Here is a 72089-nt window from a genome sequence, read left to right as displayed (position 1 = left end):
TCACCTGACCCCTGTCCACATGCACGACCGCACACTTATCCACTCCAAGCTGCATCTTGATGGAACTGCTGAACTCCGTAGTGATTTTCAGCAGTTCCTGCAGGCGTGCAGCGTTAGGTGCCAGCAATTTGAGGTCGTCCATGTAGAGAAGGTGGGAGACTTTAGTACCTCCTCTCCGGAACTGAAAGCCTGTCCCCGAACGCTCCAGCAGGGTGCTTAGAGGGTTCATGGACAAGCAGAACCATAGTGGACTCAGGCAATCACCCTGGAAAATACCCCTCCGTATCCTGATTGGGTCATCCGCACCCGTCAGTCGCTCGCCCTGGAGACATAGGATCGTGCTCCATTGCCCCATACATACTCCGAGGAAGTCTCGAACTGCCTCGTCAATCTTGTACAGCTCGAGGACCCTCAGGAGCCATGAATGAGGTACCGAGTCGAAAGCCTTTTTGTAGTCGATCCAGGCGGCCGAAAAGTTCCGACGGTTGCGTCTGACAAGCTGGCCCGCCACGGAGTCGATGAGAAGGAGCTCCTTTGTACCGCGACCGTCTCCACGACATCCGTTCTGAGCTGCAGACAAGATATTAAACTCCTCAATATGTCGTGAGATCTTACAGCTCAGAACGGACGTCAGTGTCTTGTAGATGAAGGTCAGACACGTTATGGGGCGGTAGTTGGTGGGATCTGCGGTGTTGGTGGACTTTGGAGCTAAGTGAGTGATCCCGGTAGTGAAAAGGTTCGGGAGTGTCTTCCGATCTATTGCCTCTTGGTATTGTCGAGCCAAGGTCGCATGGCAGACCGAGAGCCCTTTCAGCCAGTAGTGATGCAGACCGTCGGCCCCGGACTTTTCCAGTTCGGAGCCCGCCGGACCGCACCACTGACGTCCTCCGTAGAGATGGCGATTGGGTTCATCGGTGCGATTTTAGCACATGCGTCCTGAACCGCCGCAATCCAAGGGCCCTCCTCGTGCTCCACCTCCCCTGACCATATGTTGCGCCAGAAGGCGACGAGGTCAACCGTACTCGGTTTTAGGGAAGCAGAGCCCGATATCGGGTTCTCCAGCTTTCTATAGAACCTTTTCTGATCACTCACGAAGAGGCGATTTTGTCGAAAGCGCTCAACTCTCTCAGAGTACCTGCGAATGCGCTTTCCCCACGCCGCGATTCTCTGCTTCAGGCCGTCGATGCGCTCCGTTAGTTTATCGGCTATGTCAGGCTGATCGAGGCTGATGCCTAGCCCGTTGAAGGCCATTCTAACAGAGCGCACAATCCTTGGCCTTGTGTTGCCCGACCTGAAAGCTAGCAGCCTACCAATGAGGGCCCTGGCCAGGTTGATACGGCGTTCTATTCTCCTCTTCCAGGCTGGTACGTCGCTATTCTTATGAGTAGCGCGTCCAGACTCCTGGGTCTTGGCTCCGACAAGGCGGTGCACCGCTAGAGCGGCGCCGAAGAGAATAGAACCCGTATCCTCCAAGCTGAGGCTGCCTTCCAAATAGGGAGGTAACAGTCTGTTGGCTGCCTCAATGGCATTCCGCGTCGCGGCATTGAAGGGGGGAGGCGAGAGAATCGCGGTCTCAATTCCAGAGGAGCGCCTCGAGTCTCGGAAATCGCCTCTTGCAAGATCCCTCTCATCTGTTCTACTTTTTGGGCGACTGCTCCCTCAGTGATCACCTCCACAGGCGCTTCGCTACAAACGCCTTCTTGTTGCGTTGACACTTCGTTGCGCACCGTGGACACGGGTTCGACTTCAGGAGCAGCCTCACGTCGAAATCGTTCGAGCTCGGCGGCGTCAAATATGCCCTTTCGTTGGATGTACCGAGCTCGATCTGCCAGGTTCTGTTCCGTAACAGTTAGCGTAGGCTCAAGCAGTAGGAACTCGCGGTGCATTACTGCCCGGTAGCCAGTCCGCCCGGTTTCACGTCCTACAGCCCTATAGTACGCACGCATGACACTCTCGTTCATTTTCGGTGTCCATCTCATGCGACGTACTCCACCAGCGGCGGGCAACGAATGCTGAGTCCCTTGGGACTCTGTCGTCGCCAAGCCAACTGGTGGGGATGGTGGATAACCCGACCGGTCAGGTGGTGGTGCCGGTCGGCGGGGTTGGCTGGCGGCCCGCATGCTGCCACGTCCAGCGCCAGCTCCAGACGCGCCCTGGCGTCCCCTAGGCAGCGGCCCTATGCGCCTTTCTAAATTATCCTCCATCATGTTTATTTATTTATGAGTGCTAATATACTCACTCGGAGAGGCACTCACGCTCTCCGAGGAGGCTGCGCAGGTGTTATGCAGCTTTTGTTGCCCTTAGTCGCCTTTTACGACACCCTAGGCGTAGGAAGGGGTGGCCCTATTCTACTCTGCCGGGAACCACACGGCTTTTATTATTATTATTATTATTTTGTTTGATTTATTTTATTTTACTGTATTTGTTATTTTCGAAAATACTAAATTTCCTAAATAATTTTATGTACTTAATTAAAAACTAATAAACAAAAAAAAAAAATCAAGAACTAGAAAATATATATAAAATTCAACATTTTTTTTTTAATTGTGTTTGTTTCTTTACTATCCGAAGGAACTTCGTTCCTACCTGTAGTGCTATTCTGTAAGAACATTTTCGTGCCTCGACAGCGGAATCCGCGGTGAAATATCAAATTCGTATTCATTAAAACTCGACAGTCCCGTAGCGCCACACTTGTGAGTGCGGCGACGAGTCGAACCCTGTTGCGTGAGAACGTTGACATTTAAAAGTATGAATTCGGTATTCTGTAAGGCGATTTACCGCTTCACACATCACAATTCGAGACTTGATTCGACACTTGACTTAATGCACATATTCTAAAATAAAGTCATAAGAAAAGAATATCGATAAAATAAACACAGCTCTAAATTGCCGCTCTTCGATTCGACACTCACTTCACATCGCTTGTGCGTACGGAATGTTTACAGAATTGCAAACCAAGGTGAAGTGGGTTCGCTTCCGAAGTGAGCGCTGTCACTCAGGTGAAGCTCGATATCGAAATTGTTATTTACAGAATAGCCCTGCTGGTGTCCCATGACACCCCATGATGTCCCATCTTTTTAATTTATTTATTTTATTAAAGGCAACTAAAACGATTTTATAAATTAGATTTTTTCAAAAGAGTCGCGTTTCCACTAACTAATCGAAAAAAAATAATTTTTCGCGAATGTTGTTAGACACTTATTTTCTTTTTTTTATAAATAAATACTTCGTGTTGTTTATACAACAGTTTAAAAATAGCCTCGTGTTTCAGCAAATAAATTTTCTTTATTATATGTGTGGGCTTTTCCGATTACCATAATATACGTTGAAAGCTATTGAGGTCAAGGTGCTATTAGGTGTGTATGATGCAAGTTTAGGAGAAGCAGAACTACTTACCACATGTAGACGTAAGTACACAAACTTGTACTCGAAGTGTATTATATTCAGTTTATTCTTCTGAAGTCGAGTTCTGTTTATTATTTTTATCTTCTTTATTTAGCATTTTCGTCTTCTATAGTAATCATTAAAAGATTATGAAAACACCTTACTTTTCCTTAACTTTTCCCATATCTACGTCAATGCTACGTTTATTCTCAATCTTTCTACCCCTATGAAATAGGCGCCTTTAAATTTTATTTTCGACTTCCTTTTCTATCACCGCATGGGCTTGCAAGATGCAAGAGAGACGTAGAAGGCAAAGTTCGATATTTGAATACATAAGTAAAGATAGTGAAATAAGAGAAATATGTTAGAGGGATATGGTAACTTTGTGTTAACTATGAATATTGTTGGATATATATATTGTAAGGATTTTCTTTCCTCTATTTAAGCGACTTCCAAAATATGAGGAGGTTAATTCGACTGTATTTTTTTTAATGTATGTTACCTCAGAACTTTTGACTGGGTGGATCGATTTCGATTATCTTTTTAATCGAAAGTTGGTGCGTGTCATGTGGTTCCATTTCAATTTAATTGAGGTCTGACTAGAACTTCTTGAGTTATAATCTACGTACTTACTTAACTGTGCTGTGTGGCTACGGCACTATAGAATTTAGCCACCCTCTCTCTTCCCGTGGGTGTCGTAAGAGGCGACTAAGGGATAACAAGGTTCCACAACCACCTTGGAAGAAGCCGACCGATGGCGGGATAACCATCCAACTGCTGGCTTTGAAATACACAGGCCGAAGACGGGCAGCAGCGTCTTCGGTGCGACAAAGCCCGTACTGCGGTCACCAACCCGCCTGCCCAGCGTGGTGACTATGGGCAAAACACATGAGTTCACGTTATTTTTGGCGTGAACTTGTGGAGGCCTATGTCCAGCAGTGGACTGTATAGGCTGTAATGATGATGATGACTTACTTAACTATTTTTTCGTCGATCTACGTTGTATTATACCAAACAACTTTTTACTGGGTATATCGATTTTGGTGATTTTAGTTTAATCGTAAAGGTGATCAGGTGCTTGTCATGTGGTCTCATTTAAATTTGATCCAGATCTGATGACTACTATTTAAGTAATTTTTGATAACGCGTATTTACTTGACTATTTTTTCATCTACTTAGGTTGTATTACTTGACGATGTGATTGAAGTCGTTTTTAACCGACTTCCAAAAAAGGAGAAGGTTCTCAATTCGACTGTATTTTTTTTAAATGTATGTTACTTCAGAACTTTTGACTTGGTGGACCGATTTCGACAAAAAATAATTTAATCGAAAGGTGGTGTGTCATTTGGTCCCATTTAAATTTATTTGAGATCTAACAACTACTTTTCGAGTTATATCTAATAATGCGTTTTTACTTGACTCTTTTTCCGTCGACCTACGTTGTATTTATACCGCATAACTTTTTACTGGATGTATTGATTTTGATAATTCTTTTTTTGTTGGAAAGGAGATATCTCTTGTTCTTGGATCTAATGATGGGATCCCAGAGAAATCGAGGGAAACTCTCGAAAATCCGCATAACTTTTTACTGGGTGTACCGATTTTGATAATTTTTGAGTGTGAGTGTGAAATAGGTATGTACTTTTATTTCGCTTTTATTTCGTTTACCGTGTGTATTTGTACACTTATTTGTTGAACGTATATTTAATGGTAATACACATAATTCTTAAAGGAGCTTACTTCTAAAGCCAATAAGTACATATTTATATAAATATAACCTAAAGGTAAATGTAAGTATCATTTTATTTTCTCACAAACATTTATAAATAAATGATTTACCTATTAAGAGGAAAGGGTACCGGCTCTTTCTCCATACAAACGTAGTCGACTGTTTTCTCCCTGGATAATGACACTAGATCAAATATTTTTGTGACATAGAACTCTTTGCTGCCATGACCATGCCCCTATGTTTTGATTTTTTTCATATTCTTATTATCATAGGAATTAGGAGACTTCAAAAACTCGAAATTTTGCATAATTTTTTGTACATTTTCAGACACTCATTAAAAAAAATATATGCATATTTTCAAAAAAATGAAAACATAGGGGCATAGCCGAAGTCTTCTTTTATTTTCTAAAAATAAATTTAAAAAAAAATTGCCATGTTTTGAGGAGAAAACAGTCGACTACGAAACACTGTTTTGGTCAAAAATTATCTACCTAAAACGGTCTGAGCTGCAGTTGTCCCTTTCTTGCTTTTTGGGGGATAGGTCTGGGGGAGGGAAGGGTCAAAGCAATACGTATATACGCCAGCGAAGTGATGCCTCATAGTCGATAATTATATCGATACACTAGTGATGTAATTTTTAGTCGATATTTTCTAAAATTCGTATTAACAAAATTAAATAATTTCTCTTTTCATAACTACAATAAAACCGTATTTGTATATGCGGTTTTTATTGTAACACTGTGCAAACCTGGGCTAACGAAGGGTTTCGCTAACAAATAACAATGATAATTATGGTAAATAACTGTGTTGTTTGTTTTTGGTATCAAATTAAAGGGCTCAATACAAGGATTTCAAAAAAGTATATTATGATTATTATTACCGTAATACTAATAAAAAATACAATAAGAAAGTTTAAAAAAATTTGGATTCCGCTTTTGCCCATGCCTATGCCAAGCAAGCTGCGAGCCGCGCTTCTTCCTCGCCTCCTAGGCGAAAAACAACTTCGGGGTTTACTCTTTTCAATATATTTTTTTTTATCAATTTCGGAATACTCTGTAAAAAGTTATGCATGGTCAAACATAAATAAATATAGGTACGTGGCGACTTTAGAACCTCCTCTGTTTTTTTTCATCGGTAAGGATGAAAGGAAGGAGCAGATTATTAAATTTGGTCGAATCTATGTACCTATGCGATTCGTATTTAGACTTCGCAAATAGAATTATATTTCTGAATTGCGTAAAAAAATTTAAGTGGTACCACTGGCGCAGCATTCCTTGGAACCCCGGGAACCTTGGGGCCCTATATCAAAATTAGTGGGGGGGCAGGCAAAATAATGGGTAAAGATTTCTCATTAAAAAATGCTTGCATTGAATTAAAATAAATATTAATTGATTATAAGTTATTACTTTCTCCTAAAATAGACAATAGTGAGTGTAGTCTGCTGTAGCTGTTCCTGTTCCATCGAAATCCTTAGGTAATTTTTTATCACTTTTAGTTTTGAAAAACATCAAGTTAATACCCCCGAAAAACTGGATGCAAGGCTATTGAAATTTATCAGTAATAATTCCATGAGTTCTTTAATGAAATCAATGTTTTGAATTTCGGATTTTAAGCTAATTTAAAGAGCTTGTAGTTCCAAGCTGGAGAGTTATTAGCCTTGACCTGCAGCAATAGATGCGGGGGATCGTTCGCTTCAGCCTGTGACGCCAATACTATTAGTGAATTCCTATGAATCTTCCGCATCTATATGGGAGATTCACAGGCGCATAACCTGAAGAAGAGATTCAACGCTGCCTCCAGGTCTTACAGGTAGTAAATCGCTAGGGCAAAGTTCAAACACAGCAGAATTGGCGAGAGATTATTGGGCTTTCCAAATGGAACCCGTGCCTTTTGTTTCTTACAAAAGCTGTCGAAGGTAACGTTTTTTAGTCTACACTTCCATCATTGCGCGAACCTGAAGGCTCTCTGGCACATTATGCGAAAAAGTAAGCGAAAATTCTTTGCACTCTTTTTGCGTCGAATTCAACTCTTGACGATGAGGGAAAAGCACCATCGAGCATTCCACGGTGCGAGCACGCGATGCGTAATGTGCACTATGAGCCGTGTCGTTTGTCGTGTTCTGCATTCTTTCGATGTCAAGAAGTCTAGTGGTGCTAATTGTATCCACCAGTGGTTTGCAACCAATGTGCGAGCTTCGTGCGCATTCTTTCCGCGTACATTCAAAGTGTGGAATGACCTTGCTAAAATTTGGGGGTTTTCAAGCGTCTAGTGTTTAAATCTTTTCTCTAAAGGCCATGGGCGACGGTAGCCGTTATAAATCAGATGGCTTCGTCTGCTTGTGTGCCCCATTCTTATATAAAAAAGATTAATTCATTGTTCATAATGATTAACTGAATCCCGAAATAAACGATGCAGAATGTTATCAACAATTGGGCGCACGCTTGACTCGGATAAAAGGGGATTGCTTTTCAGACTTCAGTCATTTCTGAAGTGAAAACTCTATAGGTATGTATGACAGTTTTTTTATTCTTTTTTCCAGGATTCACAAGATTAAGTGACATTGTGGATAACATTTTACTAATTTTTTTTTTTTTTTTTATGTCACTAGGTCGGCAAACAATCGTACGGCTCACCTGATGGTAAGCGATTACCGTAGCTTATAGACGCCTGCAACACCAGAAGCATCGCAAGCGCGTTGCTGACCCAATCCCCAATCCCCCCCAGGAGCTCTGGTCACCTTACTCACCAACAGGAACACAATACTGCTTGAAAACAGTATTATTTTGCTGTGATCTTCTGTAAGGTCGAGGTACTACCCCAGTCGGGCTGCTCCATATTTTGAGCAGGAAATTCCTGCTGTGCCCTACCTCAGTCAAAACTTTTACTTACACACCTTAAAAAACACCCTGTAAATAGGGGGCCCCGTATCATTGATACGGCTGATATGGCAGTAGTTACGCCCTGAGTGGCACCCAATTCCCTACTGCGGGAATACGTATATTCTCAACTTACTTTACTCTATTCTTTTTAACCCTGTTGTACCTGCTTATCTAAAACGACGATTTAAATTTCTTAGTGATTCCAATGAACGCACTCTTCGTTCTGAGGAAAGCTTACTTCTTGAATTTCCCTCTCACTCCTCTTTCTTTTATACTAAATCTTTCACTGTTCAAGCTTGTCGACTTAGGAATTCTATAGACGTGTAAAATCGGTTTCTATTTTTAACCGACTTCCAAAAAAGGAGGAAGCTCTCAATTTAACTGTATTTTTTATGTATGTTACTTCAGAACTTTTGACTGAGTGGACCGATTTCAACATTTTTTTTTAATCGAAAGGTGGTGTGTGTCATTTGGTCTCACTTAAGTTTATTTGAGATCTAACAACAACTTTTCGAGTTATATAAATAATACGTTTTTACTTGACTATTTTCGTCGACCTACGTTGTATTATACAGCATAACTTTTTACTGGGTGTACCGATTTTGATGATTTTTAATTTAATCGAAAGCTGATGTTTATCGTGTAGTCATATTTAAATTTCATCGAGATCTGATAACAACTTTTTGAGTAATCTTTAATAACGCGTATTTACTTGACTATATTTTCGTCTACCTTTGTTGTATTACATGTCGATGTAATTGAAGTCGGCTTTTTTTCCTTTGCGTACAAGTCGAACTCGGTCGACCTAGTCAAGAGATCTGAAGTAACATATATACAAAAAAAAAGAAAAAGAAAAATACAGTCGAATTAAGAACCTCCTCCTTTTTTTGGAAGTCGGTTAAAAATCAATCTGATACGTATTATTATTTTCTGTTGGTGTACAATAAAGTGTATTATTATGTTATGTCATGTTAATCAACCACTCTTTAAAAAAATTCAATCGATTACGTAATTTGCCTAACTAAAAAAACATAATAAAATAATAATTGAAAAAGTCGCCTTCATGATTTTTGTAAGTGTACATAATGTGTGAAATTGGTGTGATTTATATAGCTATGTTTGTGTAATTATTGAATTTTTATCTTGTTCCAGCCTTTTCAATTGACTTTCTAATAGTTGTTCTTCACGCAGGCGGCTTTTCTTGTTTTTTTTTTAAATCATAATATTATTTTTAACCATTGTTATATCGCCGCAATTATATGTTAATTAATACATATAACCTATACCTATGTATTAATAACTGCAACAAACATGAGACATTACAAATTATATAGGTACTAAGACAAACATTTTATACTATGTTTGTACTACATTACATATATATACTATACTTACACTTATACTATGTACTACATGTATACACTATAATTATGTATGTATTTCATTACCCATTCTTAAACACACCTCAACCATGTAATTACATACCTAATTCATAAATAAAGTACCTAAGTATTTCGATAATTACCCACAAAAATATAGACATGTATCAAGTCACAAAGAGTATCCAAGTCAAAATAATAAAACATAATAATAAGTAGTTTACGAAATTCAATAATAGTAAGCCGAGTCTCAGCAATACGATGCAAAACAAATTCAATAAAACAAGCCAAATTCAGAAAAATAGCACTATGCGCTCTATGTACTCGAAGTCAATCACAAACGAAAGATGCGAATACTAAAATATCGTCAACAATTAATAGCTGAATAGCCGGCGCACGCACACTAACAATACGACAGTCACACATAAAAAAAAACGGAGCGGAGATGGTGCGGGGCGCGGTAGCGGCATGCGGCGCGACAGAAACATTTTATTCAAATACCTATTTTTGAAAAGTCTCTCCGGTACCCTTTCCTCTTAAGCTCAATATCTAAATAGAACATAAGAAGTTATTACTTAGATGAGTTTAAACGTCAATAGGTATATACTTTTAACTTTTAGATTTAAAATGAAAAAAGTAATGAACAAAAAAGAAAATATGAAAATGCAAAATTTGATATTACATATCACATAAGTGACAGTGTTATGCTTAGTTAATTTAGTGTTAGTGTGACGGACTGGGGACGTACCTCGATCTTTATAATAATAATAATAATAATCATATAAGCCTTTATTCAGACGTAAACAATTTCCAATAAAGTTTAACTTAATTTATCGACTGCTGAGTCGTCAACATCGACAACACGGTCTGTCTGCCCTTTGGTAAAGGCTTCCTCCATTTCCTTTCCACTCTCTTCTATTAAGTGCTCTTCTAGTCCTTGTTTTTCCTGCTATAGCAGGAATAACATGGACTAGAATAACAAACAGGAAAAATATATTTTTTATCTCATCTTCCCACCTCCTAAACTGTCTACGTCGATTTCTTTTCCCATTCCTCGGGTACCAAAATGTTGTGTTCTTATTCCATTTTTCGATCCCTCTTATTAGGTGACCAGTTCACCTCCACTTTAGCAATCTCACTTGTGTGATTACACTCTTAATTTTTGTGCGTCTTCTGATAGTTTTGTTTTGTATTCTTTCAGACTTTCTTATACTTACTTCTTACCATAGCAACTTGACACGTTTCTAGCCTTTTGTATTGCGTTTTAGTTAGGGCCCAAGTCTGACAGCCATACGTTAAGACGAGGAATAAACATCTATACTAATATTATAAAGAGGTATAAGAGGTCGTTTATAACTTTGTTTGTATGTAAGGGGTAATCCTCGCAAATACTGATCCGATCATGAAAATTCTTTCACTAACAGAAAGCTACACTGTTCAGGAGTGACATGGGCTATATTTTATTGTAATTGAACAAAAAATTCAGTAAATAAGAAAAAGATTAAAATATAATATCAAAATGGTAAATAAACTAGCGCCATCTATCGCTATTAGAAAACAAAGAAGACGACGTTTTCTCGATTTTTGATAGATGGCGTTGGAGCAACATATTATTTATTTAAGTGCTATAAAATTTGTTCTTTAAAGTATGTTATTTGGTTCTGTAATTTAAAATAATAAATTCACGGGAGCAACATATTATTTATTTAAGTGCTATAGAATTTGTTCTTAAAAGTATGTTATTTGGATCATATAATAATAATTAACGCCCAACGAAGTGGGCACGGGTCGGCTAGTGTATTATATAATTTTGTTTTCAAGAGGGTCTTATTTTCTGTGTTCTTCATTATTTCTTTAAGCCCCCAATAAGGTTTCTATGCATTTCCGATTCTTGTGTCTATTTCCTTTGACATTATATCTGTGACTGAGATTTGTTGTCCTAGGTAAGTGTACTCTTTTACATACTCCACTGGCTCGCCATATACAAAGATAGGGTCTTCGATTGCATTTGTCAAGGCTTTAGTTTTCGAGGTGTTCATAGTTAAGCCTATTTTACGACTTTCTTTGTCCAAGTCTATGAGCATGTGTTGTAGTTGCTCTTTGGTTTTGGCAAATAGAACAATGTTAATGGCGAATGGCAAATGTGAAAGTTTCTCACCATTTATATTTATGCCATACTCGACCCATTTTAGCTGTCGGAAGACCTCTTCTAATACAGATGTGAATAATTTTGGTGATAATGGGTCTCCTTGTCGTACTCCTCTGTTTATTTTTATTTCTTTCCCCTCTTTTTCTAGTTTTATTTTGGCTATACTATTGGTGTATGTATATGTTCTTTAAAATCCTGATGTATTTATGTTCTATTCCTTGAATCTTTAAGCTGTGCCATATATTGTTATGCACTATATAATCTAATGCTTTATTACAGTCAATAAACATCAGTAAAATGGTATCCTAAAGTCCTTGCTCTTCTCTAAAATTTGTATTACAGTAAATATGTGATCTAGTGTCGAAAATCCAGCGCGGAAGCCAGCCTGTTCTTTGGGCTAAATTTCATCCAGAGTTCTTCTTATTCGCCGAAGAATAATTTTTGAAAATATTTTGTAGATATTTGACATTAAGCTAATTGATCTATAGTTATTAATTTCCATCTTGTCGCTTTTTTTGTGGATTAAGATGATTGTTGATGTGGTCCATTGAGTTGGAATTTCCTCAGTATGTAATACACAATCAAATATGCATTTTAACAATGGCGCGATCTCGTTTTTGCAGTTTATAAGTAGCTCATTATTGATTTTGTCGGAGCCAGGAGCTTTATCCTTCTTTTGTGTTTCGATTGCCTTAATTATTTCTTCTATCAATATAGGTGGTACATTGTTCTTGTTGTTTAGGTCAGTGTCACTTATTAGATTTTTTCTGGTGTAAAGATTTTCATAGTAGTTTGTTGCTATTGATAATATGTCGTACCTTTTTGTCTTTGTTTTGGAAAATTGATCTTTAATGCTAGGTATCCAGTTTGTCATTTCATTGAGAAATCTAAGTGCCTTTTTTTACCTCGACCTTACAGAAAATTAAATGATACTGCTTGCAAGCAGTCGTGTTCCTGTGGTAATTAAGGTGACCAAAGCTCCAGCGAGGTAGTACGGGCAAGGTCGCCAACGCGCTTGCGATGCTTTTGACGTCTATAAGCTACGGTAATCGCTTACCCTCAGATAAGCCGTACGCCGTATATATATGTATGCATAGCTGACCCTGCAAACGTTGTTTTGCCATATATGTTATTAATCTCCCTTATAATTTAGGGGTATAAAAAATAGATGTTGGTCGATTCTTAGACCTAACTGCACACAAATTTCATAAAAATCAGCCCAGCCGTTTCGGTGGAATATGGTAACTAACATTGTGACACGAGAATTTTATATATTAGATTATATATAAATAGACAGAGTAACACAAAATTAGCTTTTCAAACAACTTTTTATTTTATTAAATTACTATTTAATATATTAATAAGTAGGTAATGTTACAGATAATATATTTTTAATTTTTTATTATTAACTAGTAGTCAACTCTTGAGAGCTCTACGTTTGTGTTCAAGTATTCCCCAGCAGTTCTTCCTGTAGTAGCACATTTGTGCAATAATGATGATGATACAGATAGTTGTTGATAGACTCGATTCTAGTTAATTGTAGAAATCGAAATATATCTATCAAAATCAAACATTTTATATTGAACAAATCTTTTAAATAAACTAGCTGTGCCTGCGACTTCGTCTGCGTGGAATGTAATAAAAAAATTATTGTTCGGTTCGCAGAGTTATAAAATAAATAAATTTCTAAAATAAAAGTAGCTTAAGCTATCTGCTAGGGAAAGTTCCGTCAAAATCGGTCTAACCGTTTCAGAGACAGGCAGACAGACAAAATTGTAATAAATGTTATTTTGGTATATGTATCGTGGATACATCCATATGCATTTAGTAAAAAGCGGTTATTTTAATATTACAAACAGACACTCCAATTTTATTTATTTCTATAGATTTGTTGTAAAACAATTTGGCGCATTGAGTTTTTAATTCGTCTTATTAATTTTAAAAGTGGTAAAATATATCAAAATTTATTGACAGTCTGTAAATATTTCTTGTAATAAAAGCAAATAAAAAAAACCTAGCTTAGCTAAATGAACAAAAAGACGATCAAAAAGTCTAGAATATAAACTGAATTGGTAAAATTTACAATAGCAGAGAGTATCTTTTACTAGGTCGAAATCAATTATGTATTATTAAATGTCTATGGGGACTCTTGACAGATAAAGTTTGGATTCGGGACCAAATACAATCATGAATAATAGAACAGCACTGAAACAAGACGTTTGTGTCCATGTAATACGAATATTATTAAAAAAAATCTTAAACAAACAACGTTTAGTCTCAAATTGTACCTTTGATAAATAAAATCAAAAATTAAAGTAAATAATTAAGTAAGTAGGCTTCTAAAGCACTTACATATGCGTTAGTGCTATAAGATGAATTGTAGGATTTATTTAAATCAGGTATCTCCTATCTACTCGTATATTTTAAGGAAATTTCTAATTTATAATCAGTGCAATACAGTATATACTTACTGTGTTCATTGTTTTCATGAATGTTGAGTATGTGGAGGGGAGTAGCCATGTACAGGCGTTCCCCTCTGTCAAGGTATAAGGCCAAATGGCCATATGCAAACAATAAAACTAGTTGCAGCCGCACTGATCACTAGACTAAATCTAGTTACGCGATTGAATCAACCTCCTTCAAAAAATGCCAAATTGTTCTGTTTTTTGCTGCAAAAAAATATCTGCCACGTCAAATTTACTAAAACATGGCGTTACCTTTCATACGTAAGTATTTTTTAATCACATTATTACTTGTGTACTTCTTTTAAACCTTTTTTAAACTTAAAAATTACAAATATTATCGTTCGTGTTGACTCGATTTGTTTACCAACACAGGCCGCTCGCCCGCATACAATATGCGGATCGGTCGAGCGACTGATCGGAGTTTATTTCCGAGAAGTCACTGTCGCCGAGCGATAGTGTTGTTACCGGTTTGTTTGTAGATGGCTATCGATAAAAACGGCAAAGGCAAAAGAGGAGACAGACATTTTTGAGATTTTGATTTATTTAAAATATTATATTGCTAGCTTTTTTTAATAAACATAGTTATATAATAAAATTGCATTAAATTAAATATAATACACGTATTATGAGTATTAATACAATTTACTAGAATTACTTAATGTGAACTTCGACCATAATGTTTTATATAAAAATTTGGCAGGTTTTCTAAAAACCCAAATTTAAAGGATACCAAACCAACACTAACGCCACACTGTTTATGTCCCGTAAGTTTTTTTTTTTTGTCTCATGTACAAGGTAATCAAGATATAGTTCACCTTGTGTAGTGAAATGAACCTTAGATTTATCAACTTTGAAAATTAACAATGTCCATCCTTTCAGAGTCATCAACAAATCATTCAATCTAGCAGATGACAAGCTATCATCTTATGATGCCATTAGTGTTACGCTCCCTAGTCCCGATTCGTTGACATCACCGTGTACATCATCAACTCCTCAAAATGTATGTTAACTTTAAATCGTTTATTGTAGACTGGCATTGTTTGGCACAACAACGTTGCACCAAACGTATTGTGACATAATTATAATAGTTAGACATAGGCTGTCGCGACGCTTTTTAACTGACTTCCAAAAAGGGGAGGTTCTCAATTCGACTGTATTTTTTTATGTATGTTACTTCAGAACTTTTGACTGGGTGAACCGATTTTGATGATTTTTAATTCAACAGAAAGCTGATGTTTATCATGTAGTCGCGTTTAAATTTCATCGAGATCTGATCACAACTTTTTTCAGTAACCTTTGATAACGCGTATATATTACGTATATTGTATTACTTGTCGATGTAATTGAAGTCAGTTTTGTTTTCGTTTGCTAGCAAATACAATTATTGTAGATAATGATGTGTTGTACAAAGTCTTACTACATTATATATTTCTATTATCATTAGTTTTTGCAGCGTACGCAATGTAAGGAATTTTTTAGGTTATTTTTTTATCCCTTGGGTTACATTATTGGAGTTTTAGTAAGGATCCCTAATATTTTTGAAAATATAGTATAACCTATGTCACTCAAGGATAGTGTAGCTTCTCAACGGTGAAATAATTTTTTGAATCGGTCCAGTAGTTTCGGAGCCTATTCAATGCTAACAAACAAACAATCAAATCTTTACTCTTTATAATCGTTTATTTTACATGAAGATGTTTGATTTGTAGTATATAATAAATTAAGTCTATTTTTATAATAACATTTTACCTTTGTATCACTTTAAAAACCTTATTTCCCTAACCGAGTACTTGAATTTATCGATAATGGATATCGACAGTTGTTACAACCACGGCTGTAAGCAACTTGTCAGTGTAGTTGCGGCGTGTCATTATACTGTAATGACGCAGAATGTATCTATGTGTGTGTGAAAAATTTAAGTGTGATTTTAATTTAGTATGTGTGAGTTTCGTAGTGATAGACGATTATTTTTGTGTGGGAATTAGATAAAGTGTCCATGTGTGTAATTTCCCCCCGCAAAAAATGACAGACAGTTTTGTATCGGTAGCAGACGCAATGGCTACTCCCCTCCGTGTTGGTCTATGATTGTTGACGCTATTTTAGTATTCGCATCTTTCGTTTGTGATTGACTACGAGTACATATAGCGCATAGTACTATTTTTCTGAATTTGGCTTGTTTTATTGAATTTGTTCTGCATCGTATTGCTGTGACTCGGCTTACTATTATTGGATTTCGTAAACTACTTATTATTATGTTTTATTATTTTGACTTGGACACTCTTTGTGACTTGATACATGACTATATTTTTGTAGGTAATTATCGAAATACATAGGTACTTTATTTATGAATTAGGTATGTAATTACATGGTTGAGGTGTGTGTAAGAATGGGTAATGAGATACATACATAATTATAGTGTATACATGTAGTACATAGTATTAATGTAAGTATAGTATATATATGTAATGTAGTAGTATAAAACGATACATAGTATAAAACGTTTGTCTTAGTACCTATATAATTTGTAATGTCTCATGTCGTTTGTCGCAGTTATTAATACATAGGTATAGGTTATATGTATTAATTAACATATAATTGCGGCGATATAACAATGAATAAAAATAATATTTTAATTAAAAAAAAAAAAAAAACAAGAACTTGGCTTAAGTTAAGCGTGAACAAAAAATAATTAGAAATTCAACTGAAAAGGCTGGAACAAGATAAAAATTCAATAAATACACAAAGATAGCTAAAACAAATCACAACAATTTCTCACATTATGTACTGTACACTTACAAAAATCATGAAGGCGGCTTTTTCAATCATTATTTATGTTTTTTTAGTTAGGCAAATTACGTAATCGATTCAATTTTTTTAAAGAGTGGTTGATTAACATGACATAACATAACAATACACTTTATTGTACACCAACAGAAAATAATAATACGAATCAGATTGATTTTAACCGACTTCCAAAAAAGGAGGAGGTTCTTAATTCGACTGTATTTTTTTTTTGTATATATGTTAGGTACTTTAGAACTTTTGACTGGGTGGACCGATTTTGACTTGCTCACAAACGAAAAAAACCGACTTCAATTACATCGGCATGTAATACAACAAAGGTAGACAAAAATATAGTCAAGTAAATACGCGTTATTAAAGATTACTCAAAATCTCAGTTGTTATCAGATCTCGATGAAATTTAAATATACGATAAACATCAGCTTTCGATTAAATTAAAAATCATCAAAATCGGTACACCAGTAAAAAGTTATGTGGTATAATACAACGTAGGTCGACGAAAAAATAGTCAAGTAAAAACGTATTATTTATATAACTCGAAAAGTTGTTCTTAGATCTCAAATAAACTTAAGTGAGAACAAATGGCACACACCACCTTTCGATTAAAAAAAAAATGTTGAAATCGGTTCACTCAGTCAAAAGTTCTGAAGTAACATACATAAAAAAATACAGTTGAGCTTCCTCCTTTTTTGGAAGTCGGTTAAAAATAGAAACCGATTATACACGTCTATAGAATTCCTAAGTCGAGAAGCTTGAACAGTGAAAGATTTATACTAATATAAAAGAAAGAGGAGTGACAGGAAAATTCAAGAAGTAAGCTTTCCTCAGAACGAAGACTGCGTTCATGGGAATCACTAAGAAATTTAAATCGTCGCTTTAGATAAGCAGGTACAACAGGGTTAAAAAGAATAGAGTAAAGTAAACATTTTTGAATATCATATCAAAATTGATATATTCAAAAATGTTTAGAATTCCTAATGTGAGGGTAACACAAAAATAAAATCCTACAGAGTAAAGTAAGTTGAGAATATGCGTATTCCTGCAGTAGGGAATTGGGTGCCACTCAGGGTGTAACTACTGCCGTATCAGCCGTATCAATGATACGGGGCTATTTACAGGGCCCTAAGGTGTGTAAGCAAAAATTAGTAAAATGTTATCCACAATGTCACTTAATCTGGTGCTTCCTGGAAAAAAGAATAAAAAAAACTGTCATACATACCTATAGAGTTTTCACTTCAGAAATGAATGAAGTCTGAAAAGCAATCCCCTTTTATCCGAGTTAAGCGTGCGCCCAATTGTTGATAACATTCTGTATCGTTTATTTCGGGATTCAGTTAATCATTATGAACAATGAATTAATCTTTTTTTATATAAGAATGGGGCACACAAGCAGACGAAGCCATCTGATATATAACGGCTACCGTCGCCCATGGCCTTTAGAGAAAAGATGTAGACACTCGACGCTTGAAAACCCCCAAATTTTAGCAAGGTCATTCCACACTTTGAATGTACACGGAAAGAATGCGCACGAAGCTCGTACATTGGTTGCAAACCACTGGTGTATACAATTAGCACCACTAGACTTCTTGACATCGAAAGAATGCAGACAAACGACACTGCTCATAGTGCACATTACGCATCACGTGCTCGCACCGCGGAATGCTCGATGGTGCTTTCCCCTCATCGTCAAGAGTTGAATTCGACGCAAAAAGAGTGTAAAGAATTTTCCCTTACTTTTTCGCATAATGTGCCAGAGAGCCTTCAGGTTCGCGCAATGATGGAAGTGTAGACTAAAAAAAGTTACCTTCGACAGCTTTTGTAAGAAACAAAAGGCACGGATTCCATTTGAAAAGCCCAATAGTCTCTCGCCAATTCTGCTAAAGTGTTTGAACTTTGCCCTAGCGATTTACTACCTGTAAGACCTGGAGGCAGCGTTGAATCTCTTCTTCAGGTCATGCGCCTGTGAATCCCTCCATATAGATGCAGGAGATTTATAGGAATTCACTAATAGTATTAGCCTCACAGGCTGAAGCGAACGGTCCAGTTTCCAGCTTGGAACTATAAGCTCTTTAAATTAGTTTAAAATTCGAAATTCAAAACATTAATTCCATTAAAGAACTCGTGGAATTATTACTGATAAAATTCAATAGCCATGCATCCAGTTTTCCGGAGGTAATAACTTGATGTTTTTCAAAACTAAAACTGATAAAAAATTACCTAAGGACTTCTATGGAACAGGAACAGCTACAGCAGACTACACTCACTATTGTCTATTCGAGGAGGAAGTAATAACTTATTGTCAATAAATATTTATTTTAATTTAATGCAAGCATTTTTTTGTGAGAAATCTTTACCCATCATTTGCCTACCCCACTAATTTTGATACAGGGCCCCAAAGTCCCAAGGTTCCCGGGGTTCCAACGAATGCTACGCCACTGGTGCTACTTGAGTTTTTTACGCAATTCAGAAATACGATTCTATTTGCGAAGTCCAATTACGAATCGCATAGGTACATAGATTCGACCAAATTTAATATTCTGCTCCTCAGTAATGTCAAGAAAACAACTAATCAATTTTTTACCGATGAAAAAAAACAGAGGAAGTTCTAAAGTCGCCACCTACCTATATTTATTTATGTTTGACGATGCATAACTTTTTACAGAGTATTCCGAAATTGATAAAAAAAAATATATTGGAAAGAGTAAACCCCGAAGTTGATTTTCGCCTAGGAGGCGAGGAAGAAGCGCGGCTCGCAGCTTGCTTGGCATAGGCATGGGAAAGAGCAGAGTCCTAATTTTTTAAACTTTCTTATTGTATTTTTTATTAGTATTACGGTAATAATAATCATAATATACTTTTTTGAAATCCTTGTATTGAGCCCTTTAATTTGATACCAAAAACAAACAACACAGTTATTTACCATAATTATCATTGTTATTTGTTAGCGAAACCCTTCGTTAGCCCAGGTTTGCACAGTGTTACAATAAAAAACGCATATACAAATACGATTCTATTGTAGTTATGAAAAGAGAAATTATTTAATTTTGTTAATACGAATTTTAGAAAATATCGACTAAAAATTACATCACTAGTGTATCGATATAATTATCGACTATGAGGCATCACTTCGCTGGCGTATATACGTATTGCTTTGCACTTTATTACTTTGTATGTACAAAAAATTATGCAATATTTCGAGTTTTTGAAGTTTCTTACTTCCTATGATAATAAGAAATTGAAAAAAATCAAAACATAGGGGCATGGTCATGGCAGCAAAGAGTTCTATGTCACAAAAATATTTGATCTAGTGTCATAATCCAGGGAGAAAACAGTCGACTACGTTTGTATGGAGAAAGAGCCGGTACCCTTTGCTCTTAATAGGGTGAACGAAGGCACGGCGGTCAACATCTACGGTATAAGGATGTGCTCAAAAGAAACTTTGTGCTATTGATCCCGAAAGCTGGGAGGAACTCGCATTAAATAGGTCATCTTGGCGATCTACTATCAATCATAAAATTAAATCATTTGAAATCGACTTCTAGCGCTTGATTCAAAACGCCGTGTTAGAGACCTAAACCCTCCTATTCTTACACATACAACTTTGCGGGTCAGCTTTACTGCCGCACTTGCTCTAGGACATTTAAAACTAAATGTGGATTAGCGAGCCATATTAGGGCCCATCAGAGAAATTAGTTATGACTCCCTGGGTCGCCGTCATCGAAATCGATGAGGAGGACTACTACAAAAATAACTAGTTAAGATTAAGATAGTGAATAGTTAAGATTTTATAATTTTTGAAACTGCTGATTTCAAACTTTTTAATTAATTAAAGTAATGGTTTTAATTTTCCAAACGGAAATAATTAGTCGGGAGCGTATGAGACGAACAACTAGAGAGTTTCCGACAGTACGCGTATGTCGGGCTAAATACAATTCATAACATAGTAATAATTAAAATATAAGTAGGTAGATCATTTGTTATAAAATATGGTTTTTAAAATTAAAAAAAAAAAAACGAACGCAATTTATTTTGGTATCCTCGTCAAATTTTTAATATGAATGAGTTAATTACAATAAATATCGTCATTAACCACATTTATAGCAATTTCAAGGATACTGCTTATAAAAGCATAGCTTCGTTACAACATTTACTAGAATGCAAAAAACGCATGTAACTTACAGAATGTAACCTCTGTAATTACATAACTGTAATTAACAAACTGGTTACGTGTAAGCTAAAAATGTTTTTTTTTTTTTTTTATTATTGTGTATACAAACAATTCTTTGAATACTTTTGACCTTTGTGAATTTGTGAATATTTATAGATTAATTGAATTCGCAAACCTATTCATAATCTAGTTATAAAACAGTATCACAAAAGAAAAATACATGTACAAATATAACTCTATTCAAGTCTTTATCAAATGCGAATCAAATAACTTTTTTAACAAAGAGATAGAAACAACAGTTAAGAAACAAAAACATCCAGGTAATCAGGCAGGTGTTAGGCTCTCTTCCTGGGCTACGTGCCAACGGTTGTTATTCCAGAGCCGCAGTCAAGACACATTTTGCCGTTTTAGAACACCGTAGTTTATATTCAACGGCTTAAGAATGTTATATATCGTTCTAGAGTTTATAGCCATTACAATGTTTTCGTTACTTTTATTCTCATTTATAGTAATAATTTAGCAGTATACAATTTAAATGTAAGCAGGTTGGATAAGTACCTACTAACGTGTCAGTGTAGTGCAGCCACAGCAAGATTTCAAATATCAAATATTCACATGTGGAGGTTAGCATTTTACGGCCTCCCTGCGCGTTCCTCGCACCCCCGACCCAGTCTCAAACAACTGAATGTGCTAAAATCAATAACTGTTGTTTGACATTGGAATAATATATATTATTGTTATTATTTAATGTTCATTATTTACATCAAATATTAAATAATTAAAATAACATGTTGCTAAATAGTTATATGTATATTTTATCTTAAGAAAAAATTGGGTAACAAAAGAATTTTATAGTGCAAAGCATCGAATGTGAAACTAAAACGTAGCACATTTGTACTACCTGGACGAAATTTCCTACAGAGATATTCTGGCATGACAAATGGCTTTTTTAGCCCGGAAAAATGTATAGGTCCCGTGTGTCAAGATTTGTTTTTGTATTTCATAGAACCGGAGATCTGTATAAGTATTCGCAGATGCAATAATATCAGTGTGTCGTAAGCTACTTTGCAGTCTAGAAAAAGGCACAATTGTTATGTGATATCAAAACGTCAAATATACGTATTTCTCGGTAGTATTTTTTATATTCGTATTTTTATTATTACGACAATATTTTTCCTCAATACTTAATAACAATATCTTAAACACCTACCTAATCAGTCTTCAATTGTAATACTGAAATTATTTACGAATCAAATGTAGATCCCCATGTAGACCTAACAATTCTCTTAACCTAGAGGAAGACTGAAAATAATTTTTCATTCCAAAACAGTAGTTCTTGAGCATTCATTTGAAATACGTAGTTTATTATTTGAACTGAATGTTATCTTTTATAAAAATATGCAAGAAAACTTTATCACTTACTTATAACTAAGATAACTTTATCAATTTAACGCCAGGTATCAGAAAACTGCACGACAATTTAAGTTTCATGCATTTGATAGTTGTCAAGACAAGGACAATTTCTCAAGTCAGCTAGTAAATAAATAATAATTTTCATCTAGAATACAACAAGTAAACGGAAGTATGATTTTATTAGATGACTAAAAAAGTAAACGGTTAACAGGAAACGATTAATAATTGTGTTTGCTTGAAAACGAAAAAAAGGACTTTAATTACATCGACGTAATTAGACGAAAAAATATTCAAGTAAATACGCGTTATCAAAAATTAGTCATCAGATCTCGATCAAATTTAAATGGGACCACAAGACAAGTACCACTTTCCGATTAAAACCAAAATCGCCAAAATCGATATTCCCAATGAAAAATTATGCGGTATATAATACAACGTAGGTCAACGAAAAAGTAGTCAAGTTAATACGCATATGAAACTCGAAATGTACTAGTTAGATCTCAATTAAAATTAAATGGGACCACATGACACGCAACACCTTTCGGTTTAAAAAGATCATCGACATCGGTCCACCCAGTTAAAAGTTCTGATAATTCAATACATAAAAAACATACAATCGAATTGAGAACTTCCCCCTTTGATGGAACTGGAAGTCGGTTAAAATTTAAACTACTACCACGGATATTTTAAAATCACAGTCACAACTCTACCGTAGGTACTAACTCATATTAATTTCTTACCTCTATAAATCTACTATCCAGTATCTACATGTCTTCTCTATTTTCACTAAATCGATAATGTAATTTTTTTATGGTTGGGGTTTCAATTTTTCTTGACTCGAGAGTCGACCCGCCACCCCACAAAAGAGGCCCCAGAATTTGGTTAGGTTAGAATCCTCGGCCTACAGAATTCGAAAACTCTAGCAGACCGAGCCGGCCGAAGCGATTCAACTATTCGTTTGTTCATACTTAATACAATCCCAAAAAGATTTGGTCAGCGTGATTCACACTAGTGTATAACACCATCTAGCGGCGACTGTTTGAAATGAATGGTAAGAAATAAAATATGTTTATATATCGTATCAGTGAGCTTCGAATCAAATATTAGTGTGTGTAGTGTCTGACGATAGCAGGTAACAACGAGAAAAAAATATTTTAACAATACACAAAGTAAAAGTTGGGTGTGAAAAAGTTGAACAAAACACTCTAGATATGTGAAAGAGCGCGCCGTTGTTGGTGGTTATCGTTAGCCGTTTTTATTATATTTTTGTAGCTGCGGATGTCAAGTCGCGACCAGACATGGTTTACGCAGGATGAGGCTTGCGGTCTTTTGCAACGATACTTGCGGGATAATAAAACTATTTCGATCTCCGCTCTTAAGTTCTAAGGTTTCTTAACAACGGATATTACTGCAAATAGTATTATTATTATAGAAAATTTTAATTAATTTAACGTAATGAATTATAATATTTCCAATAGTAGTATACATATAATAACTAGAGAAACTAGTTCGTTTTCGGTCCGTTAAAAATATACAAATATATTATAAAATACATAAATTAAGAAAAGTTTTTATTATTACGTATGTAAATATTTGTAATTTTCGTGTCGAAGAGTTGGGGCAACGGTCAGAGCACTGGTTTGTGATTGTTGCTCTGGCGGCCAACATTTGTATTGGCCATGCAGATGTTTGCCACGTGGTCTGGGTGTTTGTGCAGTCCTTGTGGGTCTCCACACCGTGCCTGGGAGAGTCGGGCCCATTTGTTGTCATATACACCTGATAGCGATCGTCACTCATAGTAGGGAATATATCCGCCAACTCCCATTGGAGCAGCGTGGTGGATTGAGCTCTGATCTTGGTCCTAAATGGGGAAAGAGGCCTATGCCCTGCAGTGGGATATTACAGGCTGAAGCGAAGCGAATTGTCGTCAAAACGTGTTTAGTATTATGTAATTGTGTATGCAGCACATGTTAGATTAGATATTTACGAAATATTGTATATTGCTTCTACTTTTGCCGATGACAATTTGTATGAAATACTGTAAAATAAAGTTGTGGTCGAAATTATATATTTGGACAATTCGTTAGTAACGAATATTCAAAATAACGAATAAATAATTTAGTTAATGAACCGTAAAAAACAAAAAATTTGAGATTTTTTTTCAAGGGCTATTAGATTTTTATTTTTAATTAAATTTGAAAAAAAATTATGACAGTAAATTCTTATTACCTCTTAATTACTGTTGGTTGTCAAAAACTTTGTTATTTTGAAAATTCGTTACCTCAATTGATTTAAATGTTTTATTAGTAAGTACCTACCTATACTTCAAAATAGCAATTATTATCATGTAAGAGTATATATCATAAGAATATTGAAGTTTCTCGTTCTTGTTATAAGAAATCGTCGTTCGAATCGTTTCTCGTTCTTGTTATAAGAAATTTTTCTTTTGTTGTTACTAAAAAAAATTCTTTTATTGTTATTATTTGCTTTGATTGATACCAATTTGCAAAAAATATATATTAAATAAATTATTTTTTTTTTGATTTATTTGCGATTCCGATTGCGATTTTATTGCGTTCCTAATCGGGTTATCGATACCGAACTATTATTTCGATTCTGGGACTTCGAAATTAAGAGACATCAGAAATGTATGTTAAACCAAAACACAAAAAAATACGTGTACCAACTTAAATTTTCAATCTACGTTTTATTTTAACTTATTGCAAACCAATCATCTATAACAGTGAATAAAACTGAAGAGTCATAGATATGTATATATATGTATATCATGTTATTGAAATTTGATTTACTTTAGCTATATTTTATGTTCATTTTTAAAGTCAATTTACATCAAATATTTTTGTTTCGGTAGTACTCTGATGTCTTAAAAGCAAGGTATTAGTGATATATTTTAAACTATGCGACTCATTTGTTCATTTAAAACCTTCAAAATCTTAATATGATCTACAGTTAGGTCGTATTATTTTTCCTGAAGCTACAAAATCCGAGTAAAGCACCATAATACCACCCACCCACAATACAATCTTGGTTGAGCTTATTGTTTTTATCTAACGTAAAACAATGTCTCATTCTCGAGCCAAGTCCTCTTCTCCGGTTATGAGGAAGGATTCGAGACCTAATCCGCCACGACGCTCCGTCTCGCGTTGACGGATAAATACATGACACAGATTTTCCGTGCAAATTTTTTTGATCTTTTTCTTCAGAACTCTATATGAACTGTAAATAGTTTCAACAGTGTAAAGAAATTTTTTTTAATGCTTAAATTTAACACCATTAACTCTTATAAGTAGTCTCTTAAAATCTACACCTTTAAAGAATAAAGTAGCTTTCTACTAGTGAAAGAATTTTCCGACACTACAGAATAGATTCAACGATTGGCCCCTACAAACCTAAACACAATCTTGCAAACCTATTAGCTGTTGCCCGCTGTTTCACTCGCGGTCATTAAACGTAATTTTAAGTTAGACAAAGTTACATATACAGATATTTAAAAAGAAATGATTAAAATCGGTCCTGTAGTTTCGGAGATTAGCCCGACCAAACATTGTGGCACGAGATTTTTATATATATTATTATTATATTTTTATATAGATTATTTTTATAGATTAGGCAGATTTAATACCTACGCCATCGTGACCCCCTACATTTGAGTAACTATAGATGTAAATAAATCCAAATAATTTCAGTATCTGTTTGGTGTCACGGCGGCGGCGGCGCGGAGGGCCTGCCTACATCCGATAATTAAAACGAACCGAGTTGATTACGTTCCTTGTTGCGTTTTTTCAATTTCGTAATGACGAGGATTGGTCAAAATGTTACACGTTTTATTTCAAACTCATTTACCTAAAATACTTTTTCAACCATATGTGAAGCTTAATATATTACGTAAATCCAACCAGCTTATAAAATTAATTAATATAATTATTACGAGAGGTATAAAAAATTTACGTTATATTTATTATCTGCATTTAGGTTTAATTTTATTTTCTCATTTATCTCTTTGTTTAAATACAAGTTTTATGCCTTCTATTATATGTTCCTGTCGGATTGTTTAAATTTTAGTTAGATAATACAGCATGGATTACACTTTTTAAACAATGAAATACTCTCGTTTCTACCATATTAGATACTTTAAAAATTTCGATTTTAAATTGTACATTAAACTTTTTTACATAATTCTCCACAAGAAATGTAAAATCTTTTTGTTTTATTTCTATTAACAATTTTGCTACTCAGCTTTATTCAAATATATATTTTTGGATCTATAACTTCTTTAGATCTATTACAGATGCTACAAATAAATTTAATACAAAGCTTATTCTGTAATTTTTTGAAATTTATGCAATGAATAAAGTGTCATCTGATAATGATCAGATCACATTATTCGCTTAACATACATATTATGTAAAACTTTTTTGTAACAAATTGGAAATATTATGTGGGATTGTTTTGATGGCACAATTAGTGACGTAAACGCAACTCAAAATTTATAATATAATATTAAATATAATATAATTATTTTTGATCTAAAAAGAACAAAACTCGTTTTCAATTAACATCAACAAGTAACGTAGGTAGGTAGGTAGTCGAAAAAATAATCAATTAAATACGCATTATTAGATATAAGGATATATCAAATAATTGTGTTTGCTCGCAAACGAAAAAAAAAAACCGACTTCAATTACATCGACGAGTAATACAACGTAGATCGATGAAAAAATAGTCAAGTAACAACGCATTATCAAAGATTACTCAAAAAGTAGTTATCAGATCTCGATGAAATTTAAATGTGACCACATGATAAACTTCGGCTTTCGATTAAATTAAAAATCATTAAAATCGGTAAACCTAATAAAAAGTTATTGCGGATTTTCAAGAAGTTCCCTCGATTTCTCTGGGATCCCATCATTAGATCCTGGTTTCCCTATCATGGTACTAAACTAGAAATATCTTCTTTCCAACAAAAAAAGAATTATCAAAATCGGTACACCTAGTAAAAAGTTATTGCCGATTTTCAAGAGTTTCGCTCGATTTGTTTAGGATCCCATCATCAGATCCTGGTTTCCTTATCATGGTACTAAACTTGGGATATCTCCTTTCCAACAAAAAAAGAATTATCAAAATCCGTACATCCAGTAGAAAGTTATGCGGTATAATACAACGTAGGTCGACGAAAAAAGCGTCAAGTATAAACGCATTATTAGCTATAGCTCGAAAAGTAGTTGTTTGATCTCAAATAAATTTAAATGGGACCAATTGGAACACACCACCTTTCGATTGAAAGAAAATTTGTCGAAATCGCTCCACCGAGTCAAAAGTTCTGATGTAACATACATAAAAAAAAAATAAAAAAAAAATACAGTCGAATTGAGAACCTCCTCCTTTTTTGGAAGTCGGTTAAAAATAGGTAGGTACTCGTCACATCTCTATCAAATTTAAATGGAATCACCTAATAGACACCAGTTTTCAATTAAAATAAAGAAACATAAAAATCGGCGTACCCAATAAAAAGTTATGATACAATAAACAAAAATGCAGTCGAATTGGGAACCTCCTTCCAATTTTTTTTTTTTTGAAGTGGTTAAAAACTTAAAAAAAAAATCATTGTTTTGCTTTACGTAAAGTGCTTAAATAACACCATTCTGCTTAGAATTAAAATACACTAAAACTGAGTGATATTATTTGTTTATTTAATTTACTTCAAAATCAAAAACAGCTTTATTCAAATAGGGCTCCCAAATGAACACTTTCGAATCGTCATTTTACAAATTAAAACTTTAAAAATAAATTATTATTTTTGTAAAAGTATAGCTACCACCGATTCGGAATGTAGATTCTACAGAGAAGAATCGGCAAGAAACTCCGCAGTTACTCTTTTGAAAAATAATATACATATAAACTGTGTTTTAGTACAAAATTAGTAACATGTTGCATAAAATACAGCATCACTAAGTCCACACACCTTTATCAACTATGTAATCCTGCACCGAATAATAAGCTGTATCTATTAAATTTTTTTAAAATTAAAACTTTAAATTTATGTTGAGACAATTTTTAAAATTGTTTGTGGGATTTTATTATACATGCGAATACCATAACCCAAAATGGAGACGTTTACTTTGCGCAGTCGGAAACTTGGAGTTACAATTTTGTTATTCCTTCTCGTGTTTCATCATCATCATTTCAGCCTATTGCAGTCCACTGCTGGACATAGGCCTCCACAAGTTAAAATTAACAATAATGAATATTCTGGTGAATATACATAATATTATTGTAAATATACTGTTTACAACTCAGATCTTGCCTTAAACACGAGTTTTAAAGTAAGCATCCGTTACATAACATAAACTAGAATTAAAGTCAAAAATTAAGAAGTGATTGTTTAAGGCTTTTGAAAAATTGCCAAAATCGCCCATCGAGCACAAGGCTAGTACTTATTGTTAATAAAATAAATCGATAGCGACGCTAAGCAAGCTAAACATACACAAAGCGTGGTGACGCGTTGAGGGATTGGCTTTTTGGAGCATACAAAATCGCACTGGGTACGCTGCGCACTACGATTTTCTACATTTGTTTGCTTGCATTGCCATGGATCCTTACAAGATATAAATGTCGACAGTAGGGGTAGCCTTTGTCACACAATAAAAGAATTCCTAGATGTACAATCTTGGAATTCTTTTATTCATAGCAAAAAAAAAATCGATTAATCTTTTGCCCGATTACAATTTGCAGTATGGCCGTGGTAAACTAATATATCACCGTAAAATAGGTGACAGGTATAATGTATACCTACTTATCCCATGTATGACGAAATGGCATTATTTAAATATTAGATTAAAAAACGCCATACTATTATTATATGGTATTAAAAATTATATAGATTGTTCACTAATTGTTCATGATTAATAAAATAATTAGTGCAAAATATCCCAGTAACCTAGGATCGTGCGAAATACTTAAGCAATCCGCTTTGTCTGCGACAACCTTAGCTTTATATACCGCCGTCTGAATTATAAAAGTTAAACTTGCACACGGCGTCGAAGGAGTAAACCGATCCATATTAAAGTAACTTTTAAAGCTTCGAGGAACCACGTTCTGAATCTCAAATCTTGTGAACCTCGTGGTACATAAATTTCTATATGGCATGTTTAATACAACTATTGCCCTACTTACTGCTAATAATTAGCTTATTACATGCAATCGTTTTAGCTAAGTTATTTTCATTAGGTAGGTCATTTATATTTACAATATGTGGGTCTCGTACTAAGACCGACATGGGACATGTAACACCGCCGAGACTTCGACCTGCGTCCACACCGCTACAACATGCGGAGAACGCCCTAATCGAGTTCCTGGCGATAATAAAGGCAAACCGCGAGGTAAGCCTGGCCACCTGCAAAAAGATCATGCAGGCCTACCAGTACGATCACCAAAGATTACTGGAGGTGGAACTCGAGGAAGCCGAAGCGGCCATATACAACAGTGAAACCTGACAAATACTCAAGGGCAAGATGTCGGGGGTAGGTATATGGCAGCGTATAACAGCACAGCAGGCTTCGTGAGTGCGGTCGAGTCGGAGGGGAATGACGAGAGACACAAACCTTCGAAATACCTGAAGGGGACCCAGTGGTGGTAGTGGCCAGATGCACGAAAGTAATGCTGGGGACCGGATGCTACGGATGGCGAAAACCATCTCGGGCGACCGGGACGGCTTACCGACCGTGCCCTGGGGACTACTATCACTGGAGTGGATAAACGGGGTACCGGGATGCAACAAGACAACTCGCATAGTCGGGGACTTCGATGAGGACATGGAGGTCGTGATTACGACCACAGTCTAGGCGGCCAAAGACTTAAAAGAAAAACTGACACACCGCTACGGCAACAAAGCCAAGCAAAAGGTGCGCACTATGGCCTCCGTTCTAGTTAATGGGTTCAAAGAGGGCTCAAAAATCAACTGCCTAACGGTGGACGAGGCCCTCATGAACCATTTCGGAGCCATAGTAATGGCCGCCCGACTATCGGGAGCTCAGAAGGTAGTCCTCGTCGGAGACATAAATCAGCTGCCGTACATCGACAGGGACAACCTGTTCGAAATGCGGTACTGCAGACCAACCCGGATAACAACCATCTCGTGCGAGTTGTCATGCACGCATCGTAATCCCAAAGACGTCGCCCTTGCCATCAGCGAAGTTTATAAGGACCTATACAGCTCAAGCTCAAAGATCCGATCTTTGCGAGTGGAGAGCCTTACGAGCGCGCGTATTCCTGCAGGAAGAGACCGAACCTTATACCTGGTCTTTACGCAAGAGGAGAAGAGGTTGCTTACTGACCAGGGATACGCATCCGGGGAGGGATCGCGCGTCTTAACCATTCACGAGGCGCAGGGCCAGACCTATGAGGACGTCATTGTCCTCCAGATGAAGAAAAGGAGGCTCAGGATCCACGACAGCGTTTCGCACGCTGTAGTCGCGGTGACTAGACACACCAACACCTGTGTCTTGACTAACTTACGAATAGATACTAGAGTAGTTATTGTTTTACTTGGCACCAACTTCAAAATTATAAAATATTTATTTAATCATTTCTGATTAACTAAATCAAAATACGAATTACTTTGTACTAAGTAAATTTATTTTTCACTTTTTAGTTTCCTTTTTGAAGTCGGTTTTTTTTTGTTAAAAATTATTTTATTTTACAATCTTTAGTGATGGGTAGACCCTAACAAGGATGCTTTTTCTCTTATGTCGGGGTTCGGCAACATACACAATACACAAGCACAAACACCCAGATCATGAAAAATATCTATATGGCCAATACAAATGTCTGTCGTGCGCGGGGATTGAACCCACGCCAGCGCAACAGCCGGTGCTGTGACCGCTGCGCTAACGCGTCGACATACTATGAGTAAAGTTCGCTATCAGGTGTACGTAATAACAACCGGGACTGACAGCCTAGCGTGTTCTCTGAGGCTAGGTTGGGAGAACCACAAGGGTTAACAACTAGGACCGAAAATAAATATTTGTATAAACATAAATATCCACTCCGAGCGGGAATAGAACCTGCGACCGTCGGTGTTTAGGCGCCGCCGACACGGCACATGCACCATTATATCAAAGCGGTCGTCAAACAGCAAAAGGTAACTGCTGTAAATTGTTGAGAAATTCCCTCGAGTGTTTATGGGCTCCATCATCAAACCTGGTCCTGCGACACAGATGATCACACAGTCAGATGTCTCATCCTCTACCGACTAAGCTAGCCGGGCACGACGATGATACGTTGGCGCAACGGTCACAGCACTGGTTTGTGGCTGTAGCGCTGGTGGTTGCGGATTCGATACCCGCATACGACAAACATTTGTATTGGCCATACAGATATTTGCCGTGATCTGGGTGTTGTTGCAGTCTTGTGGGTCACCCCCTCGTGCCTCGGAGAGCACGTTAAACCGTCGGTCCCGGTTGTTGTCATGTACACCTGATAGCGATCGTTACTCATAGTAGGGAATATATCCGCCAACCCGCATTAGAGCAGGGTGGTGGATTAAGCTCTGATCCTTCTCCTGTATGGATCAAGAGGCCTATGCTCAGCTGTGTTAGCAGGCTGAAGCGTAAGCGTCGAAACCATTTCTGATGTACGTTCTCAAAACTGTAGGAGATGCGATACTTAACACCTTTTAATAAATATAAATTACTGACATAAATGAATCCCTATATTTTGTGGTGATTACTCTATTTTGTAAAACTTATAGAATTTTTTTTACGACAGTAAAATTTCGATTAAAGGCATACAAAAAAAGCCTTCCTTATTCCTATCATTATTTCAGCCAAACGATTAAGATTACTTTAAAAATGTTCAACGTATTACTCTACATTTTTTATTTTGCAAACCAAAACAAATTTTCTATATAAACAAAAAGTAATATTGCTAAGCGCATAACTCGAGAATTGGCACGACCAATTTGAATTTTTTTTTTGTATGTTCCTTAAGGCCCACGGAAGGTTTTAATACAAAAAGGAAATTTAAAAAAATTACTAGTAACTTTTGACAGAACGAAGTCTGTCCGGGCAGCTAGTAAGAAATAAGTGTTGTCTTATATTCTCAGAGAGAACTTTATGGTTGTCGAACAGTGCTGTCACTTAAGCTTTCAGGCTTAGTGAGACTATGACAGGCTTTTATGCTATAACAATTACTCGAAAAATAACAACTGTTATTTATTTATTCATACAATAAAAACTATGAGTAATGGATTCTTAGTATTAATGAGACGTTTTTTATTATTAGTACGGGCAGAAGATCCTATGTTTCTATTGTTGACAAGTTTACAAGCTTTCGTCTACAAATTAGCAGGTACGCGCAGGCATAAATACCTCAAAGGCTATACATGTCTTGAAAAAAACCAATATTTTAACTCTGGTATAGAGGATTTTAACACAAATATATAAAACAGAGACAAGACTGATGGGTACGCGTTTTAAAGCTGGAGTGCCTAATTCAGATAAATATCTACTTATAAAATAGTGAACCTATAGATTAATATCGAAGAGTTTACATCAAATCAAATATAGGTCCCATGTTCAGAGTGTATTTTTTTCTATACAACTTAGGTCGGGAAAACAGCGTAAGACTCACCTGATGATAAGCAATTACCGTAGCTCATAGATGTCTGCAAAACCAGAAGCATCGTTAACGCGTTGCCGACCCTATCCACAACTACCCCCATGGAGCTATGGTCACCTTACGCACCACAGGAACACAACACTGCTTGAAAGCAGTATTTTTTAGCTGTGATCTTCTGTAAGGTCGAGCTACTATCTCAGTCGAGCTGCTCATTACTTTGAGGAAATTTCCTGCTGTGCCCTTCCTCAGTTATAGTGTATATTGAAAAACCCGAGTGACTTCAACTCGGGAGTTTAAAACCGTTTCGGCTGCCTGCAGAATGGTTGTTCAGTGGATGTTGTAAATTATCTTAAATTACACTTTTGGAAAAGGACCTTTTAAAATGCATAACAGATAAATCAGACTGTACCCTAAATTAAAATAAATTATCTTATAAAACTTTTGTAACCTACAGTGGAAATACAAATAATGCTCCAATCTATAAAAGTTGCTATTGTTGATCGACATACTAATAGCTAATCTCTAAATCAATCAGATCTGCGACCTGCGTTTACTCGAGTTTCATCTAGCTTAATTTCCCACAACGGATTTGTTAACCAAACGAAACTGACACAACTAAAAACCGTTAACGCGAGTTATTATTATTTTTTTTTTTTTCTATTATACGGTATCACATCGCAATGTAAAATAAGTGACGAATGAAGAACCAAACAAATGCAATTGCCAACACAAAATGTCTTCCAAAAACCATTTTGCCATCTTTTGTTTACAAGTTTTATTCCAACATATAAAGATATAACAAAAATAACAAAGCAAAAGGTCATATGTAATGACAGCAAAGCGATTAAAATTTAGTGATTAATCAAGTTTAAAAGTCTTTCTGTAGTGCTTTGTTCATAGGGCAGGATTTTGAGTAAGATCTGTTGACCAGAGTGCTGCAAAAGCTACCGCGTCTATTCTTCATGCTGTAACTTTTTTTTTAAGTAAAACTTCTTTACACACGCTTTACTTGGGGAGTGAGCTGGTGAATGCGTGACAAGAGCGTTACGAAAAGTGCGATCGGACGAGGCGATCGGAAATTGAGAGGGAGATAATTATAGGTTTAATGAAGATAGATAGAGAGAGAGTTACGTTTCGTAAGTTTTACTTTAGCCTTGTGGTCGAAAGCACACTCGTTTTGATATTTTATGTACACTAATAAAAAAGTCGTCATTTTTTCTTTTATTACTTATTATCGTCGATTAATCATACATATCCCTGCAATGCTCATGCAGCACTGATGCAGTATGAATAACTATAAGTTATCTATAATAACAGTTTGCACTTCAAATATAATAAAGTTAAAACGTTTACCACGCTATGTGTTGTATAACTGACAAAAAATGTAATGCAATAAAAAACGATTAACATAATTATTTCAAATACAACTCAAATTATTTATGATATAAATAAAGCGACGGTATCTATATTAATTGTTCGCAAACTTATAATTTATTTATTATTATACATAATTTATTTTTAATTATTAAAATAAATGTATCGAGTCGACATCGTAATGGTACAATGAATACAACGTATATAATCAGGTCATCTTATTGGATTTACGAAAGATAAATGTGCGTTAAGACATGGTGAGCTGGGATTCAAGTCGTCTAGGCGAGCTGGGGCAACGTCGGCGAGCGAAAAGCACGTGAGTCGCTCCGGGGACCATTCATGTACAAGGGCGGCGGCCTGCGCGCGCACCGATCAATACGGCGGCTGTGGCGGGCAGTGCCCGGCCCGCCGTGCGACTACTCGCACGTGCCACGCCACGCGCCCTTCCGCGCCCTGAGCTCATGACCGCCTTCCACAGATGACGGAGCCCGCTCGCATCATACGACAGCGCCGTAATCTCCCCACACCCAGCACGCCCTTTAATATCGCGCGTCCCGCAACGCTTTCACATAGTGCGACGACAAGGTATGGAAATCGATATGGCATACGAACACCGCAGCAGCTCCTTTGACCGCGAGCCATTGACCACCCAGCAGCAGTGTTCTTGCGCACAGCTCTTTAATAATGCTCTTTAGTCTTTACCGGACTGATTCAAATATATCATTACATCCAAATCTGCAAATTGCAATTCTATTTTGCGATACATATTTTTTTTTTGCATATTTATATATCGCTAATTTCAAGTAGGTACCTGTTATAATAAATCGTACAACAATCACGGCTATTATAAATATACCAAATATGTATTTAAAATTATAAAAGTTAAGCAGTTATTCTGCTAAAACATAATATCTCACTTAAAGAAAAATGTAACTAGCCGCTTTTCATACTGATGCATATACTTGTAAGATCTATATCTTCATCTTAATTTTGCTCCAATAGAAGACATTTAATGAAGATTTCATAAAAATAATTACCCGAAGCACTATATTATGTACGTAAATTAAAGCTCTAAGTGTTGTTTTGAAAAAAGTTTTCCTTTCAATGCGGGAATAGAAACCATTTATAACGCATAATTTGTTATCCAACGTATTTCTTATTTTTCTTCACATACTTCATTATTGTACAATTCCTTCTGACTTTACCCACAATCCATAAAATGTTGACTTCAATAAAACTACGTGACCGCCACAAATCAAAAGTAGTAGCTTATAAGTCAGCTTAATAACAAAATCGATAAGCTGATTACGCTAACACGAACTTTTGTAGAGGGTAATAGTTAAACTGGGCGGTAAAATTCCACTAGAATATCGTGATGCAGTGCAATTATTACGGTAGAGGAACGAGTCCAAGGACAATTCGAATGTGTATTCAGGTATTATGTTAGGGCAAGTTTTCAGTATTTTATATTCAACCCACATATAGGCTGAAAGACTGCGTCAATGCATTTAATTATTCTATTCGAACTTACATGTAACTACATAAATTAGAGTATTTCTGTAAAGTATTATTATGAAGTTTTTGGTTCATTCGATTTGTACTAAAATGGAGCGTGCAGAATAATTCCTCTATTTATTTTAAAAACTACGGCTAACTCGCAAACTATCAAATAACTAACTGAAACTGTTTTTGTGACGCTGCTACCTTTCTTCTGTCTATGCATTTGAAAGCCAGAGATTCGATGGTTAGCCCGCTTATGGGTCGGCTTTCACAGTTCTAAGCTAGTAGTGGAACTTTCTTATCACTTAATCGCCTCTTACGACACCCACACGAAGATAGTGGCTATATTCTATGCTGCTGTTCCCACACAGAGCATGGATGAAGATAGCCGTGATGTTGGGTTCGAGCTTGGAGAGGCCTAAGTCCACCAGTAGACTACGATATGCAATATACTTCTCATGATTAACTAAATTAACTCCTTGGATAGACATAGACAACTTCTATCCCACAGTTGAAAATTATATATTGTAGATTTTGATACATTATAAGCATGTATATATTTTTCACCTCTGTGCATTATATTATCCATAAAATTAGTGCTAAGTAGCAGTGTTGTTTCAGTTTAATTCTCACTTATTTATACAACGCGTCTCTCATATATTGAAATGCTATCTGTAACTTTAACAAAAGAATGTCATCATCGCCAGTAACATATAATATTACTTGCCTCAGGTTTAGGTAAAAATTTCTAGCCTTCCAGGATTAAAAACCAATTAACAATACTTTGCATAAACCTAAAAATAACTTTATTATGAATTATCTACTCTCAAACGTGAATACTTATAGCTAACCGTGGTGCAAAAGTTTAGAATAAAATTGTCATTAAAAACACGTTATCAAAATTGATTTGTATATTAAACAGTATTCTAATTTAAGGAGTACCTGCGTACTAAAATTATTATTTTACGGTTACGGTTTGAGTATTTTGGGATACTTTGTAAGGAAAACATAACTAACATGTACTTGATCATATTATGTTGAATCTTGTTCCTGTTCGTTTACTCGTAACGTTAGCAGACTAATAATATATGTATCGGTTTAAAGATGTGTATATTATTATTTATATTGTAAACGAATCGATATCAGAAGATTTAATGTTATAAACTTTGCTGTGTGGTTACGGCAGTAAAGAATATAGTCACCCCCTCTTTCCGCTGTCTTAAGAGGCGTCTAAGAGATAACACAGTTTCCACTACCACCTTGAAACTGTTAAAGCTGACGAATGATGGAAAAGTTTTGGCGCGAACTTGTGGAGGCCTATGTCCAGCAGTGGACTGCGGTAGGCTAAAGTTATGAATTATATAAACAAGATAATAATTGTTATTATTATATTGTTTAAGTAGGTCATGACGAAAAAATTGCCTATCTAATTAATGTTATAAGTAATAGAAGTAGAAAATTATGTTTTTTCTAAGATAGCATAAATTATTTAACATATTGAAAATTCTATTTATTATCTGTCATCTGTAACGTATTACAATAAATAAGTGTGTCTGTTATTACAATCGTGTCAGAATTATCAATTATATGACGAGCACCCATTTTATTAATAAATAAAATTTTTGCAAAGTTCCCATTTCTCGTCAGGTAAATTTGGGTCTTGTGCTGTGTGGCTACGGCACTAAAGAATTTAGCCACCCCCACACTTCCCGTGGGTGTCGTAAGAGGCGACTAAGGGATAACAAGGTTCCACAACCACCTTGGAACTTAAGAAACCGACCGATGGCGGGATAACCATCCAACTGCTGGCTTTGAAATACACAGGCCGAAGACGGGCAGCAGCGTCTTCGGTGCGACAAAGCCAGTACTGCGGTCACCAACCCGCCTGCCCAGCGTGGTGACTATGGGCAAAACACATGAGTTTACGCCATTTTTGGCACGAACTTGTGGAGGCCTGTGTCCAGCAGTGGACTGTATAAGCTGTAATGATGTAATGATGAAATCTGAGTAACATGCCATTAAACGTGGTACTTTTCGCGCAGGTGATGCACCGAGAATGAGTCGCCGCGCGCGGCCGTGACATGGGAGCGCAGGCATGGGCTGGCGCGCCGAGCAACCGCCGCACATCGCCGCCGGCCTGCTCCTCTTGCTGCTAGTCAACCTGCCGGGTACCATTTTCTGATACTTAACTTTCAATCCATGTTTGTCCATATTAAATCTGCCGGCCTTAATCGAAGTGCGTTCCAAGGCCAATTTCAAACTAATTTTAAACATATTTATAACAATACATCATAGAATAAAATATATTTCTTTCGCATTCAGCCTGTATCATCCAGCAGCTGGTTAAAGGCCTCATTAGGATTACAACCGGGACCGACGGCTTAACGTGCTCATCGAGGCACGTTGGGGAGACCTACAAGGACAGACATCCAAACCGGAAAGAAATATTTGTACAAATACAAATATCCATCCCGATCGGGAATCGAATCCGCACACCGTCGGAGTTTTAGGCGACTACTCACACCAGTACACCAGAGCAGTTGTTAAATATATTTATAGCAGTAAAAACAACAACAAAAAACACCAGTAAAGTATAGGGGGTAAATATGCGTCCGGACATGCGGGAACGACCGTACATTATTAATAACCACAGATTTTTTTGAGATCGAGCAAAAAAAGAGGTTTATTGTATGGAGATCCTACACAATCTTCAATTGTAACTTTATTTTGTATTTATTATTTATTTTTCGTTATTCTATAGCTAAATAATACATGAAATGAAATATTAAAAAAAAAATTGAGTTTTATCACAGACGGTCGGGTACGAGTATATTGATGAACGTACAGACGAGATCATTACTGCTCTGACTTAAAGCCATTAGCCGTGTTTTCTGTCTTCGGTTTCTGTCTTCTGTCTGGACGGAATGGGGTGGGGTGTGAAGTTTTGGAAATATCGTTTCATAGAAAATGTAATGTAAATGGTACTGTGTGGCTACGGTACTAAAGAATATAGCCACCCCCTCTCTTCCCGTGGGTGTCGTAAGAGGCGACTAAGGGATAACATAGTTCCGCTACCACCTTGGAACTTGAAAATCCGACCGATGGCGGGATAACCATCCAACTGCTGGCTTTGAAATATACAGGCCGAAGACGGGCAGCAGCGTCTTCGGTGCGCCAAAACCAGCCCTGCGGTCACCAACACGCCTGCCCAGCGTGGTGACTATGGGCAAAACACATGATTCCACGTCATTTTTGGCGTAAACTTGTGGAGGCCTGTGTCCAGTAGTGGACTGTAAAGGCTGTAATGATGATGATGATGATGACGAGAAAATGTAAGCCAAAGAGCATACGTCACGGAAGCACGCACAGGACGGGAACGTGAAACGCACGGGGAAGGAAAAATATCGTCAGCAACGATGTTTAGTTTGTACCGCGCGAACCTCGTCCCGGCCATGATTCCGTTGCGTATGCAGTCGCTCCGGTCGTTCCGGAGAGCTAAAGTAGGGAAGCACGTGCATTTACCTACTGTTACCGAACTACTGTCACGGTGCGTATGCATTAAAAATCTCCGTTAATATTTACTAACCACATTCCATCCCCGTCCCGTCCACGTTCTAAACCCGTCCCGTGCACGTTACGTATGCAGCGGCCACTAAAACTCATTGGGATTATAAAAATAAAGTTACAGTTTGTAAATGTTACAACAAGGCGTTTTTCCCACATGAAGAATAAAGTTTTTGTTAGTTATCCGCCACGCTGGTAAACTATCGGAACATGTACATATTAGGTGCGGAAACTCTGCCCATTACTTTCAAGTTTTCTAGGATCGATTTGTTCTATCGAAAAACGCGAGACAATTTCTATACACATAATAACTAGTAGTCCAGATTCACACCTCTTTTTCTCAATGAAATAGTTATATCAACTTCGACTTTTGAGGTTTTTATATCTATTAAATGTTGAAATATGTAGCTTTCGTGTAAATGTTTAATTTTATAACAAGGTCATAACTAGGATTACTTACCGAATGTTAATAATTGTTGTCTCAACATAAACTGTTACAGTAACTTGCCACCAAGACCACCAAGATGCTGTTCACATCACAGCTATCCTCGGAGAGAGCGTCGTGTTCAATTGTCAGGTGGACTTCCCCGAAGACATCCCCGTGCCGTACGTCTTGCAGTGGGAGAAGAAGGTAGGCGAAACGGTACGACGGCCAACACTCCACTCTTACATTACAACGCTGCTCATCTTTCGTGTGTGTGTTTCTGTTCAGTAAAGGTCGGCTCGTCCCCGGACGCGCCTCGCAGAATGTAAAGTATATAAAACGTGCTTGTGTCAACTTCGACAGTTCGTATTGTCCCGTGCTAGTGGAACCGCGGGCGCCGCGGGGCGGGGGCTCGCCCCGCCGCCCTCGCCCCGCGACTCCTCCGCGCACGCCTTTTATGTAACTGCCTCTTCAACGTATTGCCTATTACTTGACGCGTCGCCCACCGACCGGACGACTAACACCACAGTGACAAAGGCCTTCAAAGCGAGTCCGAGAGAGCAGCAGATCCCCGTTCGATAAAGAACAAACACATACACTACCACATGTTATACGATTACAAATTTATTTTTATGATACTATAATAACTTTTATTTTGGGTGCACCAGTTTACCTCTCTAAGATAGTATGGGGAGCACGTTGTAGCTTACTCAGCTGACACGGGGCACGCGCACTCCCTCGCGCACTGGCGGCGGTTCTGTCTGTTTCTCTCTTCCTGTGGCTGTCGGATTTGCCCACTTTTTTCTGCAAATTTAGACCAATGTATTAACTCTAATTTATAGTTAAAATATAGATATAAATATAAAAACAAACTGCATGTAATAATATTTATTTTGTTTTGTAGTCCATTTTATATTCTTAGTCTTGTTCTTCATTCTTTTATAAGAATAATCGAAAGCAATTCATTTGCATTCCCAATATTGCATGCTTTTGTTGGCTACCATCGTCTTTTTTTTTGTAGTGTAGCTTCATCTAGTAACAATTACACTTCAAATTGTTACAAGATATTGTATGTAAGTCAATGTAACTCAGGAACCTAATACGTAAACTGTGTAGGTATGTGTAAAGTATGTATAAGTAGTTAGTAATCACCAGGTATTCGTTCAGGTGTCGCACCAACTGAATAACAGAAATTAACATTCTGAATGTATGTAGGGTCAGGACATCCCCATATACATCTGGTACGAGAACTACCCGACACATAGTGGTGAAGGCTATGAAGGAAGAGTGTCGAGAGTGTCTCCGGATTCATCGTACGGCGCCGCTAGTCTCAATCTCACCAACATTACAGAATCTGATCAGGTAATTTATGAACTGTTACTTGTTTTTACTCTTTCATTTATTTCCTTTTTTATACCATACACTAATCGACTGTCTATTTAATATAAGCAATAGGTACTTACAAATTATAATATCTCTCAAGAGCTGTTGCAACCCTCGAAATTCGAATGAAAGTTACATCATTACTGAAATAAGAGTGTCTACTTCACTAAATGTGGGTTATCCTCCATTTAGGGATGGTATGAGTGTAAGGTGGTGTTTCTCAACCGCTCTCCCAGTCAACACAAGAATGGCACGTGGTTCCACCTCGACGTGCACGCGCCGCCTCGCTTCTCCATCACACCGGAAGACATTATATACGTCAATTTAGGTTTGACACTATGATTATTATCCATTAATATGTATACTCCTTTTGTGGATAAATTAATAGCAAGCAAGTTTTGAATAATCAAATAGTTTTGACAATTTTTACATATTTTGTGTCACGCAAATGTAAGTTACATAACATTACATTAAGTATTTCAAGTTAAAACAACATAAATATCGTTTACAACAGGGGATGCTATTATTCTTAACTGTCAAGCTGAAGGAACACCACCGCCGGAGATATTGTGGTTCAAGGAGGCGAACCCCGTAGAACCATCGGGCACAGTGGGCATCTTCAACGACGGCACGGAACTTAGAATTAGCAATATTCGACACGAAGACATAGGCGACTATACTTGTATAGCGAGGAATGGAGAGGGGCAAGTTTCACACACCGCTCGAGTTATCATCGCGGGTGGTGCCGTCATCACAGTAAGTTAGAAATGATCTTCTAAGAACCTGAATTTATTCCTAATCGTGCAGAATTCGTCTCCATCTTCAACATTAAAACTTTATCGGTTCTAGTAATAGGAACATTTTTTTTAAGAGATAAATAATAATCGAAGAAAACAAGGTTAAAAAAACAACTTATGTCGTAGGTATCTATTCCTTCTTGTCAAAACCTATTTCCCTTTTCTTTACGTATATGTGAGGGCATTTGTCAATTTTAAAAGCCTAGTTTATACTTGTAAGTCCGGTATTAAGACACTAACTATGATACATTATAATATGTACGATACAGATAACATAATCATCTACCATATACCATAATACGGAAGATAAACTTATAAAAAAGCTAGCTCAAACTGATGCCAGCACCGTCTGATAGGAAAGAATATAAAGTTTTTGCTCATTGTTTCAAACTTAGATTAAAACTATCGATAAGCTACTCGTAAATTAGAACTTGTCCTTTGTTACCTAGAATTCATGGCCTAAGTTTATAAGAATGTTAACGAAAATCATACTACAGGCAATAAAGACATCTTCGATTTAGAAAATCAATAAGAAATTCTATTTTTTATTGATCTAGATGCCGCCTACAAATCAGACAAAATTAGAAGGAGAAAAGGTTCAGTTTACATGCGAGGCAAAAGCTCTGCCAGGAAACGTAACGGTGAAATGGTTCCGCGAAGGGGCGCCCGTGGCGGAAGTGGCAGCCCTGGAGACGAGGGTCACGATACGCGGGGACGGAGCGCTCGTCATAAACCCCGTCGCGGCAGACGACTCGGGACAATATCTATGCGAGGTTTCCAATGGCATCGGTGATCCACAAAGTGCTTCCGCATATCTTAATGTCGAATGTAAGAACCTACCTAATCCTGGTACTAACTTACATTTAGCAGGACAAAAATTTTGACTTACTGATATTTTTACAGATCCTGCCAAAGTGACGTTCACGCCAACTGTCCAGTATCTCCCGTTTCGCCTGGCAGGAGTTGTGCAGTGTTATATAAAGGCGAATCCACCCCTTCAGTACGTTACGTGGACAAAGGACAAGAGACTGTTGGAACCCTATCAGACAAAGGACATAGTGATCATGAACAACGGTTCCCTACTATTTACACGCGTGAATCAGAATCACCAGGGCCGATATACGTGTACCCCATATAATGCTCAGGGAACTCAAGGATCGTCCGGTAATTTAAAAACTTTTTATGATTAGAAAAAGTTATTTTACAAGACTCTCTAATATTCTTGGTATTAATATTGTTATAGGTCCGATGGAAGTGCTAGTTCGTAAACCACCAGTGTTCACAGTAGAACCGGAACCATTTTATCAAAGAAAGGTGATTGATCTTTGCTGTTATTATGTGTCGATAATAAATTAAGGTTAATTTTACATATTTGTCCATATCAACGTTTTAAAACGCTTTTGTTTTTTGGTCGAGTTATACTTAGTTATTTTAATCTTACGTTTCTCGATATCACGAGATTTTGAGAGTAATGAATGACCTATCCACAAAGAAAAAAGTCTAGATGGAATTTTTTTGCAGAAGTTGTAGACGAAACCCATTAATTTAAAAGCTATATTAGAACAATTTGTAAGATACGGAAAATATTCTGGAATACTAAATCTTCTGTAACAAAGAAATTTGATGTCACCGAACACTGATGTTGTTTGACCGACGAGTTCCTCTCGTCCCTGCCTCCTATCAACGTTCGTAACCGAGTCTGAATGACGTGTCGTGGCGCAGGTGGGCGAGTTCGTCGTGTTCATATATTGTCAGTTCGACGAGTCCCTATTAACTTCGTTACTGAGTTTGAGGGAGGTTTTGTGTAGGTGGGCGAGTCAGTAGAGATGCAATACAATGACACATCCAATGCACAAATCTTCCGTCAAAAGGAACTCGCTTTAGTCGTATACCGATACCGGTGCCATATCATCGGACCGACGAGTCCACCTCGAACTCCCCATGCACGGCCGCCACTGAGCCCAGGCTCGCCGCAGGTGGGCGAGTCGGTGGAGATGCACTGCGAGGCGCAGGAGGCGGAGGGCACGCAGCGGCCCAGCGTGCTGTGGCGCCGGCGCGACGGCCAGCCGCTGCAGAAGAGCCGCGTGCGCGTGCTGGGCGGGAACATCACCATCGACACGCTGCGCCGCCAGGACTTCTCCATCTACCAGTGCGTCGTCTCCAACGAGGTCGGTGGCCTGTCTGTGACAAAATACATTAGTCGGACTCGTTCACGTTCGCTTTTACTTGATCAACCCACAACTGCTTCATCTTTGCACTTTTATTTTACAATAAGTGACATGTATCTAATCATATAGAATAGGGTATTCTACTACGTTTGAAAAAGTACTTCGAAATGTTGATTTTCCATTAAAAAGCCACAATATATATATATTTCGGCAAAATAAACACGCTTTCATGCCATAAAGTTAAATAACATTTTAAACTTTTTTTATTTCCGCGAAAACGCTATCAGCTAATCTGGTGACGCAATATGGTTAATAACAAAAGTCGTGTATGACATATGTAAGACCGAACTCGTTCAATACGTCAAAAGTTCAATACCTTATATATATACTCTTTGTCGTTCAACGTTAACAGCTACAAATATTTGGTGTTTTTGTGTAAAATAATGAATTACAATAGCTATCGTTGGTGTGTAGCGTCTAGCTGTACAAATACTAGCATTGAAAAAAACTATTAAGCCTTAATTTGGCAGTGACATAAGTAATAAAACATAACCTAACACTTTCTAACATTATTTTTCAAATTAGATATACCTGGAACTTACATAAAAAATAGTATAATATAACAAGTAATACTTACAAAGATATTTTAACATTCTGAAATTCGACAGAACAGAAGTCTGAGTTACATTCAAAAAAGTTGGCAACCATCATTAAATCAATTTCTGACAGATTCGTACTATCTGCTTTTACAAAACCTTTTTGCATTTCAATAAATAAATAGGTATAAATGAAATGCACTAACAAAATAGCACAATTATTACTCCTTGAAGTTAAAGTTGATAGATATGTACCTAGATGTTTACAGCACTGACAGAACTTTGTTTTTGCCCGTATGACGTCATACCATGGCGGGTCGTGTTTTAGGTCACGTGATATACAGATTAAAATAAACGACTTTATATTAGAATATAATAAAACAATAATGTGCTTTTATGTTTTGGGCATTTTATACTACATAAATTTTAATTTTTATCAATTTTTATAATTTATATTTCACCACCGAAAGTACCCTATTAACCACATTTGTTGTTACTTATTTTGGCTTCCCGATATAGAGGCACTATTTCAAGCATAATGGCTACAGGTTTAACGAACTTTTTAGGAACTCAAAATGATGAACAACGTTAACGTTACTTAAACACGTCAACGTAACTGATGTACACGAACCCGGGTAGTCGTCACTTTTGCCGAGGGTCAATCGTTGTTAAATTGTCATATCGTGCTGAAGCGCTGTGGGTGACAGGTCGCGACGATAGTGGCGGCACAGCTGGTGATCGAGGATTTCATAATGTTACCTTAAAATGGCAACGTAATTATCATACACGAACGAGGGTATACGTCACTTTTGCCGAGGGAGACGACTACCCGGACTCCTCATTAGGTTGTAATATCGTGCTGAGGTGTTGTGGGCGGTAGGTGGCGACCATAGTGGCGGACACGCAGCTGGTGATCGAGGGCACGCAGCCGCACGCGCCGCACAACGTGTCGGGCACGGCCACGGAGTTCCAGGTGACGCTGTACTGGGCGCCCGGCTACGCGGGCGGGCCCGACTACAAGCAGGACTACACCATCTGGTACCGCGAGGCTGGCTACTCCGAGTGGACTAAAGTTCCCGTCACACCCTCCGGCTCCACCACGGTCAGTACACTCTCATCTATTTTTGAAATAAAACTTTTTTACGGACGCTTGACTTGGGGAGTAGGCTGGTGAATGCACGACGAGAGCGTTACGAAAAGTTCGATCGGGCGAGGCGAACGGAGGGTGAAAGGGATATATAAGTTAGTGAAGATAGAAAGAGAAAGAGTTACGTTTCGTATAATACTGAAGGGACAACTAAATAAGTTTTAATTTAGTCGTGTGGTCCAAAAGCACACTCGTTTTTTTTTCTTATCATGAACAAATTGTCAACAAATGTTATATTTTTTAAATCACTCATCACTCATCATCATCATCACTTCAGCCTATCGCAGTCCACTGCTGGACATAGGCCTCCCCAAGTTCGCGCCACACATCCCGGTCTTCCGCAATCCTCATCCAGCCTACACCGGCAATTTTACGTAGATCGTCGGTCCAACGGGCCGGAGGACGTCCCACACTGCGTTTGCCAAGACGCGGTCTCCACTCTAGGACCCGTCTACTCCAACGGCCATCGGTCCTGCGACACAGATGACCAGCCCACTGCCACTTCAACTTGCTAATTCTGTGGGCTATGTCGGTTACTTTCGTTCTCTCGCGGATAGTCTCATTTCTAATCCTGTCTTTGAGAGAGACCCCAAGCATAGCCCGTTCCATTGCACGTTGTGCGACTTTAAACTTGTGGACCAGTCCCTTGGTCAGTGTCCACGTCTCGGCTCCGTATGTTAACACAGGCAGGACGCATTGCTCGAAAACTTTTGTCTTCAAGCATTGCGGAATCTTCGAAGTGAAGACTCGACGGAGTCTGCCAAACGCCGCCCAGCCCAACCGGATCCTCCTATCGGCCTCCTTCTCGAAGTTGTTGCGGCCTAGTTGGATAGTATGGCCTAGGTAAATATAATCCTGAACAACTTCGAGAAGGGTACCATCGACCGATACCGGTATTGGTATGACTTGGTTGTTAAACATAACTTTCGTCTTATCCAAGTTCATACAGAGACCGACACGTCGGGAGGACTCGTTTAGGCCGGCCAGCATTTGGCCTAACTCATCCAGCGTCTCCGCAAAGATGACAATATCGTCGGCGAAACGAAGGTGAGAGATGAATTCACCGTTGACGTTGATGCCCCGTTCCCCCCAATCCAAGGTCTTAAAAACATCCTCTAGCGCAGTGGTAAACAGTTTCGGTGATATTACATCCCCCTGTCTTACCCCGCGCCGGAGGGAAATAGGTCTTGTTCTTTGGTCATTGACATGAACGGTCATCGTCGTCGCGTCGTACATAGATTTTAGTACTTCGATATATCGCCAGTCGATATGACACCTCTGCAGAGAGTCCAGGACAGCCCAGGTCTCGACGGAGTCGAAGGCTTTCTCGTAGTCCACAAATGCCATACACAGCGGTTGATTATATTCTTCCGTCTTTTGGATAATCTGCCGAACAGTATGGATGTGGTCCACGGTGCTGTAGCCATTTCGAAACCCAGCCTGCTCTGGTGGTTGGAATTCGTCGAGTCTTCTGGCGAGACGATTCGTAACAACCCTCGAAAACAGCTTATAGACGTGGCTCAGAAGTGAGATCGGTCTGTAATTCTTTAACAGAGACTTATCGCCTCTCTTAAAGAACAGCACCACCACACTCCTGGACCACGCCTCCGGCGTGGTACCTCGGTGGATGACGGCGTTAAATAGTCTTGCCAAGGCTTTCAGGACAGGTCGCCCTGCGGCTTTAAGGAGTTCAGTGGTAACTCCGTCATCCCCCGGGGCCCTTCCGTTTTTAAGCTGCCCGAGCGCTGCACCAATCTCATCCTCTTCGAAGTCCGGGATAAACTCCGAATAATGGCGCAACAATGGTGCCCGTGGATCTTCGGTGTCCCAAGTCGCAGGCTTGCGTGCGCTCGACGAGTACAGCTGTCCATAAAAATTCTCAACCTCTTCTCGGACCTGAGGGCGAGAGCAGACGGTTCTGCCATCTGCTGTTTTAAGCTTCGCAAGAAGGCTTCTCCCTAATGGTCTTTGGAAAACTTTGGACCCCCTATTCTGCTCAATCAGAGTAGCAACCTCTCTCGTATTTGAGCAGCGGAGGTCTCGGCGAATAATTTTCCGTACCCTCTTGGAAAGAGCCCTCTGTTCTGGCGAAGCAGCCGGCAACTCGCGCCTCTGCCGCATCAGATCCAAGGCTTCGGGAGAAAGTTTGGACTGCTTCGTTGGCTTTGTTGGTGGAAAGTGCCTGCGACCCAGTGTACACACCGTCTTCACCACGTTGTCGGTTATCTCGTCCACGTCGCTAGTAGTTTCCAGCGAATCGAATCGGTTTTGGAGTTCCAACTGAAACTGCTCGGAGCCACATAGTATTTGGGGCAGCGTAGGTCGGAGAGTAGATTTCATCAAGCGGGTCCGCTCCTTTCGGAGACATATATTCAGAGTGCCCCGTACTAGCCGGTGGTCGCTGCCGGTGTTAAACCTGTTAACCACTGAGACATCTCTGAATATATGCCTTTTATCCGCTATGATGAAATCTATCTCGTTCCTCGTCACAGTATCGGGGCTTTGCCATGTCCACCTCCTTTGGGGCTTCTTCTCAAAAAATGAGTTCATCAAGAAGAGCCCCTCCGATTCGAGGAAGTTGACAAGCGTCTGCCCCCTGTGATTCCTGTGCCCCAATCCGTGTGGTCCGATGCTCGATCCGTCGCGGCCTTGTACTCCCACTTTAGCGTTGAAGTCTCCCATAACAACGCTGTAGAAGGTCGAAGTAGTGCCATGTATGGCCCTTGTAATATCTTCATACAAGGCTTCGACTTCATCGTCAGAGTGTGCCGAGGTCGGCGCATATACCTGTATCACTTTCAGGGAGTACCTGTCGGTGAGCTTAAGTACAAGGTACGCTACCCGGGTCGACACACTACTGACTTCCACAACGTTGTTAGTGAGAGTCTTGTGAACCAGAAAACCGACGCCACCTTGGGAAAGCCCATCACCTTCACGGAAGTAGAACAAGTGCCCGGAGTCCAGGATCATCGTGTCCTCTCCCTCTCTTCGGACTTCAGACAACCCCAGTATGCTCCACTTAATGTGACTAAGTTCTACCTCAAGTTCGGTGAGGTGATGGTCCAACCGTAGCGTGCGTCCATTATACGTAGCCAGGAATATTTTTCTATGGCAGCCTCCCGTACCCCGGTGATTCTTAGCACCCTCTACCCCACCGTTACCACGGCCGCTGCCGTAGCCGGGAATAGTGGGGCTGCCGGGAACTGAGGGCCTTATTTTTAGGTTCGAACTCATGGGGGTTTTTGCCCATAGTCACCACGCTGGGCAGGCGGGTTGGTGACCGCAGGGCTGACTTTGTCGCACCGAAGACGCTGCTGCCCGTCCTCGGTCTGTGCATTTAAAAAGCCAGCAGTTGGATGGCTATCCCGCCATCGGTCGGCCTTTTAAGTTCCAAGGTGGTAGTGGAACTGTGCTATCCCTTAGTCGCCTCTTACGACACCCACGGGAAGAGATGGGGTTGCTAAATTCTTTAGTGCCGTAACCACACAGCACATATTTTTTAAATACATAACAAAAATATATCACAATTTAACTTGCAGTAAATGAACACACAATTACGGAAGAACATAGTAAGCTTTGTATTGTGACGTATTTTGTTCTTCGACATGCAGATAGATCCTAAACTATCCTATTCTACATACAGTAGTCGATCTGATGACCCGGTTTCTATACTCAGAAAAGGATTCGTTTTGTTCATACTTATGCACCTGTTATTGTTTGTTTATACTTCTATAACTAAACTAGATTATTTCTGTAGATAGATTTTAAGTTACAATAAATCATATAATCTTAGATTATCTCAAAGGTTACCGGTTTTTATCACCTTTTTTAACATTAACTTATAAGCAAAGGGGATCTACTGCATCATTTGATTTTCTTTTTAGGTGACAATAAACCGTCTGCAACCGGGAACTACATACGAGTTTCAAGTAAACAGTAAGAATACGATTGGCGAAGGAATGATGAGTAAGGCGATTACGATACGAACATTGGGTACGTACTCAAAAGTAACAAGCTAAACTGTAACTCGTGTTCTGTATGGTGAAGGGTTTTTTTTTAAATACATTTTATTTATTTTATGAACAATTATGCCTATGTATGCTAAAATACTGTTGGTGTATATGGCTTATACTGAGTGCTTTACTTATACCTATTGGTTTTTATATACTTCGGCAGTGGTAATAATTTTTTTACTATATATTTATTTGTAAAGGCTTACTAACCAAACATACCAAACATATATACAACAACCTGTTTATTTTTTATTCTTGTAGAACATACATTTATAATTGATTCTTCATCCGGAATGTGTCTTCCAGATTTTCTCTTAAATAAAAATGTGTCAGTTTTAAAAGTTGAGAATAATTATTAATTTGTTAATTGCGTTATAATTATCCATTACCTTTTCTGTAAACACGCTTCCAAGTAGGAAGTGAGCCGTCATTAATTTAACTACAAACATCTTTAGTAACAAATAAATAGCAAAGTAACACGTAAAATAAACTTTTGTTAAGACGTCTTCCTTAAGCATCAACGCAGCACTCTTTTACTGCTAAAATTATTCTTATACACTTCTCTCTTCTCTTTTCTGTAACTAGAAATCTAGATTCCCCAACCCAAACAAAATGAGTTGTTTTTGTTACAACAACTGTTTAGTACATTACACCAGACTTCACAATTTAAGCAATAGTCTGAATAAAAACAATATATATACGATGTACTATAACAAACGGGTTGACGGATATGTTTCCTGCTATGAGTAACGGTGGCTATCGAGTATTTATGATAACAACCGGGATCGACGGCTTAACGTGCTCTCCAAAGCACGGTGGGGAGACCCACAAGGACAGACACGTATACAAGAAAAGAAAAAAGTACAAATACCAATACCCACCACGTGTTAGCAGTCATCCGCCTGGGTGGGGCGAGATGGGGTCGCGCTAGCATTCGCCACCTAAATACCAATACCCAGCCCAAGCGGAAATCGAACACGCTAACCGTCGTTGTTTTATGCTACTACATGCACACAATACCAGTTCATTTGTTGTATTTATGTATATATGTATTTATAAAACTAACTTTTATAGATGTGGGCGCAAAACCGAAGGCGACTCCTACAGTTGCCGGGCCGGTGGATGAAAAGATTTTTCCGAATGCTCCTGAAGGTTCCGGTACTTACTAATCATAACTAACGTTTCAATAACTATAACATACTTCTTGCCTCTTTGCTATTTTCTTCTTTTTTTTTTTGTAGTCATTAACTTTTACAAATTTATATCAAACAAGCTTTTGCCCGCGACTTCGTTCGTGTGGAATAGGAACAATTCTGTCATACATGATTTTTGCGAAACTTTAACTGTTTACGCAGCGCACGCAACGAAAGCTCTCAAAAGGAAAAAAAACGATTTTGAAACATTCCTCATTGGTGTTCCGCTCCTATTGATCTTAGCGTGATAATATACAGGGTTACTTATAATATGTCACGATCCCTTTAAGGTGTTGTCAGGAGGGGTGTGGGCAATCATTAAAACGCTCCTCAGTTTTTCCTGACCCTTATTTTCAATGTACTCCTTTAAGCCAGCAGTACATTTTCACAAACGATGACGACGCCAACGAACCTCTCGATTGCTAGCTTACGATAAAGAGCATCGAAGCTCTCATTTTCTGGCTGCTGCGCAATAGACAGCTGTGACGAAGACGAGCCAGTCTAACGGGCGGTGTGGGCGCAGGTCCGCGGTCGGGCCCGCCGCGCAACCTGACGGTGACGGAGGTGCACAACGGGTTCCTCATCACGTGGCAGGCGCCGCTGGAGCGCGCGCAGCTCGTGCAGTACTACACCATCAAGTACCGCACCGACGCGCACTGGAAGACGCTCAACCGCGGCCAGATCCGCTCCGAGGAGACCAGCTATCTGGGTACCGTCCACGCTCTAACACTACCACGTCGGCAATTCAGTGCAGACTAAAAAAATTATCACCTTACAACAGACTAAATACATTCTATTATATTACAAAACGTTTAGCTTACACATTACAGCGTAGACGTCGCTAGTAGCTATATTTTGATACAATGTACCTAATTGCAACAAATACACAACAGTTTTTCATTTGTATAATAGCTTTTTAAATTTTCGGAAAATAAATTCGAGACACTCGCTTTAACAAGATTTCAATGGTTTTAGAACTTGGACACATCGCTGCGACAAGTCATACCATGTAAAAGCACCTACTCTAACGCAAATCGTTGCCGTGTCGATGTAGACAAGCTCTTACACCGATGGTGGCGCTAACTCTACTAAATGTCCGTCTTATTTCAGTGAAAAATTTAGTAGGCGGTCGAACGTACTACTTCCGCGTGCTGGCGAACTCTGCGAACAGTTACGAGAGCTCCGAGGAAGTGAAGTTTGCCGTGCCGGCTCGGGTCAAGCACAAAGCGATCACGGCCGGCGTGGTGGGCGGCATATTGTTTTTCATAGTTGCCATTATACTATCGGTGTGTGCGGTGAAGATATGCAATAAGCGCAAGCGTCGTAAACAAGAAAAAGGTGAGTCTCACGGGAGAACCGGCCGCTGGCCCGCTCCCGACACTAGACGTCCGAGACGTTAGAGCTCCGGTAGCCGTGTGACAGAGTGACCTAGCCTAGCTATCGTTACGAGGGACTAGTTCCGAACGTGAAACATTTATTTAGTTTAGCAGTCCCAAGATTCCGATTACAAATCACTGTAAAAAAATCCATGATATTTATTGACCATATTGTCGGTGATGAAGCAAGAACATATTATACTCATGAGAATATTGTTTCAAACATTTTATATATCATATCATTATTTTATTGAAAAAATTAAAACATTTAATAAATATGAAAACCTCAATGTCATGCATCGCTTGTCTGTTATTGTAATGTAAAAGCACGATATTTGAAAGCTAATTTGCCTAATTTAGCACTTTTCTGCATCTTGCTCATTCGTAGTGATTGATTTGATGTTTTAGTAGTATAGATATGTGATCATGTATGGACAAAGTTTCTGCAAATTAAAATTAATGCAAGCTGAGTTTGTAGAATACGTTTGTTTCAAACGAGACCTTGATCTTCCGTACAAACATTTAATATACCTTCAAATTAATTAGAGATCACATTTTCACGCATCACTAGTTAACGAACTGTATATCTCAATCAAATACATGTCATTTTTAATTATTTAATTTGACAATGTACACATCCTTTTAGACTGGGAGCCCAATGATTATGAAATGACGAAGGCCAGACTTTTGTCATTTCATAAAAGCTGAAAATTTCTCGTGCATGCTTCCAACGCTGATAGCAGCAATGGCCAAATATGAAGTTTAACTCATGGTTACTTTGGCAGATACCAAGCAATGGGAGCATGCGCTGAGAAATTTTCAGCTTTTATAAAATGATGAAGGTTGGCCCTCACGGGCGCTTGGGTTATTTAATTTGAGCTCCATATAAAAAATATGTTTGTACGGAACCCTGAGTTTGTGTGTTAAATTTGCACTTGTTTTTTTTTACTAAGGTGCTTTTATAATATAAATTAAAATGATATTTGTATGCTTACTACGTCATTGAAGCAAATATGTATATCTATAACTTTCACATCCATAATTGCAGTTTATTTCATTTTTATTTGTTTAAACAAAACATTAATTTTTTAATGTAATTTTTTTAGTCCTAAAATGTACTCAATTGTCAAAAACTTTGTTATTGAAATTATTACAGACATGAACCATTTTCAGCAATTGAGGTACATTGGACGTACATATTTATATTTTTATGTCTAGATTCCTAGTTAGATATATCAACCTCTGATCCGCTGTCAGTGCGGTTTACTCTTCTTTCTTCTTCTCCTTCTCCCAGCAATTATTCAGGAGTCATTTCCATAAGTGGTCATCTCGACATTTAAAATGTTTTGAGCAAAAGTTTTCAGATGCTTCGACTGAGTGTAGGAACTAATTTAATTGATTGATTTCAAACTATGTAACGAGCACTCGGAATGTAGCGATCCATTCAAATCCTATTCTTATTCTTCCCATATGGGGTGTACAAAATAACTCACTCTAACCTACACGAGTCCATAGTACGGAGAATGTTTTGACTTTGAGTATAGCGTAAAAAAATTCTTAGACTGACGTAAACAAAATCGTAAGTTAAACAATACTGTGTGTAAACTGATCTAGATGACCTAAGTACCCCGCATAACTTATACTACGGAATACACAGACTAAGCAAAACTAGAGGACGTGTGATTCGGCTAATTTATTACTAAAACCGGTGTCGCCAAACTCACACGAGCAAAACAACTAAACAATTGTGATGATTGGGTGGACGTAATTCGAGTCCAGAAAAAAAGCTTCAACGATGGAGCGAAAATAAACCTACGTACGTTAAGATAGAGCTTACTTTACTTTTATAAAGAACTATACGTGACGCTTTCAGCTATTCTACATCCGATGTCGCTTATTCCAAACAAAAGTAACTACACCCAATGTCACTACACATAGAGTTGACATTGCCTTAACCTAATATTGTTTTTATCTTGTCTTTACACGATGTCGAAATTTCAATAATAAAACAATATAGGTATTACAATTTTCATTAAACAAACTACTCGTACACTGAACTCTGCACTAGACTCGAAGCCAACATCGATATCGATACATGACGTACAGGTCAGACGACAGCGGTCACAGCATTGGCCGTTACGCTGACGGTCGCGGGTTCGATCCCCGATCATTTGGCCATATGATGTTTGTCAGTCTGTCGTAGTCTGGACGTTTGTGCTTATATATTGTGTGTGTTTCCGGAGCTGTTGAGTGTCAAGTTTTTGTTTGTTTGTATAGGAGTATAGACTACATCCCTAATTGACTAGCGTAATTTCTATTGTGTAGATAGTAGCGCGAACGTTCCAGAATAAAGGTGTATGTGTTTTAAATAAGATTATCTATAATCTATAATCTATAATATATAATCTATAATATATATAAAAGCGAAAGGTCACTCATCACGAAATCTCCGAAACTATAACACCTACAAACTTGAAATTAGGCAGATGGGTTTCTTATAGGGCGTAGACATCCGCTAAGAACGGATTTTACGAAACTCGACCCCTAAGGGCGTAAAACGGGGGTTGGAAGTTTGTATGAAAGTCCTATGTTTTTGAAGTAAGAGACTTGAAATTTAAAATGTATGCTCTATAGATGGCGAGAAGGTGTCCAAATAATGTATCTTTAGAAATCAACTCCCTTTTAGGGTTAAAACAGGGGATGGTAGGTTGACTCACTCATCACGAAATCTCCGAAACTATAACAGCTAAAAAATTGAAATTTTGCAAGTAGGTTTCTTATAGGGCGTAGACATCCGCTAAAAATTTTACGAAATTCGACCCCTAGAGGGATAAAACGGGGGTTGGAAGTTTGTATGAAAGTCATATGTTTTTAAGGTAAGATACTCGAAATTTAAAATGTATGCTCTATAGATGGTGAGGACGTATCAAAATAATGCATCGTAATCTATATATATAAAAGAGAAAGGTCACTGACTCACTCATCACGAGAACTCAAAAACCGCTGGATGGTCCATCCATCCAAGATGGACATAGATGAAATTTGGCAGGGAGGTAGATTATAGTTACTAGACGTCCGCTAAGAATGGATTTTGCGATATTTCACCGCTAAGGGGATTTAATTGGGGTTGATACTTTATATGAAACATATACAGCAGCTATAAGTTCACCTGATAGGTTATTTAAGCAGCCTTAAAATAAAACTAAAAATGTGGTGTGTAGAGAGGTTTTATAAAAATAACTATTAAATTATACTAAATTGTGCCTTAGAAAAAGTTACTCAGAGTGATAAGCATTTCAAGTGACTGACATAAATAAATAATTTGCGTGAAACATCTTGATATTAATGCATATCTTCATAACCACGCGAACGTAGTCACGGGCAACAGCTAGTGTATTATAAAACAAAGTCCCCAAAAGCGTATGCGATCGATTCCCTCAAAATCTACTGAACGGATTTTCATGCGGTTTCACAAATGGAGAGAGGGCTTCAAGGGGAAGGTTTACGGAATGGCTAAGCCAATTTTGAGGAGAGTTTCACTGGAAGTTTGCCGGGAAAACTTTGTGACAAACTGATTTCAACGCGGGCAAAGCCGCAGGCACAGCTAGTATATATATATATATATATATATATATATATATATATATATATATATATATATATATATATGTCTATCGTTACTTACCGGTGGTAAGAATACCTTCATTATTAAGATTTCTTCTTCTGCTATTATTTTTGCATTGTAAAATGGCACAGTAAGGCATGATCACCGTAAAACAAAAATCTGTGTCTGGCGAGAACGACTAACTTCACACAATGTTTCTAGGCGACTAAAGTCAAGTAAGCGTAACTTCACTTACTTTTAACGCACGTTCGTTTACATTTAACGGTAATTATTTCTATTTTGTCTCTTAAACAATGTATAATTAATTAATTTTTGGGTTTAATGGATTTCAGTTGTGGCCAGGGGTCACCGTCGATGTCACCAATGACACGTGGGATAAAAAAGACACGAATGAGAATGATCTGAGTGGTTGAGATTGTAAGCTACATTGATTATTACACACAGAAAAAAAATAGTTAGCCAAAAAAATTGCAGTTCGTTGTTAAACCACAAGCTGAAATATCAATCAACCAGGAATCTAGACAAGTTTGATAACCTCGTATTTATGTCATTGAGAATTTTGGTCAATACAAAAATTAAATATGGTTCATTCTGTCTGAAATATGTTTTTTGAATTATCAATTCATTAATTCCTTACCAAAAAAGATATGGCACAAAAATAAACATAGTACCTACTTTTTGTTTAAATTTTAATTATGAGTAAGAAAATATACAACGAAATATGCGAAAATAAATTTATATAAAATAGATCAAGAAAATATTAAAAAACGAATCTATCATTTAAAAACCTTTTAAAAAATTGTGCTGAAATAAAATTTTGACAATTATTGTCTTCATTGCTCAATTTACCCGTAATCAAATGATCTACCTAAGGTTTCTGCATTTCGGTCAACTATTTTTTTTATTCTTTTATCAAATCTAGGGACTTTTGTCCTACACGGACACGCCAGTCCCATTGTTACTTATACAAAATAATCGAAACGTACAAAAAAGTCAAACGAAAAAAACCTCAATTACTGAACTAATTTTAAACCCTAACTAAACAGTTGATCGTAATAAATAACGTCGTTATTCTTTTTTATTGTTTAAAAATTACTTCTAATATATCACGTAGTGATATAAAAGACACAAAAAAAAAAAACGATGCATATTTCTTACTTTTTTTATTCTTGTCTTTTTTGGTAAGCTTGGCTTTCGAGTTGACAATATGGTGTGGGAACGCTTCGTGGTTGTGGTGCGGTTGCGGAACGGGTTTGAGGCCGATAGTGTTGGTGGCGGGCGGCGGCCACGCGTGCACAGGACGGTCCGCTGCACTGCGTTAATGTTTAGAAATTATTCGGTTGCAGCATACAACATGGTAGCCGCGCGACTCACCGACCTCCGCGCCGCAGACAGCACTCAAGTGCCTTTTAAAAAGTGAGTTTGAAAAAGAGAATATTCAATACTAAATAATACTTGCTTGTGTCGTTTCACTTTACTGATTTAACTGTTTTTATGCCGCTTACAATAGGAAATCAGGTCAGTCTACGCCATCTACATCGACCTTCGATTGAAGTCTCGTTCGCCTATTTGAAAATAAACGAGTTTTGGTAATTTGTATACACTCTCTACTTTCAGATTTAGAGAAAGCGGAATATCGAGTATAGTGCAGTGTTTGCGATTCACGGCCAACTGGATCTGGCCGGCGTCGCGCTGCGGCGAGCCGGTGTCGTGGGTGGCCGCGGGCGCGGCGCGCGCGGCCAGCGCGGCCAGCGCGTCGCCGGCGCCGTCGCTGGCGCCGTCCTCGTCGGACGACGGCGGCTTCCTGCCGCGCCTGCGCGCGCCGCTCAGCCCCGCCGCCGCGCCGCCGCTCTTCCGCGCCTCCTCCCCCGCGCTCGTCCCGCCCTTTCCGCCCTGGCCGCCCTGGCCCATCTGGGCGCCCGCCTGGACGCCTTGGTCGCCACTCCACATCTCCGACCTGAGCTCGGTGCCCTTCCCGAGTTCGGCGGACGGGTCCTTTCCGACTCCGCCCTCCTTCCGATCCCGCCCCCCGCCGCCGTTCACACTGGAGCCGCCGCAGACGCGACCCTGCGCGGGGCCCCCGGGCCGCGCCCGGCGCCACGGCCGGCCGCGCCCCGCCGCCGAGCCGGCCGCGCCGCCCCCGCACGAGGCGTCACCCGAGAGCAGGTCGTCGTCCAGCGGGTTCGGCAGCAAGAACGCGTCGTCCTCGCAGCACAACCGCAGCAGCCGGCCGGAGAGCCTGGCGGAGTGGCGGCCGCCGCCGTACCGCGCGCCGCCGCCCGCGCCGCCGCCGCGCCCGGGCTCGGGCTCGGTGGACGGCCACTACGAGTGGGACCGCGCCACGCGCACGCCCACGCCGTCCACGCCCGAGCGGCCGCGCGCGCGCGCCTCGCGCGACGACGTGGAGGCGCGCGTGCGCGCCATGAAGGAGGAGTTCCTGGAGTTCCGCAAGCGGCAGGCGCGGCGCCGGCGCTCGCCCGAGCCGCCGGCCGCGCTGCAGCCGCTGTCGCCGCTGGCCGCGCTGCAGCCGCTGTCGACGCTCGCCCCCGCCGAGACCGTGTGCTGATCGTCGTTTCGATGTCGTACGTTTTTCCTCGTTTTCCTCCCCACCGACACTGCGCTTCGCGATCGCCGACCTTCCTTCGCGGTTTCAGTAGAGAAGAGCTAGATTCCAGATAATAATCGATGAACTCGTCCGGTACGTCGCGACCGATATCTCCATCGATCGCTCCGAAGCGTTAGTCCACTAGACTACAGAATATAGTCTCGTTTAATCCGAGTCAACGATGGACTACGATGATTGACGTTGTCTTATTTATTCCATATTTTTTACGTATGAAAGTAAAATCCCTACATTATTTTGTAAGTCAATTCGATGAAAGACTTAATAGGACGTATAGATTGTATGTAGGGGAACACCGGGCAAGACGGGGTGGTGGGCAAGACGGGGCATCAGGCTTTTCAGGTGATTTAAATTGATCAATCTCATTCGCTCTGCCATCTCGCTACTGGCCGCCACGACAACTCTTAGTCACACGAGTACTAACACGGCGGCTATTCATTTGTTTTAGTTATCGTCGAAAAATAGATTTCGTTTGTTCGTATTAAAATTTCTTATATGTACGTTTCGTAGTGCATGAAACTTGTATTTGGTTAATTTTAAGCGGCACCTCGGTTAATCCTATCTACAGTACATTGCAGTAGCAGGTAATAACTTGTTTTGTTATGAAACATTATTCATTTTTTTTTGTTTGAATATTAATTTTGAAACGAATCAACGGGCAAGATGGGGTATCTGATACCCCATATTGCCTGACACGATTTTGATTATTTATATTTTTTATATATTGTTTTAGCATGGTATATATTTAAAAAAAGTCATATATGTTTATAAAAGAAACTCAGAAAGAGGAAAACGGTCAAGGGAAGCACTGAACAAGGCGATAGAAGTTGTTTTGAAGCGAGAAATGGGGTTGGCTGCAAAATTTTTCTTAGTCCCACAAACTACATTGGAATGAAAGGTAAAAAAGGCTAAAAAAGAATGTAAAGGTACCTTTGGGTACCAGTATTTTCGCAAAAAGAAGAAGAGGATGAGCTTGATGGATTATGTACTAGACATAGAAATCGGTTTTTTTAACTGTAGATACTGTGGCAGCACCTCTTACAACAACAGCAACGAGCACTGCAGTTGTTGTTACAGATCCTGTTACTTCAACAGTTGTGACAACTAGTACAACTGAAATTAACACATATTTAAATTTGAGGCCTTCCCCTAGATTTTCTTATTGGCCTAATTTAGTGCATTAGCCAGCCCAAAGCAACTATTGCCTCTTCCAGTGACCAAGAAGACATTAAAAGTGACGAAAAAACGCGGTAAAACTACTATTTTAACCTCTTCACCCTATAAACAGAAGTTGTTAAGAGTTAAGTTAGAAGAATTTATTAAAAAAAAATGTGACAGAAAAGTTAAAAAAGCAAAACAAGGAAATCAGACAGAGAAAAAAGGAGCGAAAACAGAAAAAGGAAGAGAAACAAAACCTATTTCAAGACTAAAGCCACAAAGAAATATAATTCAAAGAAACGTATTAGACAGTCGTCTTCTGAAAATAGTGATGTTGAAACCGAAAACACTCATTGCCTACATTCTACAGGATTATATTTCGACTCCAAGAAAGGTTGGATTGCTTATTCTTCTTGTGGTAAATGGTTACATTATGGCTGCGCAGGAGTGATGATAATGATGCCGAAGCAACATTCATTTGCGAGTTCTGCACTCCTGAATAGTCGAGAGAATGGCTATACCCCATCTTGCCCATTAGGCCCACCCCATCTTACCCGACCTATCGGGCATGATGGGGTGATATGTCATATTTTACATTTTGTTATATTATTAACAATTCTATGGTGCTGTGTTCCTGATTTAAATTTAATATGTAAGATTGATAACTACAAGCCTGATTAAGAATAAATATGATTATGAAACCATGAACCCCTACGATTTCTGGAGCTTTAAACCTTAACTACCCCATCTTGCCCGGTGTTCCCCTACCTACGAGTATATTTGTAATTATTGCCTACTTATTTTTTAAGAGCTCTAAATTTTTTTTTATCTAAGTTTGTATAATTTTATAAGTGATGGACATCGTTGCCTCGTAACTTAAACACAATTCGTTTGCACACTGTTACTATAGTGTTAAATATCCCACCTTCGTTTCCAGTCCCTCTGGGAATACCTGCTAGGTATATTGTAATAAAAAATTAAGACATCCTCAGTCATAACGCCGTTTGACTGAACTAGTTTGTAATGTACATACCTGTAATTGTGGATGCAGTGGCGTTTTCCAATCGCATTGGCTGCTTTCCGACGGAAAAAAAGTCAATTATCGATTTGATGTTAATGCACTAAGTCGGGCGTTCCCGTGACATAATTGTGATATAAACCAAATTCGTTACACGATGTTTACGGCAAATATATACATATGTAATACGTTTGAAATATCTTTAGAGATTATTTTTAATAAAAAACAATGATTGTGCCATACAGACATCGGTAAGCGTAGCCAACATTCTGGCCGATAGAACGTACGGGGCCGGTACCTATTACGTTAAAAGAAGGCAGGCAGACAGTGCGAAATTACGTTCACCTAAACGCTTTAGGTATGAGCGGGGAGGCATCCACAACACCGCTCATACCAATATTATATTGTAGATCATATTAACGATTATGTACATTAAAGTTTAATGAGAATTCTCGTACTCGGCACTCTGAACTTCTTGTGGCACACTGGGACTAGACGAATCGTCGAGACTCGAAACGAGAGTTCAGTGCCGAATGCGTGCAATGTTATTATATACAACTCAAATAATTTAGTATTAGCATTATATAAAATCGAAGCGATTTAAATAATTAATGTTTTAAATGGAGTGTTTTTTTTTTCGAAGTACAAATTTTTATTTTATTTGTTATGTACCTCTTTTGTTTATTTTTTTTATTGTACATATGTAAAAATATATTAGAATATTATATTATACACATATTTATTTAAGTATTGTGTGAGGTTCATGAATTAAGCCAGTTAATGTGAGGCAGTAGTATAATTTTAGTTAGAGTTATAACATCCTATACTAATTAAACTGAACGCAACCAAGTGGCACAACGCTATAAAAGGTGCTCAAACAAATAATGCATAATAATATTTTGACCAATCCAACCCTATATATTAAATAAGTTTGTCAGTAATATCCAAATTTACTTCAGAGTTAAATATTTTTTAATTAAATCGAAATTGAAAGAATCAGAAACAAATATATTATGTGAAATCTAAATAGCGAGACCACTCGGTTCCTTAGCAATCCCACCTGAAAACCTAAAAATATTATTTATTGTTCAGTCATTGCGAAGACTGTAACTAGTTTTATTAGGATTATTTACAAATTAAACTATATATTTCATTGAATTTCTTGCGTGCATGAGTTTCTACAAGAGTTTTTTAAACTTTTATTCAGAAAAAGAGACGTAAACTTCAATGTAATAAGAACCTCGTAAGGTATAGGTATAAAATGTACGCTTTAAAGAAATTAAAATAACTTACACATAACAGATAGATAGGTAGTCTAATAAGAAGTAGTGTATGTTCGAGCGGAGCGCGCGCATCATGCCGCGACTACTTGTAACTTAAGCCACAAGCGTCACCACTGAGGTCACTGCCGAACTTAACTAGAATAAGCTGCGATAAAACGTCTATAAAACTTATTTCGATTGTTTTTAAATGCAAATTTTCTAGGTAAACCCGCCTAGTGTTACATTTAGATCGTTAGTATCGACTGTTTGTGCAATAAATTAACTCATTGTTCACTATTATTAATATATGTTAAAAAATAAAATATCGTATGCTCAATGATTTCGACTGACCAACTTAAAATTACTCTTGTTACGCTGAAATAACATAATGTACGTCATCTGTAGAGGAACAGTTATCACTAGCGATTATTTGAGATATTAGGAAATTATCACAATTTAAATATTTTAAGTTGATACCGAAATGTTGGTTATGAGTTCATTACTAAATTTACGTCATATGTGTACGTTTTTATTTTTTATTGTTATTTTTTATGTGAGCTTTTTTTATTACAACATAAATTCAACTTTATTAAAAGCATGTTTTCTTTAGCATTATATTTTCAAAAATATATCTGCAAACGTGTAGTTTTGCATCATTATAGCCACTTTTGCCCATATTGCTTAAGGCAATATAGGTAACTTTAATAGAAACACAAAAGTAAGAATCAAAATAGCTCAAACCATGTGATATCTAGTCTCCATTATGACGACATTTCCGATTGTAATGTTTAAAATAATAAAGTATCTTTAACCGGACTATATTACACTGTTTAGCCAGTTTCATTAAATTAAAAACTTCAATTGTTTGTTTACTGGTTTATGTATTAATTAGAACTTTTTGGTTAACAATATGATAATTTTTTAAGAATTATATACATAGAGCACTTAAAAGTCAGTAAACGTTTTCTATAGACTAAAATGAAAAAGATAGCAATATATTAGAATTATATAATAACTTTTAACGTATATATCAGTTTGTATAAAATATATATGAGAGTAAATTTATGTGCACATTGGCAAAATACGACTTGGTGAAACTGAGGCACCCAATGATAAAATTTAGGAATAATGCACAATATCTCAGCACTATACCTAATTGATATAAATTTTTTTCAAATACCAAGGTAGGTAGCTATACCTCTAGCACTATTAAAGTTATTTCATCAAAAACAATAACTATGTTAATATATTACGCCTTGGTGGAAACAAACCATTGCACCAGCCACGATTTGTAACTTAAAATATACCTATCTTATATAATTTTGTTTTAGAATATTTTTAGTTGTAAGTGTTGACAACAGTGTTTACTGTGTAAGCACGCAAAGGATTCAATTCAAAAAATAAAAATACAATAATGTTGCTATGATTTCATTTGTAGTCTTTATTTCAACATCCTTAGTAAAAAGATATATGAGTATGTATTAGGTGTAAAAATCACTTTGCTACAAATTTAAGAGAAAAAATTACTACGAATATTAGGGGGTCGTCCATTAAACACGTGATATTTAAACAGACATAGCTGTTCCAGGGAGATTGTTAGTTGCTTTTTTATTGTTTAAAAATTGCGCGTTCTAAAAATATTTATTTTTGACACGTGATAGCTCAATATAGCCCCCTCTTGATATTTTTCCGAACCTCCCCTTAATTCGAGCCTAACGTAATTAATGGATGAGCCCTATAAAAGAAAAAGAAAAAAACATTTATTTGGTCACACACAAGAGACAACAACAAATAGTTTAAATCGACTATAGAAAGCAACATACATATAATACACTTACACATATTAAACTATCGTGTGCCTCAGGAATGCGCCAAATTGGTTCGGTGCGACATAAGTGAGATTACCACAGTAAAAATGGTACCTGACACCGGTTTTCAACCAAACCATAGGACGAGTGCGTCACTGATGTCAGTTGCCTACAAATAAAAACTATTAAATCTACATAAAGAATAACTAAATAAATAAATATAATTGTGTTTGCTCGCAAACGAAAAAAAACCGACTTCAATTACATCGACAAGTAATACAACGTAGATCGACGAAAAAATAGTCAAGTAACTACGCGTTATCAAAGATTACTCAAAAAGTAGTTATCAGATCTCGATAAAATTTATATGTGACCACATGATAAACACCAGCTTTCGATTAAATTAAAAATTATCAAAATCGATACACCCAGTAAAAAGTTATTGCGGATTTTCTTTTTTATTTTTTTTTTATTTTTTTTATGTCACTAAGTCGGCAAACAAGCGTACGGCTCACCTGATGGTAAGCGATTACCGTAGCTTATAGACGCCTGCAACACCAGAAGCATCGCAAGCGCGTTGCCGACCCAATCCCCAATCCCCCCAGGAGCTCTGGTCACCTTACTCACCAACAGGAACACAATACTGCTTGAAAACAGTATTATTTTGCTGTGATCTTCTGTAAGGTCGAGGTACTACCCCAGTCGGGCTGCTCCATATTTTGAGCAGGAAATTCCTGCTGTGCCCTACCTCAGTTTTCGAGAGTTTCCCTCGATTTCTCTGGGATCCCATCATCAGATCCTGGTTTCCTTATAATGGTACCAAACTAGGGATATCCCCTTTTCAACAAAAAAAGAATTATCAAAATCGGTACATCCAGTAGAAAGTTATGCAGTATAATACAACGTAGGTCGACGAAAAAAGCGTCAAGTAAAAACGCATTATTAGATATAACTCGAAAAGTAGTTGTTAGATCTCAAATGAATTTAAATGGGACCAATTGGCACACACCACCTTTCGATTAAAACAAAATTTGTCGAAATCGGTCTACCCGGTCAAAAGTTCTGATGTAACATACATAAAAAAAAAATTACAGTCGAATTGAGAACCTCCTCCTTTTTTGGAAGTCGGTTAAAAAACAAACGTAACGTAATAAGTCAGAAATTATACAACCACCACCATAGACGTATACACAGTTATACCACCACCACGTACAAAAACACGTACTATATTTATATAGGGGACAAAATACATGCATTAGTAAGGACTAGATAGTATAAATTATGTGACTGAGGCATTTGCGATCATATCCATTATGTCTGTTGCTCGACAACAAGGAACTGCTTGAAACGCCGTCGGAATGTATCAATGGTATTGAGAGCCTTTATTGGTGGCGGCAAGTCATCCAGTTAGTCCAGACCTTCGCCCCCGAGTAGCGAAATGTTCCTTTAAACGCTGCAATTTTGTGTGGGTGCGACGAAAGTTGCTGTGAGCACTGTCTGCGCGCGGTGAGCCAGCTCAAATTCTCATACAGATATGGCGGAACCTCATATTTACTAGATCGTTCAATAAGTCCCGAGACTAACCTGGAAATGGCGCATATATTAAAAACTCTTTTGATTTTTAAAAAGTACTGGCTATCAATACAAGAATATGTGTCAAATTTTTAAAAATGGAACAATAAAATTATTGATTTTGAAACATTTAAGTGACGCTACGGTTGTAATTTCGATACAATGGAAAAAAACGAGTTTCGCGTGTTGATAAAACATTGTTTTTTAATGGGAAAAAATACCGTTGAAGCACAGCAATGGCTTATAAAATGTTATGCAGGATCAGCTCCCTCTAAAGCAACCATTTGTCGGTGGTATGCCGACTTCAAACGCGGTCGCATGGACACCAATGATGGGGAACGCTCAGGTCGTCCAAATGAAGCAGTGACTCAACAAAATATTAACCAAGTCCTCAAAATCGTATTGGAAGATCGGAAGGTAAAAGTGCGAGAGATAGCCGAGATAGTGAAGATTTCAGCTGGTAGTGTTTTCACTATTTTACATAAAAATTTGGCCATGAAAAAGCTTTTTTCTAAGTGGGTGCCGCGTTTGCTTACAACTAATCAAAAGGAACAACGTATCAATGATTCAGAGCGATTTTTGGCGCTGATGAATCATAATAAAAAGGATTTTTTACGTCGGTATGTAACAATGGATGAAACCTGGATATACCATTTCACTCCGGAATCCAATCGGCAGGCAGCGGAGTGGAGAGCGGCTGGTGAAAGCCGCCCGAAGCGTCCAAAGACTCAGAAATCGGCCGGTAAGGTTATGGCGTCTATATTTTGGGATGCGCATGGAATACTTTTCATCGACTACCTTGAAAAGGGGCAAAATATAAATAGTGACTATTACATGTGTTTATTGGAGCGATTGAAGTACGAAATTGCGCATAAACGGCCTCACATGAACAAAAAGAAAGTGGTGTTTCACCAGGACAACGCGCCTTGTCACAAGTCCGTGAGAACGATGGCCAAAATTAACGAATTGGGCTTCGAATTGCTTCCTCATCACCCTTATTCGCCAGACTTGGCCCCCAGCGATTACTGGCTGTTTGCAGACCTCAAAAAAATGCTTCAGGGTAAGAAATTTGACTCAAATAGTGAAGTTATCGCAGCAACGGAGGCTTATTTTAAAGCCAAAGACAAATCGTTCTACACACATGGGATAGAAAAGTTAGAAAAGCGTTGGAGGGACTGTATCGCTCTTGGAGGAGACTATGTTGATGAATAAAAATTAATTTTATAAAAAAGACCTTTTTTTAGTACTTAGTCTCGGGACTTATTGAACCACGTGTTAATGACTCCATACAGTAGACACCCAAGGTGGTATTTGCGCCGTGCCCTCATTTTAAGAACCGACCGATTGTTTAAAAAAGGCGTGACACGGGTTCTGGGTGGAATAGAGTAACAAAACTAAGCGCATGCATTTTGAACTCTCTGGATCAGTTTCCCTGTCAAAGCCATTAAGCTAGGTCTGTAAACCGTGTCACCATAATTTAATTTCTACAGTACGAGAGCTTTTACTAACTGTTCTCGCAGCTCCTCAGAGAGAAAAGGTCTTATCTTGTAAAGTACCCTGAGACGATAAAAACAGTTACGTACTGACTCGGCCACGTGTTTCTCATACCTAAGGCCAGAAATCTAGGACTACTGATAGACAGATATGTATATCAATAGTCCTAGATTTCTGGCTTCGTCAACTCTGTTAATAGGCTTCCCCAATAACATTATATTGTGCGATGGCGGCAATTTTCCAATCTACTTCTGGGCTCCAAAAACCATATATTTCGCTTTTGAGGGATTCAAAAACAAGCCGTGTCTCTTCGACCATGCAGAAGTTGTTGGATCCACGGACCCCTCAAGAGAAGTTCGGTCCAAGTCATCATTCAAATCTTTTACTGCCCTCTCATGATCTTTAACGTTGAAGGATATGTTTAGTTGCACAACGTCTTCATACTTGTGATAGCTGGATTTTTGGAAGCTATCAGTTATATTTGTGCAATACAAATTAAACAGAATTGGTCCCAAAATGGACCTCTGTGGTACACCCCTCTTCAACGGTGCCAAGACGGATGATTTAGTCCTCCCATCACCAAGCTTTATTTCTACAAGTTGTTTTCTATTTGTCAGATAACTATCAAACCACCGCACAGCTGTATTATCAAAACCAAAATAATTCAGCTTAGAGAGGAGTAAAGGCACATTGATTGAGTCAAACGCCCGGGAGAAATCTAATAAGCTAAGCAATGTGCACATCCCTTTGTCCTGGCCATCCAAGATATTGTCAGTGAGGTCTAGTAAAGCAGTGGTAGTGCCTCGGTGCTTCCTAAACCCAGACTGAAATGATGGCAAGATGTCATTTGTCTCCAGGTAATGCGTCAACTGCTGGCAAATGACTTTTTCAAGTACCTTTGAAATACAAGGCAAGACACTTATCGGTCTGAGATCTCTAACATCTACCGGGTCACTTTTTTTGGTATCGCACGAACCACAGCAATCATCCACAAATCAGGGAATGTAGATGTCGCTATCGCACAATTCACGATTGCGGTTATAGCCTCTAAGGAGTTTGACAGTGTCAATAATAACATATTGAAAGTAATATGGTCATACCCTTCAGCATTTGATTTTAATTTATGGAAAACCCTAATAATATCCGTGCTTACTACTGGTTCAATTTTAAAACAAGCTGAGCCAAAACAATAAAAGTCAAAGTATGTTAAAAAAGACATGTTGGTGGTCAGGTTTCCCGGGATGCTCAAAAAAGTGCTATTTATTGCATCTGGATCCGCAAAATGAGAAGGAAGTTCTTGCTTATGATTTTTAGATATGATAGATGTTCGTAAGTTTTTCCGTAACCGTTTTGGGTCTTTAATTTTGTTATTTATATTATACTGAAAATATGCTGCTTTTTCGCTATGTAAAGAGTTTGCAACTAATATTTTTAACTGTTTGTAGTAATTTTTTTTGAGTCAGTCTTGTTTTTTCAATATGCAGCCAGTGCACGATCCCACAACTTTATCATTAATTTAATAATGTCCGTTATCTAGGGGTATTAAGGATCCCTCATTGTGCGTGTCTTAATAGGAGCACGGACGTTATAGAGTGCTAATATTTGACTGTTAAATGAGTGAAGCATATAATTAACACATCCTTGTGGTAGAGTATCCTGCCAAGACATCATGGAGAGATCACTAGAAAACCTATCCTTACATATATTTTTAAGAGGTCTATATGTTAGGTACTACAATAGGAACAAACTTATCACACCTAACACTGAACTCTGTCCTGATAATGCTGTGTTAATAGCTCGAAAAGCCTCGACTGTAGTATAGTTAGCCGGGAGATCGCTGCAAAGTAGATCGATCAATGTTTCACTATTTTCTGTAAAATGCGTAGGCGATGTTACTAGCTGAGTCAGATTATACATTTTAAAAAATCATAAAACTTTTTAGTCTTGGTGTCATTTATATTTATCAAGTTTATATTAAAATCGCCCACTAATATATAGTGATCATAACTACCCAGTACAGTCTAACCAAGGTGGACGATACGCAGTACCGATAGCCAGCCTTCTTCCATTACATGATAACGTAATCCACATTTGTACTACGGACTCATAATAATATAATACTATATATAAAAGTTCAAATTATATTATATTCTATAAACATTATGATAAACATCATTATAAGATAACATAAATTATTTCGTTTTTTCAAATGAAAAAGTACAAGTACAAGTACATCATATAAGAGTTACAACTTATTATGTATGAAAGAGCTCGAACCTTGAGACACACGTAATTCTATATTTAGTGAACTATATCGACAACGGTATACATAAGACTTATAAACACACTGTACACTATTATGAAAATGTATCTTTATATAATATAAAACAAAATACTACTTTTCACAACTAGAAAGTCTTCTAATGTAATATTAAAAATTACTTATAAACGTTTTCGAAATTTTTGTACTAATATTATAAATAGGCTAAAGAGGCAATATCACAGTGAACTCATTAACAAATCTGTCAATAACCCAAGAAAATTCTGGAACACGGTAAACGATATTGTTCAATATAAACCTCCTAAGACGAATAACGTGGCTCTTCTAAATTCTAAACCGTAACAAATAGCTTCTGTTAACTTTGTAAATAATTATTTTGTGTCTGTTGGAGCAAATCTGGCTGACATTATTATCAAACAGGCTGGATTATATGGTCATGGCTCTGTTACTCCCTCTTTTTACCATACTCTTCCATCATCCTTCGTATTGCTGGACACTGATGTTGAGGAAGTGCATAGTGTCTTAATGAGTCTTGACTCGGGAAGTGCACCGGGTTGGGATGGGATTGGTACTGCCTTTTTAAAACATGCTAAAGACTTTGTTGTTCCCTGCATATATCATCTTGCAAACCTTTGTTTTAAAACTGGTGTCTTCCCCAGCGCTCTTAAGAGATCTATTGTTACCCCTGTATACAAGAGTGGAGACCAAACAGATGTGAGCAATTATCGGCCAATCTCCGTCCTTACTTCAATCTCTAAAACCATTGAAAAGTTGCTTAATAACAGATTGGTTAGTTACTTAAATAGATTTGAAATATTATCTAAATCACAATATGGTTTTAGGAAGGGTCTGTCGACCCAAGATGCTATTCTGAAACTGACTTCTATCATAGTGAAGGAGGTTGACTGTGGTAATAAATGCCTGACTGTTTTTCTAGACCTGAGGAAGGCTTTTGACACCGTCTCTTTCCCTATTCTCCTGCAAAGACTGCAGGGCATCGGTGTTAGAGATATTGCGCTTTCCCTTTTTGAAAGTTACCTTCAAGACAGAACCCAGGAGGTAAAAATTGATATTTATCACAGTGATAAAGCCAGAGTCAGCTTCGGTGTCCCCCAGGGAAGTGTCCTCGGTCCAACTCTCTTTTTAATATACATTAACGAATTATGCAATCTTCGAGATGTCGGGGGTACGATAATCTCCTACGCAGATGACACCGCTATTGTCTTCACGGGTAAAACTTGGGATATAGTACATGCTCAGGCTGAGCGAGGCTTAACTAAAATATCTAATTGGCTTAGGGATAACCTACTAACGCTTAATATTCAGAAAACACATTATATCTGTTTCACTCCTTATTCTTCGTCGCAGCCAGACTGCAATTATAAAATCAAAATACATTGCTGCCCAGTACCTGGTGCTTCGATTTGTAACTGTCCACCCATTGAAAAAGTTAAGGAAATGAAATACCTAGGTATCATACTAGACCAACGGCTTAGCTGGTACTCCCACTTGAATTTGCTAATTAATCGAACCAGGAAACTCACGTGGGTTTTCAAGTCCTTGCAACAGGTTATGTCCAATAAACTTAAGAATAAAATTTACTTAGCTCTGGCACAATCAATATTCACCTACTGCATCTCGATTTGGGGAGGTGCCAACAAAACTTATTTTCTTGATCTGGAGAGAGCGCAGAGATCTCTTATTAAAGTCATGTACTCTAAGCCTTTAAGATTTTCAACTGAATCCCTTTATAGAATTAGTGGTCTTCTATCGGTGAGGAAACTCTATATTCTAAATCTCGTTTTACAGTGCCACAAATCTCTAACTTATGTCAAACCAACCAGTCGAAGAAGATGGGATATTGTAGTTCCCTCATGCAAAATTCGTACAGCCTTTGCTAGAAGACAATATATTGCCCAGTCCGCCTACGTGTATAACAGAGTCAACAAAATACTTAATATATACCCTATGCAAAGTTATAAATGCAAAGGAAGATTAACTAGATGGTTGCAATCTCTCACATTTGTTGAGGTTGAAAACCTTATTGCCAAAATCAGTTTATAATATATTTTTTCACTACCGCTGCTATTGGTCACAAGTCATACGACGTACAATGATCCTCTACTTAGCTTTACTTAAAAATCATAGATAAGACTGTGTATTCACACACACACACACACACACACACACACACACACACACACACACACACACACACACTCTCACACACACACACATACAGTCACACACACACACACACACACACACACACAGAGAACACTTACTCTTAGTTTAATTTTAAAGTTTAAAATGTTAAAATGCTAAGTGTACTATAGTCTTAGTCGTCCGTAAGGGAGGTAGCGAGTCATTCCCAATACAAGTGTCTCTGACTACTTACTGGGAAGACTCGGTGATGATTTGTACTTAAGATTATAGAAATAAATGATTTTTATTTATTATTTATTATTTATTCTTGAAAAATTCTCTCCTCAATACGATCACACCATTCTCATGGGTGATTTTAACACGTGTTTACTAAAAAATGACTATAAATCTGTAAAACTCAACTCTCTCATTACTTCATCTAATTTAAATATATTACCTCTTTCGGCCACGCACTGTTTCCTAAATCGTAACCCCTCTCTTCTCGATTTAATTATTGTCTCCTCCACTGACCTTGTTGAAAAATATGGTCAGTGTAATGCTC

General features: G+C 38.0%; 1 protein-coding gene across 1 annotated transcript; it reads left to right on the top strand.

Moving 5' to 3' along the window:
* The first annotated feature begins 37931 nt into the window (after positions 1-37931).
* LOC123656014 (protein turtle-like) lies at positions 37932-58732 on the top strand. Its single transcript, XM_045591737.1, is given in 17 exon segments — positions 37932-38048; positions 39945-40075; positions 40157-40198; positions 41084-41230; positions 41444-41579; positions 41766-42007; positions 42606-42876; positions 42952-43212; positions 43292-43362; positions 44025-44216; positions 45693-45914; positions 49844-49952; positions 51047-51130; positions 51689-51874; positions 52276-52503; positions 57513-57582; positions 57784-58732. Coding segments are annotated over 17 exon segments (3414 nt in total). The 5' UTR covers positions 37932-37975.
* The last annotated feature ends 13357 nt before the right edge of the window (positions 58733-72089 follow it).

Source organism: Melitaea cinxia, chromosome 8 (assembly GCF_905220565.1).
Source record: "Melitaea cinxia chromosome 8, ilMelCinx1.1, whole genome shotgun sequence".
Taxonomy (NCBI): Eukaryota; Metazoa; Arthropoda; class Insecta; order Lepidoptera; family Nymphalidae; genus Melitaea; species Melitaea cinxia.
The sequence above is the reverse complement of the archived record's forward strand: the minus strand, read 5'-3'. Positions and strand labels throughout refer to the sequence as shown.